Source organism: Nyctereutes procyonoides, unplaced genomic scaffold (assembly GCF_905146905.1).
Source record: "Nyctereutes procyonoides isolate TBG_1078 unplaced genomic scaffold, NYPRO_anot_genome, whole genome shotgun sequence".
Lineage (NCBI taxonomy): Eukaryota > Metazoa > Chordata > Mammalia > Carnivora > Canidae > Nyctereutes > Nyctereutes procyonoides.
The window spans coordinates 26,637,079-26,709,167 of record NW_026575082.1 but is presented as its reverse complement, the minus strand read 5'-3'; the positions used below and the strand labels follow the sequence as shown (position 1 = coordinate 26,709,167).

Sequence of the window (72,089 nt, the reverse complement as noted above, 5' to 3'; positions counted from 1 at the left end):
CTGTTCTCCTGGAAATGGTTAGAGTGTTACGCTGATATTAAATTGAGCGCAGTGAGAAGTGAAAGTAGAGAACAGTCTCACTTGTCCAAGATGGAACAATGGTTTTCCCAGTCATCCATCAAAGGCGAGCTTTTCCCTTGGTAGAGGTCCTGTGAAGGGAAAGGACACATTGTACAAAGGACAAATCAGCTGCTTCTAAGTCTAAGGTAGATTCTAAGACTGGGGATGTTTCCAACCACACCAGGGTCCTTTCTTCCTCATTCCTGTACCTCATCCATCTCTGCAAGACTTTTTTAAAAAGTGTCTGCTTAAAGCAGGAGTATGTAAAATGGGCCTGCAAAGTAAATAAGTAACGCATGTTAAAAATGAAGACTAAAAATCAGCAAGAACAACAGTGGGAGGTAATGTGGTAGCAGGAGACCTGATTCCTTGGCTTTTGTTCTCACCAGATATGTGTCCCTGGATAAAACATTTAACATCTCTTGACCTATTTCAGCTTGCATAAAATAAGGGAGTAAAGCTATATAAATCTAGTCATAGGTGCATGTCCATCTTATGTTAGCAGCAGGCTCATTCTTCAAATGAATTCAGCTGTAGAACCCACTAACAGCAGACAAAAGTGAAATTGCTTGCGTGGGAATATATAAAGCATCTGACATCGTGTTGAAATTACAGCAGGGCATTTCCAAGCACATTTTGAAGCCACTGGACAAAATTATTTCTAAGTTTTTTTTTCCTCTATTACTAAAATGCAGATTCTTGATTTACTAGAGATACATTAACTTCTACCCCAAATGACAATAAAATAATATGTTCCCTTAAAATAAACTGCTTCCCCAATTTCAATATCAATATGAATAATCACCTATAATGTGCCCATTTTGTATGATGAACATTGTCCTTGCTTTCAGGAAGCTACTGATACATTCGTGAAGTTGAGAATTTTTTTTATTAAGCGAAAAACTGTGATTATAAACCAATTAACAAAAATGATAAATAAACTTTACAAATAGTAATCATGTTACATTACTAACATGGTTCATCTGTTAATAAATGAGGTCAACTATACTGTAGGGTCCAAATGACATTGACTCAAACTCCTTATTCCATAATATCTTCCAATTATTTCTGGGACTCCCCAGGGGTTACTTCTCTTTGCTCACAACAGAGTTTCTCTGCTAGAATTAGTCTTTTCCTTCAGCCAGTAACTAACTGCGATGATTTGCTTCTGTGGCTACAGTTCCCCCTGCTAATGTTATATTTCTCCAAAGTGTCCAGGAGGCCCTCTTTATTAGCCTACTGTCAATTCTCTTTGGGAGCTAGCCGGTTTGATTCATACAGTAAAAGTCCCTCCTTCAGGAGCCACAGCAGTTTGAATGCCATGGAAATGAGGAAAGACGCCCCCCTTTCCCAAGAACATGCCATATCTATAGAGTTGATCTTCAGAGCAACACCATACAATTCCAGAGTCCTGAAATGGCTCTTGAAAGTTGACAATCAGATTCTCCACTCTTGATCTTCTGATATAAACTCTACTCTCAGTGAAACTGGTCAGCTTGACTCTCAGTAACTTAGCACCTGCATTTAAGTAAGTGATGCTTTCATAGCTTACCCCCAAATAATGGGTGGGCAACCACTTTATTTGTGGAATTAAAGGTGCAGTTTGAAGATTTTCTTAAAGTATATCACTCAGGATATGGTAGCGGTTATGCAAGAGTAACACACAATCTCCAAATCTTAGTAGCCTAAAAATCAAAGATTAATTTTGTGTTCATGCTATCTCTTAATCATAGGTTAACCCTATGTTAATCATGAGTTAAGGGGTTCTGATTCACTAAGGAGAGGTGATTTGGTGATTTGAGGGGCTCTTCTCTATATCATCCTCTAGAATCAGGTTGAAATTGCAGCCACTATCGACTATAATGCTTGTTGCTACGGTAGAGAGAAAGAATTTGGAAAATCATACATTGATTCAATACTTAAAGGCACGTGTCATGTGTCACTTAAATTCACCAAAGCAAAGCATGTGCCTATACCCAACTTCAGAAAAGCAGAGATGTACAGTCCCACCATCTGCCCAGAAGGCAAATATCTGGAAATATTTGACTAAAACTAATGATTACCACATCCAAAAACTATCTTCCACAAAAGTGAGTTGGAGTCTTTACCTATAGACACAGAAAACTGCTTGCAGTTTGAAAGGCCACATTCCCTGTCCCTTTCCACTTATCAACATTAAAAAAAAAAAAAAAAACCAACTCAAGAATTAGTATGATCCACCAACTTGACTAATAGTTGTAGAAACAACTCAGAAGATGAAGTGGTTGTTGACACTGAGGAAGTTATGGAAGGCAGCAAGAAAGATTGGGAATTTGAATGGGACCTTGAGAAAAGGTTTTAGACTTTGAAGAGTACAGGGCAGGCGGACTTTTGTGGAAGCACATACATGCAAACACAAAGGCAAGAGTGGATAAGGGTGGTGGGGAACAATGAGTAGAGCAGCTCGCTTCACTAGGTGGTTTGTAGAATAGTAACTAGTGATATCAGCTTGGAGTGGTGGTTTGGAAACCAATTGCAGAAGGCCAAGATGAAGAGTTTGGCCTTTGTTCTACAGAAAATCGGATACTATTAAAGGTTTTGAAGACAGGATGATGAGTACAATGTAAGAAGATAAATCTGTTCATGGAAAAGTTGATGGATTGGAAGAAGAAAGGTTGATAGAAAGAAAGTAATTAGTCCAGTACTGCCATCATCAAGGCCTAGGCAAAGATGGTGACACCAGCAAAGGGGGGGGGGGGAACAGCTGGGGAAAACTTGGCAGAGGAAGATTTTAATAGGTCTGGCTATGTTACCAAAGCAAAGGAGGAAGGGAGACTAACCAGGTCCTTGCCTCCTTATTTCCTTAGTTAACACTGTCACAATTGACAGCAATTTCTCAATGGTGTATATGTATTTTAAAAAAAAGAGGAGAAAGAGAGAGAGGGAGGGAGAGAGAGGAGGGGAGTGGATGTCTGTGGATGAGCCTATAAAAGTTTCTTTTGCATCCAGCTATGTAAATTAACTTGGCTCTAGGTATTATTTAAAAAGATCCAGTGTTCAATACATCATGTTAGTGGGTGCCTACTATTTTAAGTATAATTGGAGATTTTGCTTGTTAAATAGTATATTGCTGAACTACTAGGACCATTTCATGATTTCAGTGCTTTACTCTCAAAAGTCCTTGTCTTGGGCTTCTCGGTTCATGTTGTTCCAAAACAGTAACTAGATTTAGCTCTTTGCTTATTTGATGTCAACAATCTTCTCTTACCAGTTCAAATTACAACTCCAGGTATCCAACCCCCTCTGCCACCACCTCCCATCCTGCACGCACAGCCCCTCAATCAGACCTCCTTTGCGGAATCAGGGCCAGTGCTTCAAGGTTTGCCATATTTCGCCTTCTAACATATTTCCAGCAACACAATATTAATATTTGTAAATGGTTTCTTTTTTTCAATTTATTCAAGAGGTTTTGCTCATGGTGTTTGTCCAAGTGACTGATGCAGAGTATCCACAAGGCCAGCAATAATTTTTTTAGGTGGACTCTACTTTCTCTAATCCATTCCCTGTCTGGCAACTTTGGGCTATAGTAGATATTATTATTCTTATAGGACTCAAAAATTATGCTTTCTTCTTACGCCTCCTTCCTATCTTCTAGAGCTGCCCATAGCTGTGCTACTTGCTAGCTATAAAACATGACTCAAGATATTTGCATTTCATACCCAAGGACTTGAGCAAGTAGAGCTATTCCACAGTGAACATGGACAGTCACCAAGTTATCTGAGACATCTTTGTTTATTAAAGTCATGATTGTGTCCAAGTCAATTATTTGTAAGAAAATAGGTAATTTTTAAAAGAATGGTGTTTTAAAGAATTCCAATATTTTTTTTCTGAAAAATAGTTGACCCTACATCTCTCACTGAGAGTAACACCAAATTAATTTTTAAGCATAATCTGAACTGCAGTATATTGCTGATTGTACCATCCTGGGGTAAGACAGATCCGTCACAAACAGCACTAATAGGAAATACATCACTACGCTCCAGAGTTTGGAGTCATATTTGGCCTGGCTCCAGTGATTACAATCTTAACCACCACTTTTGAGTTCCCTTGCTTTTATAAAATGTCAAAGTACTATACAACTTTAATAAGAGAGTGGTACAGCCATAATAATAGATAAATACATCAGTGGAATAGAAAGCAGATTCCAAAAAGACATTAATGTTTCTGAGAGGATTTGTATACAATGACGGTAAGGAAAAGATGAAGTATTCAATAAATAAGGTTGGGAAAACAGAATGCTTTGGAGGGAAAATAAATTATAAGTAAGTATATAAATTTCACTTCAAATAATATACAAAGATAATTTGGGGGTGAATTAAAAAAAACTAAGAGTAAAAACACCAAAATTATGAAGAAAACCAATAGAAATAATGTGAAATTATTAAAATACGATTGTTCTTTCATTTCTATTTTACACAATATTATTCAGGCATTAAAAATAAGGTTTATCTATGTGTGCTAATAAGGAAAGACATCTATATTAATTTTTAATTAATTTTTTAATTATTAAAATTATTTTCTGATAATATGAATAGTATTATTTCCTTTAGTGTAATATATGTGATTATATCAACACATACACATGTTCATGCACACACACACACACACACACACACACACAGAAATAGGTGAGGAAGGATAACTAACCCTCGATGCTAACAGGAGACTGGTAAGGAAAGCCTTTGTGGGTGAAAGGGATATTATCTCTTTTTCATTTATTTTTTACTCTCCTGCCTCCTCTGTATTATTTTGTTTTTAAAGATTAAGCAGAAATTTCCATTCTTTTGAAATAAAAGAATGTGCCATCCCTTCAAATAAAAAATATCATATTTGATGTTATTTCATGCTGATGAAATGAGACGAGGCGAACGTCATCAGTTACTTCCAAAAGTCCTTCTTGTGCCATTGGGTGAACTATCATTTCTCCCCTGCATTGAGCAACAACCTATGATTTCGTCTCCCGCCTGCAGTGCAGTGCCCATTGTTTTCTCCAGTTGGTCTTCCCAGAGAAGACATGTGCAGATCTCTTGATCTCTTGATCTCTTTGCAGCTCTTGCTGCAAACCCTAGCCGTGTCACCTGCAGTGTCTCTTCTGCAGATTCCCCTCCTACCTCGATTGCTATCATGTTGTAAAACCCTCTGTGGTTTTTCTGACATGACATGGCCAATTTTTTCACTTAGTGTCTGCTCCACTACTCTGTTAACATCATGAGGACAGAGGCCAAGTCTGTTTTGTTCCATCCAAAAGCTCCATCATCTAACACAAAGCCTGGCATGAAGTTGATAAGTAGATAATAAGTCAAATAATGAATGCATGAATGAATGAATTGCATGAATGAGTGAATTGCCTGAATAGGCGAATATGGGTTAAACGAACAAATGGATCGATTGTTCAAGACAAATACCATGAATTACAAACTAGATCCACCAAAAAAATAAAAAATAGAAAAACAAAGTAGATCCACCAAGGAGAGTATAGAAACCATTACTACCATTTTCACACAACCAGAGGGGATGTAATACACCTACCAGGGAAGAAGCATCAGTGAGAGAACCCAATCTCCTGGTTCTTAGAGTCGTTTTGCCCAAGAAGAACGCCAAGAAGGGCTAGTGACGAAGGACAGATTTGTCATCTACGAAGCTGCCTGCATTTTCCAGCCCTATTGTGGGTCAGGCCTGGCAAGATAGCAGAATGCCCCGGGGGAGCTTCTTTGATTCTGTAAATGAATGTTCCAGGGAAACATCCTGGGGAAAGACACAGCCCTTCAGAACCTGGAAGGAGGGAGGGAAGGAAATGCATAGCCCTCCCGGCAATGTGACCAGCTTCTTTCCAGCCAGTGGTGGCAGAGGGGGCCCCCGAGGGCCCTTCCGTTGGCCCGTCTCCCTCAGTTTCCCCTGGTCCCGCTTGCTGGCAGCTGCCAGCGGGGCACGGGGAGGCCCAGCAGCTTGCAGAGATGCGCTCCCCTGCAGTGGCCTCTGCTCAGCCCCTGGAGCATCCCCCAGGCCATCCCCCAGGACCCAGCCTGACTCTGGGATCATGAATTATATTCTTGAATCCAAACACCGCCTTGAGTCCTAAGCTCCCTCTTCACCAGCCATTGTATTCTAGACTCAGAATGGGGGCAAAATTAAATCTTAGTCCTTAAAACTAAGATGCTACCCTTGAGGTTCAATCCTCTCAAACCAAGGGGAAAACTCAGAGACCGGTCCTTTTACATCCACTCGGTTAATGATAGATGAAGGTTTTACAGCTAAACTTTTTCACTATCCCAGTGGTCTGTGCTCTTCTCAGGAAACGGAAAAGGGTTTCCCAGGACAGTCTCCATTAATCAAAACCAATAGCCATAAAGGTTTTTTTTTTTTTTTTTTTTTTTTTTCCTTTTTGGTTTTTGAGTTAAGGGAGGAGAAACCATCTGGAAAGAGAAACTTGACTCTTCAGAAAGGAAACATACTCAGTCCAGCATCCGAACGACATTATCCCTTTACAGGGGAGGCAAGAGCTTTTTTTAAAAACAAAAACAAAACCAAAAAAAACACAATATTATCTAACCCTTTAGCCTCTGGTGTAGTCTTACTGCTTTGGGTTTGCTTGTTAAATAAATAGAGGCAATTATTCTAGATTCCAGGCTCTCCTTCCCGACTTCAATTACGGTATGGCATTGTCCTAAAATCCCACAGTTGGGAATGGGTGCTCGAACCCATTTCTTCTTGGTCCACCTTTTGTAAATAAAAAATGTCCATGACCATGCCTCCCTCATCATTCTAAAATAACTACTTTGCCCCGATGGAGAGTGTAGTGTGACTCCAACATTTATTGGTTTACTTAGAGATTTTAGTATTTATTTTGTATATGCCAGAAGCAATCTACAATTACAGAAAATTAACTTAGGGTAAGTTTAACTATACCCTTGTAGCATTTAAACATAATTTAAGACGAGAGGAAATAAGATTACCTTGATATGAGAGAGGAAATACCCTATTTTCTAGCATATAATTGGAAATCTAAGATCTAATTATAAATCAGCATTCTCTCATTTTACTATTTATAGAACAAAAATTATGACCATTCCTGCTACTTCAGCATAGTTCTGTGTCAGCATCTCCACTGGTTCCTCTGACTTTTTGCAGTGGCCTGGAGAGGACGATGCGAGACTCAGGCAATCAGCCTGATCTCAGCCCCAGAACAGCAGACCTTTGCCTCCCCAGGGCCGAGAATCCTGAGCTGCAGTTGGCCCCGTGGGCCCTGCGGGGGGCAGGGGAGTCCGAGCTCTACCTGCTTCCGAGGGAGTAACTGCAAAAATCAGTCCGGGAGCTTCCTTGTTCACTTCTCATTCTCTCTGCATTTTTTAAATGCGGAGCAAAACTCACATGGCCCGAGAAGAGGCAGGATAGTGCAGGCCTGGGACGGCGTGGCAACCAAGCAGGCCTGAGTTCAAGTACCAAGTTCATGACACACTAACTAAATAACTGCACAAGGCGTTTCTCTTCTTGGAGCCTCCCCATCGGACTTTCTCGGTTTTTGTTTGTTTGTTGTTTTTTAAAAGATTTTATGTATTTGTTCATGAGAGGCCCAGAGAGAGAGGCAGAGACACAGGCAGAGGGAGAAGCAGGCTCCCTGTGGGGAGCCCGATGGAGGACTCGATCCCTGGACCCCGAGGTCATGACCTGGGCCGAAGGCAGATGCTCAACCTCTGAATCCTCTAGCCCCCCCCCCCCCCATCAGACTTTCTTTGAGTTTCCCCTTCTGAAATCTAATTTTAAGGGTTGAAATAATGTATATAAAGCACTTGGCACATATGTACAATGATCGCTATTTCTAACATGTTTGATTTTTGATATTGGAAAGTACCGTGAAATATAGAAACAGTAAATATTTTCTAAGAACAAAGAAAAGCAAAAGTCCCTCTCGCGTTCTTGTGAACGTAGTTGGCCAAGTGACCTTTGGTTGGTTCATCTAGACATGAAATGGAAGCATCCATACATTTTTTCCTAAGGCAGTTGTGGCTGATTGGCGAGGATGGGTCTAAATAATTTTTCCTGACAAAATAAGCTGTGACTCTCTATTAGACAATGTGAAGAGATTAGCTTTCATTCATGTGCTAAAACTGGTATGACTTGCATCTTAAGAGAAAGCCTGGTCTTAATTGTAGGTTCTCCTTCTACGCATCTCTGTAAGGAAATAGGTCATCATCCAACCAGATGCCTTCAGATCTCATTCCTTTATTCATAAATGCTTATGTGCATTCATTCAGTAAAATGTTTGTTCTTTCATGAGAGAAAACGTCCTCAAATTGCCTGAAATACAAGTCGTATCAAAAACTTGTTTGAGAGAACTAGTATCTAAGGGTAGTTATCTTCCTATTGTTTCAAGAACGCAGATTTATTTTTCCTTCATTGCACAATACAAACATGTTTGTTGAAGGACACTCTAGAAATACAAGATTTTAATTATGAGAATTACCAAAATGTGACACTGTCCGCTGTCCAAATCCTACTGTCCAAATTTGACTATTAACAGTGATGAACAGCAACCATTGACTTTAGTCACTATGTATATATGTAAACATGCATTGGTTTTTGAAATGATATCATGTAGTTTGGAAACTCATTTTCCTTAAAAAATATGAATCCTGAGCAGCCCCAGTGGCCTAGTGGTTTAGAGCCGCCTTTAGCCCAGGTCATGATCTTGGAGACCCGGGATTGAGTCCCACGTCAGGCTCCTTGGGTGGAGCCTGCTTCTCCCTCTGCCTGTGTCTCTGCCTCTCTCTCCCTCTCCTGAATAAATAAATAAAATCTTTACAAAAAAAAAATAATAATTCTGACTACTCCTTCAGTCACAAATGACAGGATACTTAATCCCATCTGACTTAAAAGAGGAAATTCATTGGCTCTGCTACTGAACGCCTCCTAGATGGAGACATGGCTTAACCTAGTGTGATCATCTGACACGTTAGACAACTTTGAGGTAGGCGGGCATACCTGGTTTTATCGAGCTTTCCTTTATTCCACCCTGCAGAGACTGCTTTTTTTTACACATTGTGGTAACCCTGGGTCAAGCAAGTCTATCGGTGTCATTTTTCCAACAGCATTTGCTGACTTTGTGTCTTTGTGTCACATTTTGGTAATTCTCACAATATTTCAGAATTTTTCGTTATTCTTGTGTTTGGAATGGTGATCTGTGACAAATGATTTTCGATGTACCATTGTAATTGCTTGGGGCCCCCCTGGAACCTTGCCCATAAAAGACAGTGAACTTAATTGATAAATGTGTGTATTCTGAGTGCTCCACTGAAGGGCGGTGCCATCTCTCTCCCTCTCCTTGGGCCTCCCTATACCCTGAGACACAACAGTATTGAAATGAGGCCAATTAATAATGGTCCACAATGGCCCCTTCCACTGTTCAAGTGAAAAGAAGAGTCACATGTCTCTCTTTTTATTTTTTTTTAAATGATCAATGGATTTTTATTTTTATTACTTAAATTCAATTAATTAACATATGATACATTATTATTGGTTTCAGAGGTAGAGGGCAGTGACTCATCAGTCTTGTATAACACCCAGTGCTCATGACATCATGTGTTCTCCGTAATGTCCATCCCCTAATACCTCTCCCCTCCTGCAACCCCCAATTTGTTTCCTATGATTAAAAGTCTCTTACAGTTTGGTTCTGTCTCTGATTTTTGTCTTTTTTATTTTTTCCTCCCTTCCCCTATGATCCTCTGGTTTGTTTCTTAAATTTCGCATATGAGTGAGTTTATATGATAATTGTCCTTCTCTGATTGACTATTTCATTTAGCATTAATATCCTCTAGTTTCATCTATGTCTCTGCAAATGGCAAGATTTCATTTTTTGATGACTGAGTAATATTCCATTTTGTATATCTACGTACCACATCATCTCTATCCACTCACCTGTTGACGTTCATCTGGGCTCTTTCCATAATTTGGCTATGGTGGACATTGCTGCTAGAAACATTAAGGTGAAGGTGCCCCTTTGGATCACTACATTTTTATCTTTGGAGTAAATTCTCATAAGTGCAATCGCTGGGTCCTAGGGTAGCTCTATTTTCAAATCTTCGACGAAGCTCCACACTGTTTTCCAGAGTGGCTGCACCAGCTTGTGTTCCCACCAACAGTGCAAGGGGGTCCCCCTTTCTCTGAATCCTTACCAATATCTGTCAGTCTCTAATTCGTTCATTTTAGTCATTCTAACCAGTGTGAGACGGTATCTCCTTGTGGCTTTGATTTGTATTTTCATGATGCCAAGTGATGTTTAGCATTTTTTCATGTGTCTGTTGGCCATTTATATGTCTTCTTTGGAGAAATGCCTGTTCATGTCTTCTACCCATTTCGTGATTGGATTATTTGTTCTTTGGGTGTTGAGTTTGATAAGTTCTTCCTCAATTTCTTTCATGAGTATTCTATAGTTTTTTGAGTACAGTTTCCTTTTCCTTACTGGTTAGGTTTATTCCTAGATATCTTATGCTTTTTTGTGCAATTGTAAATGGGATCAACTCCTTAATATGTCTTTATTCTGTCTCATTGTTAGTGTACAGAAATGCAACTGATTTCTGTGCATTGATTTCATATCCTGCCACACTGCTGAATTCCTGTATGAGTTCTAGCAATTTGGGGGTGCAGTCTTTTTTAGAGTATCATGTCACCTGTGAAGAATGAGTTTGACTTCTTCTTTGCTGATTTGGATGTCTTTTATTCCTTTTTGTTTTCTGATTGCTGAGGCTAGGACTTCTAGTACTATGTTGAACAGCAGTGATGAGAGTGGACATCCCTGACCTTAGAGAAAAAGCTATCAGTTTTTCCCCATTGAGGATGATATTTGCTGTGGGTTTTTCATAGATCGCTTTTATGATATTGAGGTATGTTCCCTCTATCCCTGCATTGTGAAAAGTTTTAAACCAGAAAGGATGTTGTACTTTGAAAATACTTTTTCTGCATTTATTAAGAGGGTTATATGGTTCTTGTCCTTTCTTTTGCTAATGTAGTGTATCACATTGATTGATTTGAGGACGTTGAACCACCCTAGCAGTCCAGGAATAAATCCCACTTGGTCATGGTGAATAATGTTTTTAATGAACTGTTGGATCCTATTGGCTAGTATTTCCATGAGAATTTTACATCTAGGTTCATCAGGTGTACTGGTCTATAATTCTCCTTTTTGGTGGGGTCTTTATCAGGTTTTGGGATCAAGATAATGCTGACCCCGTAGAGTTTGGAAGTTTTTTCTACTATTTCTATTTTTTGAAATAGCTTCAGAAGAATAAGTATTATTTCTTCTTTAAATGTTTGGTAGAATTCCCCTGGGAAGCCATCCAGCCCTGGGCTTTTGTTTGCTGTGAGATTTTTTTTTATTACTGCTTCAATTTCCTTGCTGGTTATGGGTCTGTTCAGGTTTTATATTTTTTTCCTGTTTCAGTATTGGTAGTTTATACGTTTCTAGAGATGCATCCATTTCTTCCAGATTGCCTATTTTTTTGGCATATAGTTGTTCATAATATGTTCTTATAACTGCTTGTACTTCTTCAGTATTGGTTGTAATCTCTCCTCTTTCATTCATGATTTTATTTATTTGGATCCCTTCTCTTTTCTTTTTGATAAATCTGGCCAGGGGTTTATCAATCTTTTTAATTCTTTTCAGAGAACCAATTCCTAGTTTCATGGATCTGTTCTACTGTTCTTTCAGTTTCTGTTTCATTGATTTCTGCTCTAATCTTTTTTAATTCTCTTCTCCTGTTGGGTTCAGGCTTTATTTGCTGTTCTTTCTCCAGTTCCTTTAGTGTAAGTTTAGCCTGTGTATTTTAGACCTTTCTTGTTTCCGAGAAAGGCTTATACTGTTGTCTACTTCCCTCTTAGGATCACCTTTGCTGCATCCCAAAGGTTTTGAACAGTTGTGCTTTCATTTTCATTTGTTTCATTGAATTTTTAAAAATTCTTTAATTTCCTGACTGACCCATTCATTCTTTAGGAGGATGCTCTTTAACCTTCACATATTTGAGTTCTTTCCCAATTTCTTCTTGTGATTGAGCTCCAGTTTCAAAGCATTGTGATCCAAAAATATGCAGGGAATGATCCCAATTTTTTGGTACTGGTTGAGACCTGATTTGTGACCCAGTGTGTGATCTATTCTGGAGAATGCTCCATGTGCACTCGAGAAGAATGTATATTCTGCTGCTTTAGGATGGAATGTTCTGAATATATCTGTGAAGTCCATCCGCTCCAGTGTATCATTCAAAGCCCTTGTTTCTTTGTCAATCTTCTGCTTAGATGATCTCTCTATTGTAATGAGTGGGGTGTCAAAGTTCCCTACTATTATTGTACTATTATCAACATGTTTTTCTTTTTAATTTTGTTATTAATTGTCTTACATATTTTGACTGCTCCTAAGTTAGGAGCATGAATATTTACAATTACTAGGTCTTCTTGTTGTATAGACCCTTTTGTTATGATACAGTGTCCTTCCTCATCTCTTTTTACAGTCTTTGGTTTAAAAGCTACTTTGTCTGATATAAGGATTATCACTCCAGCTTTCTTTAAATGTCCATTAGCATGATAAATGGTTTTCTACTCCCATTTTACTCAAAACAGGGCCAAGGTCACAAATGAATCTTTTACAGACAGCACATTGATGGGTTTTGCTTTTTTATCCAATCTGGTACCATGAGTCTTTAGACTGGGGGGTTTAGCCCACTTATATTCAGAGTAATTTTTGAAAGATACAAATTTTGTGCCATTGTATTACCTGTAAAACCACTGTTTCTGTATATTTATTGTCTCTGTTCCTTTCTGATTCATGTTATTTTTGGGCTCTCTCTTTGCTTAAAGGACCTCTTTTAGTATTTTTTGCAGGGCTAGTTTGGTGATCACATTTTTTTTTTTTTTTTTTTTTTTAGTTTCTGTTTGTTCTGGAAGCTTTTTATTTCTCCTTCTATTCTGAATAATATCCTAGATGGATAAAGTATTTTAGTTGCATATTTTTCTTATTTAGCACCCTGGATATATTATGCCTGGCTGGCCTGGTCTGTGTGGATAGGTGAGCAGCCAGTCTAATGTTTCTACCCTTATAGGTTATAGATCTCTTGTCCTGAGCTACTTCCAGGATTTTCTCTTTGTCTCTGAGATTCACAAGTTTCACTATTATATGTTGGGGTGTTAATCTATTTTGATCGCTTTTGAGGGAGGCTCTCTGTGCCTCCTGGACTTGGATGTCTGTTTGTTCCCCAGATTAGAGAAGTTTTCTGCTACAATTTCCTCCAATATACTTTCTGCCCATCTCTCTCTTCCTCTTCTGGGATCCCAATTATTTTTTTTTTTAATTTTTATTTATTTTATGATAGTCACACACACAGAAAGAGAGAGAGAGAGGCAGAGACACAGGCAGAGGGAGAAGCAGGCTCCATGCACCGGGAGCCCGACGTGGGATTCGATCCGGAGTCTCCAGATCACACCCTGGGCCAAAGGCAGGCGCTAAACCGCTGCGCCACCCAGGGATCCCCCAATTATTTTATTTTTTTAAATCATTTTTTTTAATTAATTAATTTATTTATTTATGATAGTCACAGCGAGAGAGAGAGAGAGAGGCAGAGACACAGGCAGAGGGAGAAGCAGGCTCCATGCATTGGGAGCCCGACGTGGGACTCGATCCCAGGTCGCCAGGATCGCGCCCTGGGCCAAAGGCAGGCACCAAACCGCTGCGCCACCCAGGGATCCCCCCCAATTATTTTAATATTGTTTCATTTCACTTATCTCTCAAAATATCCCTCTCATGATCTAGCAGTTCTTTATTTCTCTTTTTCTCAGATTCTTTATTCTCCATTATTTTGCCTTCTATATCACTAATTCTCTCTTCTGCCTCATTTTTCCTAGCTTTTAGAACCTCCATTTTTTATTGTATCTCATTAAAGCCTTTTTTATTTCAACTTGATTTTTTTAAAAGATTTATTTATGATAGACATAGAGAGAGAGAGACAGAGACACAGGAGGAGGGAGAAGCAGGCTCCATGCCGGGAGCCCGACGTGGGACTTGATCCTGGAACTCCAGGATCATGCCCTGGGCCAAAGGCAGGTGCCAAACCACTGAGCCACCCAGGGATTCCCCCTTATTTCAACTTGATTAGACTTTAGTGCTTTTATTTCTCCAGAAAGGGATTCTCTAGTGTTTTCAATGTTTTTAAGCCCAGCTAGTATCTTTGTAATCATTATTTTGAACTCTAGTTCTGACATCTTACTTATGTCCATATTGATTAAGTTCCTGGCAGTCAGTACTGACTCTTGTTCTTTTTTGAGGCAAGTTTTCCCATCTTATCATTCTGTCCAGAGAAAAAAGACAAATGAGAGAACAAAATTCTAAAATGACAAAACAAACCCACAGAACTATACACTAAACAAATCAGAAGCGACCTGAAACTGAAAAAAAAGGTAAAAAAAATGAATATAATCAGATAGGTGAACAGAATACAGCAATACACTGGATCCTGTCTGTATTTTGATCCATTTTTTAGAAAACTATATCTCAAAATTGTAATGAAAGAAATACATATATATGTATATGTATACATATATTTTGTATATACATATATTCAAAAAAATTAAATAAAATGAAAGGATAGAATATAACTGTAAAAATGAAAGTTAAAGGACAAAGAAAAGGAAGGAATATAAATGGACAGGTAAACAGAGCAGAGCAATACACTATATCCTGAGTGTATTTTGGTTAGTTTGGTAGAAGAAACTACATCTCAAAATTTTTACTTTACTCTTTACTCAAAAGTAAAGAAAGAAAAACATAAACATACTTTGACAAAATAGAATGTAACTGTAAAGATGAAATTTAAGAAAGATTTTAACAAAACAGAAGAAACAAAAAAAAGTAAATAAATAAGGGAGAATAAGGGGGAAAAAAGCGACTATGATCAGATCGGTGAAAAGAACAGAGCCACACATTAGGTTCTGTGTGTATTTTGGTCTCTTGGAAGAAACTGCATCCCAAAATTGTAAAAAAAGAAAAAAATAGATATATAATATGTAAATAAAATTACATATAATGGAAGGATAGAATGTAACTGTAAAAATGGAAATTGAAGATTTGTTTAAAAAGCATTAATAAAATAAGAAAATGGTTTAAAAAGGAAAGAAAAAAATTGAAACTGAAAGACTAAAGAATCATGAGGGGAAAAATCCATGAATTCTATAGATTATTTTCCCCTGGCATTGGAGTTTTACAGTTCTGTATGATTGGTAAACTTGGTCTTAGCTGGTTGTTTTTGCTGATCTTCTAGAGGAGGAGCTAATTGTGCCTATCCTCAGGTGTCTTGCCCCAGGCAGGATTGAGCTGCCCTTGCCAGGGGCCAGGCTAACTAATCTGCTCCAGATTATACTATGTGGCTTTTGTTCCCTGAAGGCTTTCCCTCTTGCTTTAGAGGATGAGAGTGAAAATGGTGGCCTCCCAATCTCCGGCCCCAGAGTTGACCACCCCTCAATGTGCCCTCAGAGAGAAGCAGTCCTGTCTCCCTGGTCCCTGGCTGCACTTTGTGCTCAGCAGCCTGGGAAGCACAAGACTCTGCTTCGAGTCCCTAAACCTGCAGACTCCTGCAGCACACATGTGTGTCCTGCTCCTCCTGGGGGAGGAAGGAGAGCCTTGTTGGTTCTGCTGCTTGCTGGGCCCCTACTCAGAGAGTGATCCCACTGACTGTGCCCCAGTTCACGCTTAATGGCAACCCCGAGCTGAGAGTCCCTCCTGGACTCGCTGATTGTAGCCAGCTTCCTCACTCTGATGCCTGGAACTCTGTGGCTCTCAGGCACCCCCGGTCTTCCTGTGACTCCTGGGATCCTGAGACCACACTCTGCCACCTAGGATTCCATCCCTGCTTTGCCACCTGAGCTCCTTTCAGGCAAGGATGTCCCTCACCGGAGCAGACTTCCAGAAGTTTTGATATTATGCTCCACTGCTATATCACTTTCCAGGAACCTTCTGCTGGAGGCTCCCTCCCCCAGGTCTATCTTCCCATGTAGCACCTTGGATTCATTTCCCTGCACCTTCTACCTTGCAGAAAGTGGTCGCTTTTCACTTTGTAGAGTTGCAGCTATTTTGTTAGATCTCTGGTTGAGTTTGCAGGTGTTCAGAATGATGTAATAGCTATCTAGCTGAATTCCAGGGACCAAACCAAACTAAGGTCTCCTACTCCTTTGCCATCTTGCACGTGTCTCTCACTTTAAATCAAAAGCTACAGATGAGAGAGGCATGTTGAAAGCCAAGATAGGCTGAAAGCTAGACCTTTTACTCCAGTTAGCCAAGTTGTGACTGCAAAGGAAAAGTTCTTGGAGGAAATTAAAAGTGTTACCCCAGTGAACACACTAATGATAAGAAAGGGAAATAGCCTTATTGCTGATATGGAGAAAATTTGAGTGGTCTGGGTAGAAGATCAAACCAATCACCACATTCCCTTAAGCCAAAGTCTAAGCCAGAGCAAGATCCCAGCTCTCTTCAGTTCTATGAAAGCTGAGAGAGGTGAGGAAGCTACAGAAGAAATTTTGAAGCTAGCAGAGAGGTTGGTTCATGAGGTTTAAGGAAGCAGCCATCTCCATAACATGAAGGTGCAAGGTGGAGCCACAATTGTTGATATAAAAGCTACAGCAAATGATCCAGAAGATCTGGCTCAGATAATCCATGAAGGTGACCACAATAAACAACAGGTTTTCAGGGGAGATGAAAAACCTTCTGTTGGGTGAAGATGCCATCTAGGACCTCTGCAGCTAGAGAGAAGTCCATACCTGGCTTCAAAGGACAGACTGACTCTTGTTAGGGGCTAATGCAACTTATGAGTTTAAGTTGAAGCCAGTGCTCACTGACCATTCTGAAAACCCCAGGGTCCTTAAGGCTTATGCTAACTCTTGCCTGTGCTCTATAAAGGGAGGAATAAAACAGTATGAAAGCAAATGTGGAGGCCGAGAAAAATCAAGGTCATTCCACCTCAAGTTTAGCATTAGCACAAGTACAGCCATCTTAGGCCCCGTGAATAAGAGCTGAACTTTACAGGAAAAGCTGCAGAATGTCCTCAGCAGGGAATCTCATATCAGAAAGACAACAGAGCTCAGAATTGCCCTCAGCAGAGAATGGCAGAGAATCTCATATCAGAAAGACAACAGAGCCCATGCCCATGGTAGAAAGTTCCATATTAGAATGAGAACAGAGCTCAATGCCCTTGAAAGCCCCATATCAGAATGTAAACAGAACTTGAGAAATTCCTCCACCCCTTCTGAAAATCCCCTAGACCAGCCCATAAAAAAACCAGCTGTAACCCACTTCGGGGTCCAAGTCCCTGCTCCGCTGTGTCGGGTATATTTGGACCCAAGCTCGAGTTTGCAAATAAACCCTTGTGCACTTTCATCAGTGTCAGCTCCTTGGTGGTTTCTCAGATTCGCAATCTTGGGCACAACACACATCTGTTTATAATATGGTTTACTGAATATTTTATGCCCACTGTTGAGACCTACTGCTCAGAAAAAAAAAAAAAAGATTCCTTTCAAAACATCACTACTCATGGGGCATAGTCACCCATGAGCTCTAATGGAGACGTGCAACAAGATTAATGTTGTTTTCATGACTGGTAGCACAACTTTCATTCTGAAGCATGTGGGCCAAGGGGTAATTTCTACTTTCAAGTCCCATTATTCAAGAAATATATTTTATAAGGCATAGCCACCATAGACAGTGATTCCTCTGGTGGAACTGGGCAAAGTAAATTGAAAACCTTGTGGAAAGAATTCACCATTCTAGATGCCATTAAGAACATTTACAATTCATGGGAAGAGGTCAAAACATCAACATGAATAGTTTGGAAGAAGTGGATTCCAACCTCAAGGATGACTTTGAGGGGCTTATGACTTCAGTCAAGGAAAATAACTGCAGATGTGATGGAAACAGCAAAAGCACCAGAAATAGAAGTGGGGCCTAAAGATGTAACTGAATGGCTGCAATCTCATGGGAAAAACTTAACAAAATGAGGAGTTGCTTCTTATGGGTAAGGCTGCTTCTTATGGGTAACAAAGTGTATGTTTTTGTTTTTGTTTTGTTTTGTTTTTGAGATGGAATCTACTCCAATGAAGATATTGTGAAGACTGCTAAAATGGCAGCAATGAATTTAGAATATCACATACACTTAATTGATAAAGTAGCGGCAGGAGTTGAGAGGTTTGACTCCAATTTTGAAAGAAGTTCTGCTATACGTGAACGCCAAATGGTCACATGTTACAGAGAAATTGTTTACAAAAGGAGGAGTCAGTTAATGCAGCAAACTTCGTTTTCTTATGCTGAGAAATTGCCACAGCCACCTCAGCCTTCAGCAACCACCACCCTGACCAGTCAGAAGCCGTCATCATCAAGACCAAGACCTCCCACCAGCAAAAAGATGATGACTCTCTAAAAGCTCAGGTGGTGGTTAGTATTTCTTAACAATAAAGCATTTTTAAACTAAAGTATGTATATTTTTTAGACGTCATGCAATTGCTCATTTATAGACTTCAGTCTAGTGTAAACATAATTTTCACATGCACCGGGGAAACAAAAAAATTCATTTGACTTTATTGCGGTGCTCTGGAACTGAACCCGCAATATCTCCAAGGTATGCTTATGTACTGTGAAGCCAAATACAGAAGTCCTCTCTGTAATACAAAGTAAATATTGTCACATGTAATTGAAAATAGATATTATTGCATATCAACAAATGTGCTCTTATCACATATGGGGGGAAATATTCTATTTTTTAGATATTTCGTGATTTACTTAACCAGTTTCCTATAGAACACATGAAGCAAGTATAAAGTAGCGATTACAAAGACCAACTCAAAAACTAGCTGGCTCACTTTGGGCAGGTTATCTAACTTCAACGCTTTCATCTGTAAAATGAATGTAAAAATGGAATTGACGTATGGAGTTATTTTAAGTGTGAAATGAATAAATTCATGTAAATTACTCAGAGCAGTTCCTGGTAGGTAGTAAGTATTCATTAAAGGGAGATGGTATTATTACTATTACTTCTTAATGTCAGAGTGAATAATATATTTCCATGTAAGAGGGAAGAATTTCAGCACATTGTTCCTATCCTCTGTCCTCTTTACTTTTAGAAGCTTAGATTCAGAATCTATGATAATGTTATTAGATTTGCAATCTATATGAGAGTTATTATAGTTTTAATCTTTATCTTACAACTTCACATACTTGAAAAATATTTTGACATTTGCATTTTTTTGAGGCTAAACCTATAGCTTTATGTGCCTGAGTTTAGAATGTTTTAATGTTGACAATCAGCACCACTTTATAGCATTGTCTCTGTCCAGCTGCTCATTTTATTTTCTTTCTTATAGTATATAAGAAATATTTTTCAAGGAAGATATGTAGGCATTATATGTTCTGAACCTATTCATACTTGAGTATGCATTTCTGATTTCTTTACACATTAAAAAAAACCAAGTTGACTGAGGACGAAATTCTTAACTTAAAATTGTTTCTTTTTGAAACCTTGTAGATTTGATTCTATTACTATTGGCGTTGTTGCTGTTGCCTTGGCATTCTGTTATGCATGTTGAGACCCCTTTTTGTTTCATTTGAGAGTAAACTGTCTTCCTTGAACCCTGTGTGGTTTTACTCTAAACTTTGGCCAAGATGCACTGAGGCAGAAGTCTTTTTCATTAGTATTGCTTACAGCATGGTGGTCTCCTTCAGTGTGCAGCCTCCGAAGGAAAGTTTTCTTCTGTGATATTTTTTATTGTTTTTCCTATTCCATTTGTGGATTTTTTTTTGTTCTTGTTCTTGTTTTTGTTTTGTTTGTTTTGTTTGCCACGCAGTTACACAACTAGTTTTCTGCCCTCCCCCTTCTGTATAAGTCACTGGATGGGATATCCTCCACTTGTCCCACAGATCCATTCTCCATCCTTCTCCACTATGTTCTGTGCTCTGGGAGGCTGACCTTTGTGACTGGATAACTCGTGTTCCTGGCCTTCTGCCTTCTGGTTATGACCAGGGAGGGATGTGTTCAGAGCATAGGAGGGCAAGAAGATTGGTATTTATTCCCTTAGCTCCATCCCTGCTGGATCAAGGCTGGGCTGTGCCTCAGCCACGGCTTCTGCAGGGCTTCCGCTACTGCCTTCTCTAGGTTCCATTACTCGCTGCTCGCTCAGTCTTTGTGACCCAGGGATGATAAGTGGTCTACATTATTGCTAGTTCTAGATGCTTTATCAATCTTTACTGGCTTCCCTTAACCTTACCCACACCATTACGTAGTTCTTTCATTCACCCTCAATGATTTTACTTGATTATCTATTTATTTCTAGCAAGAATGTTTTCTTGTTTATTAATATAACCCTTTTTGCCTCTAATTTTCTTCATACTCTCTCCTCTTCTTTGTTTTGTGAAAGTTTCTTAGTTTTATCTGTGGTAATGGTTCTTTAATTCTTCAGTTGAGGTATTAATTCTACTATATATATATGACTTAGTGTGTGTGCGTGTGTGTATAGATATACTACCTATACGTAGAAATAGAGTATCCTTGCATTGCTTACTTAGCTTCTTTTTTGCTTCATTTAGATGCTTCATTTAGATTGCTTCTTTTCATTCTTGCTTTGTAGGAGACATGTTTTTCCTTGCTATTTTGTTAGGTTGCCAAGTGTTTGCTGAAATTTTTGCCTAAGGCTATAGACCATTTTCAAAGACAAGCTCTTTATCTGGATCTTCTTGTCACCATTCTCTTCTTTTCACAGTAGCTTTCCCTGTCTTGCTGCAGTATCCAGTCTTTCCTCTGAAGTGTTTTGGACTGAGATGAAAGCTTTGCAGTCACAGTTGACCCAGCTGAGACCCGCCCCCCTCTGCTTTCTTCCATTTATTTCCTGGGTTGTATGCTATTTACATACACGCTGACAGCGGGGATGATGCACCCTGGGAAATCATGTGGGGATGGAGCCCTATGGTCACTCAGCTCTTCACTCTTATAGGTCTAAGTGTTCAAGTAACCAAGTACATTAAGACAATTGTGAAGGATTCATCTACTGTTTTTCAGGTGACGCCTTTTTCATGAAATGAAACTGTGATATTCCAAGAAGCCATGTGTTATAATGACTAAGAATACAGGTGTTCTAGGCTCAGCTGTCAACACCACCAGCTACTAGCTTTATGTGAATCCCTTCACAGTGCTTCTGTTTTTCTCAACTGAAAAGTAAAAAAAAAATAATAGTAACTGAACTCACAGGTTTGTTGTGAGGATGACATGATGATGAGAACAAGTCAAGTCTTAGAACAACGCCACACATCCAGTAAATATCACATAACTGTTTGCCATTATTGCTGTAAGTTGCAGCCTGAGGAGGTTTTCCCTCAATCTGACTCCTTTATAATTAGTGTCAATTATATGAGATCTCAGCCATGAGTCAGTTGTCAGTTGGTTTCTGATGTTGCAAGTTTTCGGTTTCTTCTCTGTCTGCCCAGGTACTTCATGAAAAAGGCAATGAGAAGTTTGGGAATGATTTTCAGACCTCCTTGGAATAAACAGGGCCAATAAGCTGTGATTCTGAGCCATCATTTCTGGTCACTCTGTAAAACTGTTCTCATTAAAATGAATTTTGGAGAAATTTGCTAGCCTTTTTAGATTGAGACTCAAAGCCTAGTTTATAAAAGTCAACATTGCAATTTAGAATTTGGAGATGTTTTATCCTAAAAAAAAGAAGAAGTATCTGGTAGGAAACATATACTGTATTATTAGAGGAAAGGACACATCTCTACATAGTCTGAGGCCAAGTTTCAAACCCTTACCTGACTGCCTCCTTCTGTTTAACACTGCTCAAATGAGCCCCACATGTCCCAGTCGAAATCATAAAAAGCAAAGATTACACTTGCTTTTGGAAGTGCTTTCCCCCTCCTATCCCCTTCCGTATGCACAAGTTTATGCAGAATGGTTGAAAGAAAAGGAAAAGAGATGAAAAATGACCTCTAACTTCAACTATTAATATTATCCATGTTTTTTTACTCATGTTTTTATTTTGGAATTTCTAACACTGTTTTTGGCTCGTTTGAAGTTCCAACAAAAAGACATTGATTCCATAATAAAAAATGTGAAGCTGTTGAGGGCAATATTAAAATATGAAGCAGCTCAATAAATAATAATTCGTCTGTCAAGGTATCCATATCCACCTTTGACTTTTTGAGTCCAACTTTTAAATTTCATGTCCTTTTCATAGGTACAGATTTGTAAAGTGACTTATGATTTTAAGTTACCTGAAATTATTAAAAATTACTCTCAAAGAAACTATTGAACTCTTCAATTAGTCTTTACCAAATTAGTATTGTGTACTATCAATATGGTTGTATTTTAAATAGGGTGGACGATTTAAATAAGCCAGAGAATTGATTGAATGTGAATTATACAGGTCCAAAAAATAGTAGGGAAATAAATTGTTTCTACAGTAGCTTTTTATTCAAGTTATGTGATAGTTATCTGAACTCTACACTGGGCATGCTTAGTGTTCTACCAAAACAAGTCGATGACAGAAGAAATTTAGGAAGCAGCAGTGTGTATGTGCCAAACCTGACAGACCTAGGGAACATGTAGTGAAGCAAAGATTTGCCCACTGTCTAATGATTCTAATCTAATATGGAGAACCAAAATGAGAAGTTTTGATGAATCAGAAAATTAACAGACCTCCGTTTGGTTGTGGCTGTGTAGATGAAAGCTCGGGGAACTCTCCAAGCCATGTTTCATTTTTAATGGCATGCTTCTTGAGTCTTTACAAAGAATCAGCCTCAGTAGTGTACCTGGAATGTGGGTATTACATGTGTGTGTTTTCCCGCAAGTGAAAATTATAAAGACTGTATTGTTATTATTATTATTATTTTAAGATTTTATACATTTATTCATGAGAGACACACACACACAGAGAGGCAGAGACACTGGCAGAGGGAAGAGCAGGTTCCCTGCAGGGAGCCTTATGTGGGACTGGATCCCAGGTCTCCAGGACCATGCCCTGGGCGGAAGACAGGCGCTAAACCGCTGAGCCACCCAGGGATCCCTAAAAACTGTATTAAATTGTGGAAAGGAGTGGGGCACACATGTGAATGAAAGAAACTTCAGAGACTAAAATAAAGCCAGTTGTGTACTTAGAGCTCTTTCTGGCAATATCCTTTGATGAGGATGTTGGAGGAGTTAGGACCTTTCCTGTGTGAAAACCTGCAGGATAATCATGTCTTTAGCAAAAAAGGCATGCACAAGCTCTGCTCCAAGTTTTGCCTCCAAATCAGTGAAGGGAGAGGTTTTATGTTCCGGAGTTTACCCATACAGGAAGTAATTGAGTTTCTGAAGATGAAAGCCTGTAAAAGGTACTGGGAAATAGCCAACAACGGCTAATATCACTGACAGGATATAATGGATGATTATTTATTATATATATATATATATATATATAAATAGAAATATAATCTTTGGGTTACTTGATCTTTCATAAAGAAAGATTTGAAATATACTTAGATAAAAACATAAGTATTTTAATCGAAGAATAAAGTTATGTTTTCAGCGCTATTTTGCTATTTTCGTATTCTTCCCTGATTTTACCTAAAGAGAGAACAATATGAACCACACAGAAAAGTAATATTTTTTAAATGTTATTTAAAAATAAAAGTGATAAATTGTAGGTATGAATCTCAAATTGATTGGAGCATTTTGTGTAGAAGATGGAGTCCCATGTGATCATTTACACTACTTTCATACACACTTTAGCAATGATGTTGCATAACTTTTGTAAAAACAGAAATTCTATGTGCCATAATTTTTTAAAAATCTGATTTCTTTGTAAATTTAGTAAAGCACAGAGGTTCTGATATTCTTCTTATCATTATTTTACAAAATCTTATTTCTAGGGGTACCTGGGTGGTTCAATGGACTAAGCTTCTATCTTTGGCTCAGGTCATGATCCCAGGATCCTGAGATTGAGCCCTGAATCAGGCTCCCTGCTCAGTGGGAGTCTGCTTCTCTCTCTCCCTCTGCTCCTCCCCACTGCTTGTTCTCTCTCTCTCTCTCTCTCTCTCTCTCTCAAGTAAATAAATAATTTAAAAAAATAGCAAAATCTTGGGACACCTGGGTGGCTCAGTGCTTGAGTGTCTGCCTTGGGCTCAGGTTGTGATCCCAGGGTCCCAGGATCAAGTCCCACATCGGGCTCCCCGCAGGAAGCCTGCTTCTCCCTTTGCCTGTGTCTCTGCCTCTGCCTGTGTCTCTCATTAATAAATAAATAAGATCTTTAAAACAAACAAATAAAATCTTATTTCTAAAACTCAGACTCAACAATTGAAAACACAAAGTAAGTAAAATTTATGATCAATTCTCCTTCTCATTTTTCATGTGTCTTTAAACACCCCAACTTCCTGAGTTTGTTCTAAATATTCCTTTCTGCCTTTTTTGTTCAAAATTTATCCCTCTTCCTTCCCTGTGAAAACAACCATTGTTGACTAATTTCTTAGTTTAATAGTCTTTGCTAGAAAACTAATATATATATATATATATATATATATATATATATATATATATGATTAGTCCTAAATCAAATGGATGGTAACAGGGTTTTGTTTTGTTTTGTTGTTTTTATGTCACTTTCCCAGTGAGAAAGAGAAAAGCAAACCCTGACACCCAGGGGCTGGCGGGCAATCACAGTTAGGTTGGTGTTCTCCTGTTAAACATAACAATCTCACAGAACATCAACACCAGATGAGGGTACTCTGGGATCATGACAGATCAAGGCAAAAACAAGACTACTCTGTAATAGCGTCTGAACATAACAAAACATGAATGTTGTCCCTGTCACAACATACCAAACACCCCTCTGTCCAAATAATATGAATCACTGTTGCACATTTACCAATGACAGCTTTAGCGTCCCTCTCTTCTTCCTTTTTCTCTACTTAAAATTCATCAAGCTACTCAACTATAGAATTAATGCCATTTGTTGACAGCACTTAATCCACTGTGAATGTTCCCTTCCTTGAATCCTTCCCCAAATCACCAAAGATCAGATCCTACAATAGGTCATGCCTAACTCTTTCATGTTGAGATACCTCATGATTCTCTCTTCGCAATGAGAAATAAATCCAACCTTATTTGCTATAGGTGTGTTCTTGGTGGTCTTTTCTGTGGATGAAATTGAAGCCAGGTAACAACCAAAATTTAACAACTTCCAAAATTCAAACTAGTGAGTGAAGGTTCTGATTTTTCTTGTCTTTTCTTTCCTTAAAGATTTTATTTATTTATTTCACAGAGAAAGAGCACAAAAAGGGGGAGTGGCAGAGAGAGGGAGAGGGAGAAGCAAGCTCCCAGCTGAGCAGGGAGCCCGACGCAGGGTTCAGTCTCAGGACCCTAGGATCATGATGTGAGCCAAAGGCAGCTGCCTAACTGAGCCACCCAGGTGCCCCTGCAGGTGCTGATTTTCAAAAAATAAATGGACTATATTGAGATTCTATTATTGGTCAGACAAGCTTTCTCTCCAAGATGTAAGAGAATATTGCTTGAGTCCTTACATCCTTTTTCATTTACTCAATCCTTCCTTTACATTCTTTCATTAAACAGATAATTACTGAGTCTGTATACTGTGCCAGGCACCGTATTAGGATAAAGGAATAAACAACAACCAAAATTCCTGTACTCATTAAGGTAACAGGTTAGACCAGATATTAGAAAGATAATTACCTACAAGTGCAAAGAACGAGGAGATTTTTGTCTTATGCGCTTGGATTTTTCCTCTGTCATCACGAAATTACAACTGCTCTAACCAGATAGGTCTTTCTACTTCATGTCATTTTTTCAACACGTGGGGAATAAACAGATTAATTTATATGCTACTGTGTTAAAGGACCTATAAGAAAAATGCTCTCCTCGCTACCATAACTGAGATTTTGGAATAAGTAGTAAACATTAAATATTACTTAAGGTATAATTCTTTAAAAGCCTTTTTTTTTTTTCTAAAGATTTATTTCTTTGAGAGAGAGTGTGAATGAGGGCAGAGGCAGAGGGAGAGAGAAAGAAATCCTCAAGCACACTTCCCCATTGAACACAGAGCCTGACATGAGGCTCGACACAGGGCTTGATCCCAGGACTCTGAGATCATGACCTGAGCCCAAATCAAGAGTCAGACACCAACCAACTGAGCTCCACAGACACCCCTAAAGACTTTTCTGATTCGATTATCTAACCCTAGTACTAAGAGTTTAAATTCCTTCCCTTACCAATGGGAAGCAAGATGAATCTCTTAATCATTTCAGTATTATAAGATATGGAATAGAATAAAGATTAGTTTAAATTATAGCCATTACTCTTTTCAAAGTTTTTAGTGAGTAAATTTCTAGATACTTAGATGGAGAGCTACTGATAATGTTTTCCCATGGTAACAGTGGGAGAATTTTCTTGGCCGAGGATATGGCATCACTCAAGAGGCCACACACTGAGCTAAGTATGTACCAGGTTATATCTCTTAACCTTCATTCATGCCTATTCATTCCTTCAATTATCCATTTGTCAACCTAAATTTGTTGAGTGTCAATAGGTTCTGGTAGGTTCCAGTACCAGTCTAGGTACTGGGGACACGCATTAATAAAAAAAAAAAATCACAGACATAAATATAAGGTTACAGCTGTGATAAGTGCTAAGGAGGAGGGGTGCATGGTGCTCAGAGAGTGTCTGATGCAGAAAGCAAAAGTGACACTATTGGATGGATTGGGAAGAGCTTTCCTGTGATGGTGTTAATTATGCTAAGATTTAGAAGAAGTGAAGATGTTCATAGCAGGCTGTCATATGTTTTATCATAACCACATCTTAGAAGAGAGAATAGAGTCTCAGGCATATCTAGCAATTGAGAAGTGGGTGAGCTAAGATTTGAACCCCTGTCTACAATTTTTACAACCCAGCATGTATCCACCACACTGGGTAACCCTGCACATCTATCCCTTTAGATGTTCTTACTCTGCTGGAATGATGTGTATACACCTGTCTTCCCAATTAAACAGAGATATTCTAATGAACAGACACTATGGCTTAAATGGCACAAGTTCCAGATACATAGTGTCTTCTCTGAAGGTTGACTAGATGATAAAATAATCTATATGTTCAATGCGATTTTGTTTATTTTAGAAGTTCTTTTTTGGGGAGAAGGGATTTTGGAGAATTTGTATATCTTAAAATATCTATGGAAATTTCAACTGTTGCTGTTTCTTTCTTTTCTTTTCTCTCAACTGTAGAGGTATTTATCCAAAATCTTTCTACTGAAAGTAGGACTGCACTTAAACCTGTATTTTTTTAAATGGCCTTTGTGGTCTATCACTATTTGAAGGTTTCCCTCTTTGATTTCCTAAGAAAATCAAAGCCAAATTTGTGGTTCATTTTAAAGCTTTTGAAGGTCTTGATTCAAATTATTTTTCTTTCTTCATTTTTTTGTGTATTTATTTTATTATCTTGTTTTGTATATGTCTTACAAGTCACCTCTAATCCTTCTTGGAATATGGCAAGATATAAATGAATAAACAAATATTATATTAAAAGGCTTCACAAAAGAATTTGGATTTAGAGAGTTTACTTCCATTAAATCTAGTTCCATTATTCTTCTGTTTTTTTAAAAATATATTTTAAATTTAATCTCTATATCAGGGGAAAATTTAAAAAAAGCTCTTTATGGGAAAAGAAAACAGAAAGGAGACCTAACGGGAATGCATGAAGATGAAGTTAGAGAAGCAGTTAAGTCATGATGATGATGGTGGTGGTAATGGTGATGAAGAAGGCTTAGGGGATAATTGTGTGGATATTTTCTACAGGACCTTTGCATTAACTGTAAATGGTTCTGTCATCTGCTTCCTGATTCACTGCCAAGTGCCAAAATTTAATGGGTAAACAAAAGTAATAAAAAGTGAAGGATATGGATATTAAGACCAGTGAATGAGCAAAGTAAAACGGGGAAAAAAGCAAAGCTGAGGTAAGGTTGAGTGGAAGGATGGGTGTTTTATGAAGCTGCTGTTATAGAGGATTTTTTTCCATGTCTTATTTTCCTAAAACAAGAATACATTCATGGATTCCATATGCAATTAATTTATTTTGAGAGCAGCTGCCCATGGCATAAGCTCTGTGGCTGGGATTTCCACATCTTAAAAGTTCACCTATATCACAACCACTACATATGCAGCAATCTAGTAAGAGCCCAAAACTTATTTTTCCAAAGTCCTTAGGCCCTTTAAATCTTAAACTGATTATCATCAAGTTTCAGAACTGTGTTAATCTAAAGTCTCTTATATAGATACATAACCAGGCCTAAAACGGAATGACACTTAGTAAAAAACCTAATCTAAGAATATTAGTTTTAGATGCTATTTTGGTCAAACTCTTTTGTAAAGGGAAAACTTAAATAAGTAATTTATTGTTAACAGAAAAGAATTCTCATAATCACCAAAAAATGAGACAGTTCTACCAATTTAATACAGAGAAAAGAACCTAAGTTTCAGGCAAATATTATATCTGAGCTAATTTCACTGTCTAGTTTTATACAGAGATCTGGACATCTGAAAAGAAGAAAAAGGACTTTTTCCATTGGTATTTCGTGTTAATGTGCAAGCAAACATCAACACTATGGCAGATTTGGCTATAACAAAACCATATGGGACTATAACAAGCCCATATGGAATCATTCCCTTAAAGGGGAAATGTCAACTAATGTTTTTCACCAAATCATGCTACTCATAAAAGTAGAAAGATCAAGAAGGTAGGAAAGAAAACAGTAGGTAAATCAATTCAGGAAAATTCCTGTACATTATTTGTTCAAGCAATCAGGAAACCAATATTTAGTGAACATGTATGAAAGATGCCATGGAGGGATGAAATGAAGAATATGGGTCAGTCCTCACTCATCGGGAGATGTCAATCAGTAGTCTCTCTAGGCTTTAATAATTTTAATAATAATTTAAAACCCTTGCAAGTTGCTACATACATTGCTTATATTCTTAAGAGATGTGTACGCTTTTGTCTTTCTGTGCTACTCTTTATTTTGGTCAACATGAGGAGATTCAGAATTCCCTTCCCTCTCTAAAATACTAAAAAAAAAAAAATACTATACTACATACACTATACTACAATATAATTTGATGATTCTAATTCAAATACGGCATTAATGGTCCATTTTAAATTCTATCCAGTGTACTTCATTGCTATGATGTACCCCTGTTTTCAGTGTATAATTGTTTTTTTATTGTTTATTTAACAAATACTTATTGGATAATCATTATACACTAGATACTGTGTTAGATGCTGGGATGGAATTCCTAGACTCATGGGTCTTACAATTCATAGTGATCTTTATCACAGCGACACACAGGACAAATCTGGGGAGAACTTAAAAAGATTTAAAGAACTACATTCTCAAAGATCTGGTTCCATTTTTCTTTAAAATTTTTAAAAAACTTCTTTAACTTTGTAAAAAGGAATCCATGATCTTTATTTGGCTTCAGCAGCATACTAAGGAGCGAGAATATTACCAGGAGAAGTAAAACTATGGTGGGTGATCCATGTTAACCAAAGTAGCTACATTGGGTTAAAAGAACAAGAACCATGAGACAGTGAGAAAAAAGCAGGGAGGATGAAAAAATTATAGATAAGCGAGCCAGAAAAAAAGTCTACTACTGTGTAATTATCTGTTACTTAAGGATGTGGTCCCTGTGGTTTCGGAGAGACTTGTTTGAGGCATGTTTGTCTGCAGGGTTGGCGGGATTATAAGGCCAGGATTGGAGGACAAACAAAGATAAAACTTGTTGGGAAACAAACATAGAAGAAATTGCACCGTGAAGTCTTCCAGCTCCTGAACATTCCCCAATATCTCCAGGACTAGCTTGTTGGTAGCTACAAGAAGTCACGTGCATTTCTGAAGAAGCGAGCAAACAAGGAAATTAACTGAAAAAGTACTGATGAGACGTTCCCATGAGAACAATGGGGAATTTTACTAGCAAAGGGTATGGCATTGCTTAAGGGGCAAGGCACCAGGCTAAGGATGTGCCATTTTAGGTCTCTTAATCTTTTTTTTATTAATTTTTGATCTTTATTTAGGCAAGTAATCATTTTTAAATTATTCATTCATCAATCTAAATTTCTTGAGCACCTACTTGGTTCCAGGTGCCAGACTAGGTACCAGAGACATGCATTAATCAAAGAATCATAGATATAAAGTTACAACTGTGATAGTGCTAAGAAGGAGGGGCACACAATGCTACGAGACTGTCTGATGAGGAAAGTAACACCATCAGATGGGGTAAGAAGAGCTTTCCTGAGATGATGCTAAGCATGCTGAGATCCAAAAGAAGGAGATGAACGATCTTTAGAGATCTACCGTACAGCATTATAGCAACCATAGTCAAAGTACTATAGACTACACTAAACATTTGTTAAGAGGGTAGATCTGATGTTAAGTGTTCTTTCCACAATAAAGGAAGAAAGGAAGGAAGGAAGGAAAGAAAGAAGGAAGGAAGGAAGGAAAGGAGTGGGGGGGAAATAAGATGTTCATAGAAAACCTAGGTTGTAGGAATTATTGTCCTTATTATCCTTCCATCTCTTAGAAGAAAGATGTCTCAGTCTCAGATATATCTAGCAACGGGGAAGTGAAAGAGTTAGGATTTAAACCTGTGCCTTCATGCTTACCTACCACGTTGAGATGTGTACATATGATGAGCTCATCGTGCCATTAATGGTGATGCTAGGGCCAGAGGGATCTTTCTTTGGGAAGGTGTCATCAACCTCACCTCCAGACAGGCACAGGTCTATTCTAAGACTTCAGTGCTTCCTTCAGTGTCCTTCTGATGCTTAGTGCTTCTCATTGGTGAATTTCTTTATAGAAAATTGTATACTAATTGTTTTTTCTGTTAGCTTCTATTTCTTATTTCCTAAGCAAAAATGAAAAATGTTGACTGTACTCCCTTATCTCATTGTTGAATAATGACATCAGAGGTCTACACTGGACCCTTCCAATCCTTTTGTTTTGGAGACCTGATTCTAGTGTCACAATTTGCGTTGACTAAGTCCCTCTGAAAATTTAATGAAAAGTTAGGTCCAGGTTTCCTAAAGACTTTCTTCCATATTGTTATCCTTCACTCCAAGACTGAATTTATTTTCTTAAACATAATTGCTTACTTTTTTCATGTATTTCCTTGGAGTCATATTAAAAATGTCCTTTTCCTGTTTTCCCAAATGTTGTTCATTAGGTCTCATCCTCTATTTGTATGGTTTTCCATCCCCCCTCCCCATCTCCACTTGGCACAAGTTCTTGGCACATGAGTTTCAGCCTCCTGGCTTCAGATGAGCATAGCCCTAGTTTGCTTTCTTCCTTTCTGTGGGAGTGGACTAGTATTGGCAGAGAAAATGAAAGAAGAACATTATCTTTGCTGATTGCTCAATAAACACATATTTATTGAAAGCCTAGTGTGTGCCAGAAACCAGGTCGACGTTCAGTTCTAATGATGAAAAAGGCAGATATGTGTGCTCGTGCTGTGATACATCCTGTGATGTGGGAAGTCTCTTAGATCCAGAAAACAGGAACATCTAACCCAACTTGTAAGATCAGCGGGAATGTACGTAGATCAGCGTTACCTGAGTTCAGATTTGAAGGACCAGAACAACTTTGCCAGATAACCAAGGCCAACTATGGGAAGAGAGAAGAGTATTTCTGTCAGAAGGAATAGCATATGCAACGGAGAATTTAATAACAGTAGCCTTTTTCCTAATCTTCATGTAAACTAAAAGATGTAGAAGAACATAAATTAATATTTTATTCTTTTAGTTGGGAGGGGGAGAAAGCTTACATCTTATATGTAGTATTATAGAAATAATTCCCTTATAAGTAATTGCCTATAAACTTTGGGATCACATAATGACCTATGCAGGGGGGATTAGTGGTCCATGGACTGTGAGAGTTACAGATTTAAAAGGACTTAAAGAAGCTCCCAAAGGCTGGAGCAGACCATAGGAGGAGAGGAAACTAGTGACTGGGAAGAGGGAAAATGTGGTACGAGGTGAGTCTCCACTGGCAAACAAGGAACAGAGGGGCCGTACCTTAGAAACCACGTAAAGATGGTAGACCGTGACCATACATGTGATGGGAAGCCAGTTTTCAGCCAGTTTCTGTTGTTTCACAAGGAAAGGTAGCAGGTATTGTATTTTTTCCATCCTCTCTTCTTCCTTTGCTCTCCGTTAAATTAGAAGTCACAGCAATAAAAATGAATTAAAAAGATACTGTCTCCTACCCCAGTTTTATGAGAAACAGCCCCACTGATAAATCTAGGGTGGTTTGATTTGACTAAACCCATGTTTAAATGATCACCAAAAACAACTCACCATTTAATTGTGGACAGCATTTAAAAGAGTCACAACGTACAAAAAAAATGCAGAGATCTGGGGTCTTCTGTCTAAAAGCTTATCATTTACTCTCCTGCCTGTGTTCTCCCCAAGCTATCATCATTCCTCCACTGCGTCTCAACCTTTTCTGTGTCATTAGCAAACTGCAAATCCAACCCACTTTTTCTCTTGAGTGATATCAAGAGATGCCAAAGAATTCGGCAGCATTCTTTCTAGAAAGATATTTTCTTCTCACCCCAGCAGGACACTGGAGAGTGACAAAAGTAGCTATGATCTGAAGCCCGGCAAGTTCTGGTTTCCCCTGGCTGACAGCTTCATTTCAAGGACCATGCTTTGCCAACACTCTGACTTACGCAGCTGGAAGGTTATTTCCATAAATCTAGATGACTCTTTAAAAATAGAAGCAATCTGTTCCTTTTTTCTCCAGACACCCATTTCTTTATAATTAAGTCAGCATTAAGGGGATTTCCCACCATCTTTTATCTGACGCTACAGAGGGGGTGACTAACTCCCACCTAAGGTGGGTTTAACAGATCCTGGGTAAGCGGTACGAAAGTCTCACAAATTAAAAAATGTCTTGGTATGAGAAGAAAAGATGCCACTCATATTGTCCCTCGTTAAGGAATCTCGTTTGGGATCTGAATTGCTGAATTCTATTCTTTAGGACAGCTCGGCCGTTACTGCTACTTTGCTCTTGAAGCTAATTGGTCTTACCATATAGATCGGCGTCCTCTTTTCTCCAGCAACACACACTCACCCTATGGTGCTTATGTCTTTCCTAAGATGTCACTCCTTTTACTATTGATTATGAAAAGTAATTCCCTCCTGCTTCGGTATATGGGATCAGGAGAACATCTGTGCCTTCTCTCTCTTAACCCCAGGAAAACTATGAGCTTGCATTTGGAGGACAAAGCATCACTTTTTTATTTTTTATTGACAGAATTAGACAGTCCTTCTCAATAATAATTACAAAGGGGGAAAATATCTGCCACTGGTGATCTGATTTTATTTTATTCTTTGTCTTCTGGTTCTTCTAAGACTCCGTCTTTGGAATGCAGGACAGGAGCAGAATGCATCAACAACAATAATAGTAACAGAGACAGGAGAGAACTGTTCATACTTTCCCTGTGTTACTTATCACTCTGAATTCTGGCTTTATTTTTATTTGTCTTTCTCACCGTTAGACTGGCATCCATAATGATAAGGGCAGGGGCTGATTTATCTCTCTCTGTACCCAGCACAGAACACAGTGTCTGACACATAGACATTTGTTGACCATGGCAACAACTAGGTCCCCAAAAGCAGAAGACATCACCCGAATAATAATTTCTGTTGTATTACTTTTCACTGTCAGAAAAGTTCTGTTGCATTTGCCTGTAGTGCCACATTGGGATTTAGAAGAAATCATGTATTCTATTCCCATCAAGAGGCAGATGCACAGGGACTGGGCCTTTTCAAGCAGTAGGCTGCTCATTGGTCTAGGTCTGGGAAAAGAGTGACTCAGAAATTCCAAGGCATAGGTTTAGTCTCTGCCATTACCTTACTTCTCGCAACTTTTGGCAAGTCCCCAAGTGACTGGGCTTCCATTCTCCTGTTTGCATAATAGAGAAGTTGGACAGAGGAATTTCTAGCTGGAGAGCAGAGATTTATGGGTATCAAAGCAAGCCTGTGAACTTCCTGTGTGTAAAATGTTACAGTTACACGGATAAATGCATATGTGCATTTTGGGGGGGGGGTAGGGCAGGAAATGGGGTTAATCTTGTCATTAGGTATTCTTTTTTTAAAGAAAAATAACTCAAAAAACAAAGGTGAAGAAAATCCTGAAGAGATAACTTCTGATATCCCTTTCTCCTATAAAATGTCTACACTTCTAAGAAAACATCTAAAACTTTTTCAGCCATAATACGTTTTCTCTTCTGATTGTCCATTTTCCCCCAGATCATTCACAGCCTCATGATACTTTAAATATCTATATATGTCCTGCTCAAATTCCATCTACTTTATTAAGTGTGGAACTAAGCCTTTCATTTTTCCAAAGTCCCACAGTAAATATTGAATGAAAAGTTTTGTAGATGTTTGATCCCAGAACACTGATAATTTTCCCCTCAAATACTCCGTGTCTTCCAGGATTAGGGCTATAAATATTCTAGACCCAAAAAGAGCTCAAGGGATAGTAGAAGGATTGTTTGTTGAGACTATCCATCCACATAACAGGCCAGTGGGGTGAGACTGTAGTCTAGGAACTTTGGAGGGAAGATTCCTGATACTTACCAGGAATGGCAGGTAGACATTAAGTGAAAGGAGTGACTTGGGTCTTTGGTAGCAACTCTATGAGCAAAGCCCATTACCTCATAACATAAAGGAACCAACTGTAATGGGTGAAGGAAGAGGAGGATTTTGCTTAACATACCTGTGTGGGCTTCCTGTGGTTACTTCAACAAATCACCACAGTGACTGAAAACAACACAAATTTATTACAGTATAGTTCCTGGGGTCAGAAGTCTAAAATAGCTCTTCAAAGATGCATTCCTGCTAGAAGCCCTAGGGGAGAATTCCTTTCTGTGACCTTTCCAACTTTTAGAGGCCAACTACAGCCTTTGGCTGTTGGTCCCCTGCCTCCATGTTCAAAGCCAGTGGCTTAGCTTTCTCTTTCTCTCCAGCCCCCTGCAAAGTCTCTGTCATCACATTGTTACTGTCTTGAGTCTTCCTGTGTCCCTTGTGTAAGGGTTTATGATTACTTGGGGCCCACTTGGATAATCTAGAACATTCTCTCCAACTCAAGAGCTTTAACTTCATCATGAATGCAAAGTCCCTTTTGCCATGTAGGGTAATGTTCACAGTTAATAAGGATTAGGAAGCACACATGCATGGGGAGTCGTCCTTCAGCCTATATACTACCTTGTGTTTCCTTGCTTCTATTTCCTTCTCATGGCACAGTTTTGCAGGAAGAGTCCTGTTCACGGATATTATGTGCAGAGAAGAAAAAGCAGAAAAGGAATTCATATAGCTAAGTATGAACAAAGAGTAAGAGAAGAGAGAAGGAACCATGTGCTTGGAGCTGAAGGAAACCTGAAGTTTTAACAAGTGGTCAATTGTCTCTGGAGGACAGAAAGAATGAAGGAATCCCCCTTCCCCAGCAATTTGTCACATACCCCACTTCTAGAGTGCTTATATATGAAGGCTGGAAAATTGGGAAGATTTTCAATAATATAATATTATATATTGCAATATTATTATTATTATTATGCATTAGCTGTGTGCTATAGCTAAATGAAATGAGAGTATCTGTGGCATTCTTATAGGTTGATATTTTCCTGGCAGTGGAGATGGATGCAGTGGAGAAGGGGCACAAATACAGGGTTGGGATAAATATGGGGTGAGTACATTCCAGAGGGCCACAGGTACACAGAGATTTCCTGCGTAGTCTTGTCTTCCCATTAGGGTAATTCCAGACCCAGCAAGCTTTCAGGGGCTGAGACAATCCTAAGAACTCTGCTTAATCTGGGCTGTTAGATATGATTCAAATCAGGCCTTAGCAACCCAAAGAGCACCCTTTTATTTGGTAGTTCAAGTTGTGAATTAATTAATTAATTAACCTGTTATCTACTGTTGCAAATGATGGGTATGCATTAGTATAAAACATTGTCTCTTCCTTGTAGAGCTAAGAGTCAGGCATTTCAAGGCACCCTGGAGGTTCTGCTATCTCACGAGGAGACCTGGAAGTCCACATGCACAGATTGGAGAAAATCTGGGCACAGAGTGACCAAGAAAGTCCAGACCTTTGCAGACTCGGTGATGATGTTAAAAAGACCATAAAAGTCATATTAGTTGATTGCCTTTGGCCTTCTTTGAAAACGTAATGCTTGAGGAAAGATGAACAAATGATTAGAAATGACCACTTGGCCCAGTTGGACAGTGAGCAGATGAAGGGCAGGGCCTCAGAAGGTTGGGAACCAGACAAACAAGAGGAGGATGACAAACTTCTTTTCCAGAAGCGTACAATGGCACTTAGAAAAGAGGGAACGTCACACCATCCTGATGACAGGTACATGCAGCATGTCTCTCAGCTCTGTTAAAGTTAGCTAATTCACCCTGGGAATGATCGATCCCATGCAAATCACTGCATTGTTTTCATGGAGCTGAGTTTTCTCTGTCCATCTCTGTTCTCTAGAACTATGTCAGCCCCCGCGAAGGAACATAAGTTTTAGCTATTCTTCAACATTCTTAAACAGTAATTTACTGTGGGTGCACCCTTGGGAGACCCAAAGTGAGTAAGAGTAGCTTCCTCCTCTAATTGGCTTCCTTGGATTTCGAAAGGGCTTATGTGTCTGCCATTTGTGGGTCCTGTTACAGACTGAACTGTGTCCCCCAGAATTCATGTGTTGAAGCCCTAACTCCCAAAGATAAGGATTGGAGTTGAGGCCTTTAGGAGGTAATTAAAGTGAAAGGGGGTCATAAATGTAGGGTCCTAATCCAATAGGACTGGTGGCTTTTTAAGAAGAGGAAGAGAGGATCCCTGGGTGGCTCAGCGGTTTACCTCCTGCCTTTGGCCCAGGGTGTGATCATGAAGTCCCAGGGTCAAGTCCCAAATCGGGCTCCCTGCATGGAGCCTGCTTCTCTCTCTGCCTGTGTCTCTTCCTCTCTCTCTGTGTCTCTCATGAGTAAATAAATAAAATCTTAAAAAAAAAAAGAGGAAGATATCTCCCGCCCTCCACGCCCTCTCCATACACACGGAAGAAAGGCCACGTGAGCACACAGCGACCAGATGGCCGTTTATAATCCAAGAAGAGAATCTCATCAGGAACCCAAGGGCTGGCACCTCCATCTTGCACTTTGATTCTCCAGAACTGTGACAACGAAATGTCTGTTGTGCGGGCCACCCAGGCCGTGGTATTCTGTTATGGGAGCCTCAGCAGACCAGGACAGGTCCTTTCACTGTCTCCTAGGAATGCTCTTGCCCCCCAAGAAGCAGGGCAAACATGCACAGAAGTAACAGCAGAGGTGAAAGAGGGAACGGGAGTGTGAGCAGCGTCAAGAAGTAGCTGGCAACATGGGATGGACAAGTAGCGGTGCAGACCTGGGGAGATCACGGGGGATGTACTCTGGCTCAGATGCATGGCCATGATGCTCGGTTTCCACGCACCTGGGACACGCTCCATACCCATGAAGTCTGTGTTACGACAAGATAGTGTTGTAGTGAAGAGTGTGTGCTTGCAGAGCCCAGCTGCCCTGCCTGAGTTCTAATCTCGGGTCCTCCATGAGATTCTGAAGAAAACACCTGGTTCCTTAGCTGAAGGAGGGGGAACTTGATTGCACTTAACCTACTAAATCTATTTATAATGGGGAAGGAGTTATTATATAAATTAGAACAGCTCCTGGCACATACTTTGTGCAGTATCAGTGCTAACTATTACTTTGACGGTAGGGCTGACCATATACTGACCTAGTTTTCATTTCCATTGTGGAATGCCTTTTAAAAATTTCATTTCACTGTTCATGGAAGAAAGGCACTAATGATTCCCCTCAAAGGAAACAAAATCTGAAAGAAAGAAAAAAAAAAAAAGTCCCAAAGAGTAAATTGGTTTTGCCAATCCTGAAATTTCTTGTTTTGGGGTTCATTAGGATTTGTTTCCTGTGTTCCCAAAGGGGTCAGAGACAAAGAGTCTTAGAATTCACTGTTAGTGAATACTTTCAAAAAGATTTTTTACTTTACTTCCTACTAAATACCTATTTTCGACATTAGGTAATGAGTTCTGCATCTTCACCCAAAGTGCCATTAGAAATACCCCCTGAGTTAATCCTATAATTTCTCGAGAGCTCATTTCATTTTATAATTGGGGTGCTTTCCATTTATTTCACACTTTATTTCCTTTTTACTTTTCTAGTATGTTCAACAAGTGAAGACTTCATGGAAACAGAGTACAACTCTTTAACAATCCCAGCACGTTTTATAAGAAACAGATTGAAGGCCTTTCAGGTTCAGACGGGAAGGACGTTGTCCCCTACTGGACTCCTAAAACCAGCCGCAGAAACCGAAGTCATTGTACAGAAACTAAAATGATGCCTGGCAACCAGCATTCACATCGCTCTTCCTCGATCACCGTAAATGGACTCCAGCTGTTAGGATCACTTGAATATTCCTTCTGCATCATCGTTGGTGCAGCACAGAAACCACAGCATCAACACGGACCATTGGTGGCTATTGCATTGGTGTACCTGGCTACCCGCTGTCATGTTTCCCACCGACCCAGCATTTCCGGCTCAGTTAATGTTGATGGAAACCACACCCAGACATTGTGCATCGGGACTGTCTCCCTCCATTAGATTGTAAACTCTCGGGACAGATTTTTTTGTTGCGATTATGTTCCAGGCCTAAAAGTGGCGAGGCACATGGTAAGGACTCAGAAATATGTGGCCAATGAAAGAATGACAAACAAAAATTGGGGTGATTTAAAAGAGAATGCTCTCTTATTATGTCAAAATAATCCATCAAAAAGAGGATATGAAGCTTTCACAGTTTCAGCAATCTTAAGGGAGTGAGGTGATTTTTTTAAATTCCTTTTAATAAAAAATAATTCCCTGGGTTATTTCTAAATTTGCACTTAAGGCACATTTTCTAAAAGACCAGAGTCTTCCAGGCAACTATTCCTGGAAAAGATTAATAGAAGTGAGAGAGACACAATTAAAGTCTTACTCCAAGTTTGAAAATCACCTTTTAGTATTTAAGGAGGCATTAATCATGATCATTAATCAATAGAAAGGAATGTGCACAGAATGCTTAGAATAAATGTTTGCAGAAGCAAAAAGTCAGAGGAGAAAAGGAAGGCATACATGCCCAGGGCTGAAGACAAACTTTTTTTTTTCTTTTTGGTTTAACAAATTAAAGCTGCTGGAAAAGAACAATTCGCTAGAGGGAAACATTACTGTACAACCTATAAAATACTGCCAAGGTCAGCAGAACCTCAGCCGTGTGTTTCTGTGCTTGTGCTCGTTGAGAAAGGAGTTTCTTGCAAGCCTGATTTAGGTATTAAGCCTAGGAGTTACTCAACACCAAGGATTAGGAAAGTACTTTTATTTCCTTTACTGCTTACTGACAAGAATGAGTTACATTTTTGGTAATTCCTCGTGCTTGCTGAATTTTTTCATAAGGCTATCCTATTATGTCAATGCGCTTTAACTTTGTTCATTCGTGCCAGCTTCTCTGGTTTTCCCCTTGGTTTGTGCTTCTGAGAATTATTTTTCAAGCAAGTAACTATCCCTCAAAGATTGCTAAAGTCATTTTTTTTTTAAATCCACAAGGATGCAGTTTTTACAGGAAGTGACTTAGCTGTGCAGCGAGAAGAGCTGTTTTGAAGTCCTCTGTGGAGTACCCCTGGACACTCATGCGGAACATCTGTGTAAGGGTTTTAGCTAAAGACCGTTCGTGAACCTACTGGGTTTATGAGGACCCAGGCCACTCATGCTGCTAACCATCCCATGCTTGCATCCTTCAGGGCACTGGAAAAGCTTATACTGTCTTCCTGTGTTAGTTGGAGATGCTGCTACAATAAACAAGGCCATTTCTTCTTGTGCTTTATTTTTGTTGTTGTTCCTTCCCTGTAATTGTTGTTCATAGCTCGGTCCTGAGTCATCAACACAACTGGCCTCTGTGAACAAGAACACGCAATCCAAGGTGGATTAGGGATGGAGGCCGGGGGTGGGGGACGGAGTGGGGGACCATGGGAAGGGAAGCAAACCAGGCTCCTCCACAGAATGAAACCCATGACCTGGGACTGCATCACACTGTCTCACTACTAAAGAGCTCCAGGAATTTCCTATTTCCTTACAATTTTAAGATTCTTTCCCTATTTTTGAATCTTAGGATCGTAGCTCTTTTGGTCTATGAGCGAATCACTTTGACTACACTCCATTTTCTTCTTGAGATTTGAAAATGATGAAAACCTCTCATCTATGTGGATTTACCTTTGCCTGAGGAACTTGCACTGTGGGCAAGCCATCAGGAAATTCCAAAGCCTACGAGTTCAGAAAACTTGAGGCCGGATGCTCTCATCAGCTCTATAGTAAAGAATAAAACCAAACAGCTACATCAGAAAGCAGATAAAAGGACAAATCACATTTAGACAAAGACGTGGTTACTTTTTTATTCGAAGGGGAAAAAAAGTATGTTTTAATAAATACTGCGGAAACATTGACCAAACAAACATACAAAGTGACTTCGACATTTAAAAAAATGCAACGCAAGTTCTGCTTTATAACAGTTATAACTTATTTTCTCTTTACAATATTTAAATACAGAAAGCACTTGCCAGCTATTTTGTAATACTGCCCAAAGCATAACGCTGCCTCGATCAAAGCATAGTATGTCGGTAAAACGTCTGTATTTCGTGGGAAATGATGGGAATGGTATTTTCTCGCAGAGACCAAACAAAGTGCTTGTAAGACAAAGAACTGAGTGTTGTAATTACCTTAATCTCCTCTCCTGCCACAATTTAATGGGAGCACAGCTTCAACACTTCAAAAATGAAGCTTCATCATTGGAAAGAAAGCTCGTTTTCAACAAGCGCCAACAATAAACAGGTCAGATCTGGTTTCTTCTCTGAAAGAAGCTCTAAAAGGAACTGGTCAAAAAAATATCTGTAAACTATTTTAAATGCTGATTATTTCACGTAACAACAGCAATCAAGTATTGAACGCGGGCCTTGGCTGAATCCGGGTACGTGAGGTTTAGCAATCGCTCTCTGGAAACGCCCTAGCGTAGCGTCGGGACTGAGCTGGCACACCTTTCCTCTAAGGATTCTCTGAAGCTTAGGTAAGAAGGTCCCTTCTCTTACCGATGTTCTTTGAAAAAAGTGAAATAAACCAAGAGATCATCAGATGCTGCCAAGCTTTGGTGCTTCATCCCAAGATAACGGGCCTTTTGCTTTGTACTTTTGGTAACGGGATCCCAAAGCTTTACTCACAGATGTGTGCTTTCCGCTGCTATTCCTTCATTATCTCTCCGGGCGAAAATAGTACCTACACTTCCCCCCCTTCCCTTGGATCATTTTCTGACGTCAAACTGAGACACCTCTTATCTGACTCTGCACCTTCATCAACGATGGCAAAAGAAATCACACACCTTCTTTTCTAAACAGCGCACAAAAATATTACACTGAGCAATTTACCACTTTTTAATGACAATCACAATGATGAACAGAACCATCAGACTGAATAAAAACGGACACCCTTTTCTCTATTTGATCTATTTCGTCTTGGTAGCGCCGGTCCGCATTATCTCGCAAGACTCCAGAAGCCTTTCCTCAGAACCATCTTGCTCAGCTATCTTCGGGGAGGCAAGATTTCGGAGCCTCACGAACTTTTCCTCTGGAGATCCCACGGGTCCTGATACAATTTCCATTTTAATGATGAGCTAGGAGGAAATTAGATCACATCCTCTAGAAAACTAAACGCTAAGGTCACAGTGCCAGTTCCCCGGCGAGGACGGTATATTAATATATACTTTCTGTAAAGGAGATTAAAACATTTAAAAATCAAATCAAAGAGTCGAGATCCATGAAGAGATTGCAACAAAGAAAACGAAAACGCAAGCACCATTCAGAGCGTGATCCTTCTTCGTGGAGGTCCTCGTCGTCCTCCTCCTTCTCTACCTCCAGCCCGGGGGGGGGGGGGATCTCTCTTTTTTGGCATATTTTTCAAGTCACACCTCCAAACTCTTCAACGTGTTCACCATCTGCTCTACGTGCCGAACCTAAGGACGGGATTCCAAAAAGATGAGCATCTTTTCAAACACCTCCTAAGCCGCCGGCATGCGGACTTGGGCTGTGCACTTCATTCAGATTCCACCTTTTTGCTTCGCGGGTTGGCTTCTCTTAGCCGGCCCTCGGCGCCCGCACTACCGGGGGCGGGCACTCACATCACGGTGCAGCTCTTGGCTTTGTCCTTCCGTAAGTCCGTGGCGACCGCAGACAGTTCGGGTCTACTGGGCATGTGTGAGATCCGCTTTGTGGCCCGCTGAGATTTGTTCCGCTTAACGTTTTTATTTGTCTTGTTGACACACGCCAAGGTGGCAACGTGAAAAATGTCTCTGACGCTGTTCTCTGACTGTAGAGCCGAGCACTCGATGTACGTGGCCGCTCCAATCTGTTTGGCCATATTTGCCCCCTGAGAAGCAGAAGAATGGGTCGCGATCAGCAACAGGTCTTTGGGGAAGATGCAACAGTGTCTTCCCAATACCACAAAATAACAATGAATCGTGAAACGTTTCTAGCACGTGAACCGTACTTTCCAAGTGTTGCTGCGAAAAAACTGCCCCCAAACCCCTTCTTTTAAACAATTTAATGATTTCTTAATAAATTATAATAACAATGGATTATTTCATTAATATCTGCAGCCAAGACTCCGTCCTAAGGTGTTCGATTCTCATCATTCAATACAGTGCTGGATTTCCCGGAGGTACGAAAGTCTGATTTTTCATGAGTGTAAATGGGGCTCAAGATTGGTCAATAAAGACTCATCAATAAGCTTTATAAAAACCGGGGAAGGGCAAGGGATGGAATTTAGAATCAATTTTGAAAGGCGTGGCCAAAATGCATTGAGGAGAGGAACAACACTCTTACGATACCTGGGACTTCGGGAAACACACAATACGGAAGGTCCAGCATGGACCAGGCAACCAGGGTGCACAGTAATGAGCACGTGTGCATCAAAAGGACTTATTTAACTTACTAAGTTTTTATTAATTAGATACATAACACCACAGTATTCAAGAAGGTGACCACGAAGGACAGTCGTAGCTACTTCGACTTGAAGTCTCTTTAGAACCTGGTTTTAAGTTCTAGGAGAATGAACATCTGACGCCAATTCTCTTCCCTTCTAGATACTTGGGGAAAATGCCCAGGGAAATGACGAGTCTCTAAAAGACCGTTTCATGGAGACTTCTACTTTACTGGCAACGTCCTCCTCAAGTATTTTATTGTGCTGCTGAGCGTAAAGTAAGATCAACCCTCTCAAGAGTATTACCAATTTGACCACATTCTCTTTTGGATTTTTTACTTTTTCATTTTTTTTAAAGACTTTATTTATTCATGAGAGACACAGAGAGAGGCAGACACAGGCAGAGGGAGAAGCAGGCTCCATGCAGAAGCCCGATGTGGGACTCAATCCCGGGTCCGCAGGGTCACGCCCTGAGCCCTAGGCAGGTGCTCAACCCCTGAGGCCCCCAGGCACCCTTAGATTTTTTAACTTTAATCCCAGTGAGCATTGCAGAGACATACAAGGGGTAGACTATGAGCCTCTGTCTACACTCAGGCATCAAGTGTCATGTGATGACCCTACTGAACAACAGAACTGTTCTCATTTTGAAAGATGCTTTCCAAACTTGTCCTGTTTATGCTCACACACAGATCCTCACATAATCCAAGCTCATTCTACAGCATAACTCAAGGGTCGTCAACCTGAGGCCGACCATTGGTTGAGCCCTTAGAAAAGCGGCTCCTTTTTATCATGAGTGATATCCTACTTCTTTTTTTTTTTTTTTAGATTTTATTTATTTATTCATGAGAATACAGACCGAGAGAGAGAGAGAGAGAGAGGCAGAGACACAGGCAGAGGGAGAAGCAGGCTCCATGCGAGGAGCCTGATGTGGGACTCGATCCCAGGACTCCAGGATCACACTCTGGGCCAACAGCAGGTGCTAAACCGCTGAGCTCCCTGGGGACCCCAATGTCCTACTTCTGAAAACCGTATCTGCACCCTGACAGCGTACATACCTGGTCATAGGACACCGGGGTCTGTCTGTGATTGGAGAGCTCTACCAATGTGCTGACATCTGTCCGGAGGTCAGATTTGCAGCCAACCAAGAGCATTTTGGTGTTGGGGCAAAACTCCTGGATCTCACCTTTCCACTACAGGGAGAGACAGAGAGATGAAGAGTCAACAACGTGCGGGCATCTGTAGGTCGGTCACTAGCCCTCCACGGGCTGAAGCCCGGAATGGGGCACAAAAGGAACATTTAGGAGTGTCCCTTGAGATGAAGAAGCACACCTGCATTTACCTTCTAAGTAGACATTAACTTTTCCTCTTTAAAATCTTATGTATTTAGTCGAGAGAGCATGCATGTGAGTCGAGGGAGAGGCAGGCTCCCGGCTAAGCAGTGAGCCCGATGCAGAGCTCGTATCCCAGGGCCCTGGGACCATGACCTGAGCCAAAGGCAAACACACTCAATGGGCTGAGCCACCCGGGTGCCCCCAAACTTTACTACTTTTTAAAGTGGACTCACTGGGGAACACTTGTATGTATTCTCATCTATCCTCCCTCTCTGTGCGGCTCATGACCCGTCCCTACTGCAGGAGAGTTGTAGGGTGCTGCTGTCAGAAGGCAGCTTCAATAATTCCTTGATTATTGGGGTATCTCTGCAAGATGAAAGTGCCTGAGGAATGATTATATGTTCTAACAAGGGACTATGCCCTCAGATTCACGGAGCTGGTACTTCCCAGCACGGAAGGCTGGGAGGAAGGCAGAGGAAGCACAAGCACGAGTATGCACCTCCAAGGCCCATCGAGGACGACTGCACAGCTCCCCTGAGCTGGAATTGCTGATGAGGTTTCTGGGGCTGGAGACAATGTTCATGAACAGACTGTCCTGCCCTTAAGGAACCTCCACTCAGGTGACTGGATCAACACGGACTGCGGCCTGGTCAAAAAGGCCCATCTCCTGGGCTCCTGGGAAAGCATCTGGCCCTAAGCACAGAGGCCCTGAAGTCAGCTTTAAATTACCCAAGTTGTTTACTATTTCAATTCCAATTCAGTCCAATTGGCTACTTGTTGTAAGACTTGATGAGAATTATTAGAACCTCCAGAGATGCCTAAGCAGGGAATTCCAACTTCCTCTTAAAGAGCAGACAACTGCCTTCTTGTGGTTCCATTTCCTCAAGCTCAAGGCGACCATCAGGATGGGAGTGAAGGGTGGGCACCTGACAGGATGAGCACTGGGTGTTACAATATTTGTTGGGCAAACTGAACTCCAAAAAATGTATACAAATAATAATAAAAATATAATAATAAAAAATAAAATTTAAGAAAGACCAGTTGACCATTAGAAAAAAAGGATGGGAGTGAAGGTTTCAGAATGTTCCCAGGAGAGCTCTGGTTCCTGGGGAGGGGGCACCAGACAGCTGCAATCAGGAACCAGGCTGGCTCACCCAGGCCACGTGCTCAAATATGCATCGAGTGCTCTACTGGGTACCGTGGTAGTCACAAAGGTGAAGACAGAGGTGCGGAATTCACCGAGGGGCGAGGGTGACCAAGCCATGTGTATAATACAAGGTAACGGGGACAAACTGCAGGAGCCGTTTAACAGACCACTGGAGGCGGCATGTGCAGATCTAGAGGCGCACCTGGGGCAGACCCAGGGAAGGGACACACTTCCCATGAAAGCCTCAGGTATCTGCCAACTGCCTCCTTTTTTCCTTCTCTCCAGAGTTATTTACAAGCATCTACCACTTGCTAGAGGGCGCTGACATAGCGACTGGAGGATGAACTGGAAAAAAAAAAACAAAAAACCCAAAAACTATTCTGCTTTATATCACTCAGAACGCGTGGATAGTCAAGGACTTGCGGAGTCAGTTCCTCAAGACAAGTCCCAGCACCGGTGATGCTGAGCCTTAAACTTGACACAAACGCAAGACACGTCCATTAATATCTCTAAGGCCAAAGTCACTACATTAGGTCTCAGAAGACAAAAGCAAAATAAAGCAAGAGCAAGGAGTTTCATCCCGAATTATGCGTGACCTGATGGACAGGAGGAGAACCCCCGGTAAATAAGCGGTGCCTTTCATCTGCACACAGGCAGTGCAGCCCGGGCGGTGCTCGGCGGCTGGGCAACGACTCGGGCCGCCCGCTGCACGCCGAGCAGTTGTTTACAGGCGCGGAGGCCGGGAAAGGGGTGCTCCTGCCCGGGCGACAAACAGGAGCCTTCCGTGCGTGGGTGCCACACGACTCACAGCTGGACAGACTTAGAGAGCCTTTGATCTCCTGCGAAATTCGTATGCAACCGAGCGAACGGCGTTTGTCATGTTTGGTAAAGACACGGGGTGCGGGGGGAATAAACCACCTCCAAAGCTGGACACGTAAGACGAGCCGCCAACTATCATCTGAAACCTGACGGCGCTCGGGCCGGGACCGGGAACACCAGCCCCCGCCACCAGGTGCCCTCCTCCTGGCCTGGGCCCGGCCCTCCGCCACCCCCAGGCCCTAGACGCATCCCCTAGCAGCCCGTGTACAGCCAGGCTCCTTCGCTCTGGGATCTCCTCCGTCTCGTCACCGCAACTCCCTTAGTCTCAGGTCTGGAAACATCCCTGCGCCCTCCCCGGAGCCGCTCCACCTCTAATAGATGGCATCACAGTACAACAGATGGCATCATCTCAGTACCGCAGTGAGGTCAAACGTAAAGGTGTCCACCGCGGCGCGAGCCCGAGCCCGAGGGGGACGGTGGATGGGAGAGCCGCCTGCCTGGGAGCCGGCAGGGCCCTCGCGTTAGGCCTCGGCCCGCAGGGCAACCACGGAGGCTCTTCAACGGCTACGTCGTTTCTTAACAGGAAAGAAAATCTTGCACAGGTTCAGCGTCGAACCTCGTGACAGCCGCCTGGAAACCCGTCGCGGTGTGCGAGTGGGTTTTTCCAATGTTTTGGTTCCCAGAACACACGGCGAGGTGCCAAGCAGAGCGTGGGTGCTCCCCAGCCCCGCGCATTTATTCTGCGCATGGGCCAGGCCTGAACCAAGCCACCAGCCCCCCAGCACCTGCCTTTTTCAGGACGCTGTCGAGGGTCTCCGGCCGACTGACGTCAAAGCAAATCAGCACAGCATCCGAATCGGGATAGGAGAGGGGCCGGACGTTGTCGTAGTAGGGAGAACCTGAGGGAACAGAGATACACACGTTTTCAGATAAACATTCTTCTCTGTCAAACGTCACCACTGGACTATCACGGGCCCCGTCTCCACCTCCCCTGATTCCTGGAGAAGGACGCACATGAGCAAAGAAAGGCCCAGCGGTGGGGTCTCATTTCCAGTGGAGGACAATGAAGCCCCCTGACGTCTGTCTTACGATCCAGGGGAGGAGTCCGGGCCTTAAGGAGCAATCTGCCTGGCTAAGTCCCCGAAGGCCCCTGGGGGACACAGAGCAGACGCATCAGGAGTCAGGCGGCCTGGGGTGCAAATCCAGCTCCATCACTGAGGTTCGGGGGGCGGCGGGGGAGGTGGATCACGACTCTGCACCCCTGACTCTATTCTAAAACGAGGATGACAACAGCACCAACCCGGGAGTGGGCGAACCCGGTAGAGACGGGAACTGAGGAAGGGACAGGTAGGTCGCAACCACGGCCCCGCAGCCCAGCTGCAAGGACAAGCTGAGCGTGGCAAGCACCGCACTGGAGCTACGTCTTCAGAAAGAGACCTGAGCTCAAGATCTCTCTGGCAACGGGAGGGGACGGGTGGGGAGGAAAGGGCCAGGCCCGTGGAGAACCGCAGTGCACGCAGAGCCACCCTGTCGCAGTCATGGGCCTGGGGGACTCTGCGGTACCCCCGGGGTCCACGTTTAAAGCCAACTCACTCAACCAAGGGACCATCTCATAGCTCAAACGATTTCTTCCATTTCTCTAAAAACACCAGTTATCATAAAAAGGTGCGGCTATGAAACAAAACACAGCTTGCCAGCGTCGTCTGTTCCTTAAGAAAATCACTTTCTGTACACGGACGTTTCATCAGCCGGCACAGGAAACCCCCTGACGGGCCTGTGGACGGGAGTCCAGGAGACAAGGTCTCAGCTACTGAAGCTTGTTTCCAGACCCAAGTTCAGTTTGACATCGCCTTCCATTTCCAACAGGAACGCATGACATGTTGTCGCCATAAATCAAAACCTCCGTAGTCAAAGTCAGGAGGAAAGACTCAAGAAGCTTTAAAAATAATCCTTTAAACTATCAAAACAACACTTTTCAGCAGGTTGCTCTCGACCTAGAAGTGGCTGTCGCGGGGTGCGTCGTCCCTACTCACAGCCCATCCTGGTTGGTCCCCAGTGTTTACTAGGGGACCCTACGAACACCGTGGGCTCTTCGCTGGCTGCTTCCAGGATGGACGCAGCAACTTCAAGGCGGCTGCGTCTAAGGGGAAGGAGGGGAATGTCCTAGAAGCCAGGAAGAAATCTAAGCCAGGAGTTGTCACGTGCTGCAGCAGTTCCCGACACACTTCTGGAATCAGGGCTCCGGCGTGAGGGACACTGGCAACTCAAAGACACTTTCCAAAAGATTTAAGGGTTTGGGGTCAAAACACATCAAATCGCCCTAAATATTAAGGCACACTGGAATGAAGTGGTGTGTGGACACGGCAGGGCGCTGCGGCTGCTTTCTCAGCCCCTCGAAGAACGCTGAGGCCGAGAGGATATTTGCCAGCAGCTCACCGATTCAAACGTTTTTAAGGGGTCTCAGAAATGAGATGGCTCAGCGCTGCTTCTGGGCATAGAGGTTACTTGGGTATTTGTTCGTGACGTTCCACTGCAACCCCCCTCATGGCTGGGTCCAAAGTCTAACTCTGACACCGCTTCTTTGGTCAACATTTAGCAGGTCTCTCACCAAACACGGAGTCAGCAAATTCCAGATCATAGAGTGGAAATCCGAATACCAGCCACGTACACGAGGACCTCCTCTGCTCGTCCAAGCGGGCAAGAGCTGACGTGACCCCACCTCCATCCGCGCAGCTCTCAACAACTCCCCGGGTCTGGAGCCTAGTGGGGCCTCGGAGGTCTCTCTCGGAAATCACTCCCTTACAGAAGACAGCTATCGCACTGGCTGCGTCCCAGCCTCAGTCAGACCTGAGCTTCGGAGAAGGGGCATCTCCAGGGGCTTTCAGGACACAGCCCACGACTCGATGAGCGTGCTCACCACTGACCTTGGATCTGAGAGTGCTCACCCCTCATCCTGGATCCGAGAGTGCTCACCACTCCTCCTAGATCTGAGTGCTCACCACTCACCCTGGACCTGAGCCTGTTCACCACTGACCTTGGATCCAAGTGTTCACCACTCCTCTTAGATCTGACAGTGCTCACCACTCATCTTGGATATGAGACTCCCCGCCGCCACCCGCTCCCCGACAATGGAGACCACCTTTCCCAAATACAAAGTTTAACCAAGACATCTGGGGAATTACCATGGTGCTAAAACAATAATCAGCACTGGGACTACCAGTAAAACCCGGAAGTAGTTTCAGCACTTAGGTCACCGTGTGGCTGCAGAGCATTCTCCTCCCTCCCTCTGGGTACTGGGTTTCCCCTCCCCACCCACTTTTGGCTCCAGAGAGGGTCTGGCTTTGTCTTCAGTCCTCAGCCAAAGGTGGAGACTCCCACTTACTACTATCAAGTGAGCTGCCCCCTGTGCCTCGGAGTACCTGTACTCATATCCGCAAAATGTAGACAGTGGCGGCACCTGAAAACGAAACTGTTTGAAACCGGATTCTATGGAGGTTTGCTTCTGCTTTTGTTCTTATTTGCTTTCATATTTTGAATAAAAATACAGGGACACCTGGGTGGCTCAGCAGTTGAGCACCTGCCTTTGGCCCAGGGCGTGGTCCTGGGGTCCCAGGATCAAGTCCCATATCGGGCTCCCTGCATGGAGCCTGCTTCTCCCTCTGCCTGCATCTCTCATGAATAAATAAATAAAATCTTAAAAAAAAAGAAAAGAAAATACATCTGTATGCAAAGGTTCATGAGGAGTAAACCACCTCACTTCCAAGGTAGAGAGGTAATTTTAAAGAGCTTTAACAAGACCTAATTAGGAATGACACTTTGATCCTGCCTTATTACTTTTGCTAACGACCAGCACTTTTAGATCAACAAGTGTCCAAAGGTGCTAATAAAAACCGATGCCCACACTTATTAGTTATAAGCATAATTTGTCTAACCACTAACTACAAGAGTAATTTGTCATTAAAGATGAAAAGTCCACTTGTTCATTTTGTTTTTTTGCTGGGGTTAAGGTGAGCACTTTTTCAGAATGAAAAATCTGTCTCTATTATTTTGTAGTCACGAAAAAAAAGATGACATGGAATCATAGAGAACTATCATACCAGGAAAAGCAGGGCGAAGCAGGGCCGTCAGTTAAAAAACAAATCCTGACTTGACAGCAGGCACCCTGCGTTTAAGCACTCTGAATTCTTCCCGAATCCTCCGTGGCCATAGAACCCATGGGAGGGTGGGGCGTGATCCCCGAGCGTGGGCCCCCCAGCAGCCACAGGGACACAGAGGGAACCCCCCCGGGGTGCCCGTGAAGGGACGGCAACACAGGCCAGCAGCTGTGACATGAAGGATGGAGCCCAGGTAGGCAGATGAGCGGGACCGTGCCTGCCTCTACCTCCTGTGTCCCTCCAAAAAAGTCTCCCAACATTCTACTAAGCCAAACAACAAAAAAAATCTAAATTCTACAGATTTAAAAAAGATGCACATGAAAAGCTTCCAGGTTAAGTGCTGTACCCTTCCTTGAGCACAGCCCAAGGAAGGGTACAGCATCATTGGGTAGTCCACAGGACGGGCACTGCTTACACACAACCAGAACCCAGCATCCAGGGGTGCCCCCGGGCTCAACCAGTCTGCCCAGGGACTGAGCTCTGCTTGTCAGGTCCAACCCCTTCCCGGCAGGTGCAACAGCTCCAGGCCCCTGGGAGGTCCCCAACGCCGCAGTTTTGTCACCCTACAGGCAACTCTGTGCACACAGCACTGTCCCAGGTCCTGCCTAGTTCACCTATCAGAACATAAAGGGTGGACCCCAGGAAGCTCTATCGTAAAGAAGCACCTGCAGCACATATGCAACATGGGTCCACACCCCGCCCCGCCCAATACATTCAAAGTGCTTTGCTCTGCATAGACCAGGTAAGTGGGCATTTGGGGCCCTCGGAGCTCCTCGAGCTTGGCTAACGTCAGCAGAGTTCTGAAAGGCTTTTGAAGCTTCAGGTCTGACCATCTTTGTCCTCAAGATCGTGAATTCTGGGTGACGGCACTGTTTCCAGCCCGAGAATAGTCACCAAGTGCCTCACCCAGAAACTAATTCTGCAGACACATAGCTTCTTGCTTCAGTCATCCTTGCACGAAGATAGAACACACCATATATGTCCATAATTAAATGTATATGTAAGAAGATTCATGCCCAACAGGGAAGCTGTATGGAACCTTTTGCAAAACCAGTTCAAACACTGAGGTTTTATGGGAGCTTGAGAGCTGCAGACCCCTTGAGTTATTTCATAAACACAACTTCCTTTCCTTGAACCTGAAATTGAAAACCTTTCCCGTCCCCCACGAGAAGTTCCTACCAAGAGCAATAAAATTAGGAATATGGCAGGATGTTGGCAGAGAAAATATATCAACGTTTTAGTGTTTTTAGTGGCCAGCTAGAGAACATCTGTACCCACCAGCAGCTAACAGGTGGGCCTGGATGAATCTGCCCAATTATTACCAGATTCCATTTCCTCATGCCATTGCTACTGAGCATGAAAGCTTCAAATCAGCAATAATCCCAAGAATGTGAATCAAGTCTGGGCAGCACTTCTGTGTCTGGCTTAGTACAAGACTCTTGAACTATTTTCCCAAGCAGCCTGCACTGTAAGCGCGATCCATGCCCATAAAAATGCAACAAACATTCCCAGGGAGGCCATTTCCTTGGTTTCTTTCTAAGTTATTAATTCCTAAATTAATAGGAATTATGAACAGAATTGATGAAAATTTGAGGGCATTTCTGTGTTGCTATAAAAATACAGTCAGTACTTCAATTTCTGGGGGCAGGCAGGTATATCGTTGGAGAGGAAGTCTAGGATATAGAAATGATGGCTATTTCTGAGCCTGAAATAGGGCATTAGCTTCAACCCCTGATCTTATTGAGATACCTAGAAAATAGAAGAATCAAACTATTTTGCTTAAAGTAGAGCCATGGTATACTGGTCACAGAACTTTAGGGATAAGAGTAGACAGGTATTCTCAAAATTACATGATCGCTCCATAAGAGAAAGTTTGAAGATTCTGTGTCTTATCTACTACTTAAGCATCTGAGGCCTTGGAGGCGAGTCCCAGGAGTGAATTCACCCGGCCACATGCTGTCCTCAGTCTCACTTTTCAAGATCAATGTGCACAACTCCTGATGAAACTTCTGAGGCAGCTTACATGCCACGACAATGAAATTACGGGTATCTCTGGATCAAGTTGCCAATGTATAGTGACCGAGAAGACGTTTGAAGGGCATCACAAAATGGCCAGGGCACAACTAATTCACCTGGCACAGCCCACCCGGCACCATGAGCTACCTGGAGAAAATATTGGTCCTCGGTGTCCTATCTACAAGCTAGAACTGGGTTAACGAGGAAACATCTGGTTATTTCAGGTGGCATCTGAATGACCAACCTGGACACCTCACTGAAATGAGCAGAACCTAGCAAGAAACCAGGTTGGGGAAAAAAAAAAAAAGACTAAATGAGATTTTTTAAAAGGTCTAGAGATAAATAGAGACTGAAAAAGGGAATTTATACCTTCTTTTTTTTTTTTTTAAATGCTTGGTGGACAAATCTCCAAATGTAGTTTTATGTATTGCTTATTGGAAATCACCATACACTGCCTGTCTTACGGAGTTTCAGGGTGAAAATGGAGTTGAGTCCGGTTTTGAGACTCAGCTGCTAGGGATCATTACCACCTTAAAATCTAACTGGTTTTCTGCAGTTGTGCCCCAGATATTCACATCCTAAGTCCTCCTGCTTCCCTGGCCTCTTTGTAAATTTTTGCCCCCCTTCCTTTCTCTAACGAGATTCATTTAAGTGAGAAAGTTTCAAGTTTCAGAATCTTGTGGTCACTGAAGGCCATTAAATGTAGGCATGTTTTCAAGTGGGAGGGCTGTTAAGGACTTCTTAAGGATGGAGTCAACTCTGGAGCCATGGGAAGAATTGTGGTGGGCTTCAATGGGAGGAGTCACGGGTCAGGCGTGAGGGCTGGCTCTGGGGCCTCTGACTAGTTTCTGGATCCTCTTGCTGTGAGGTGAATCTGGCTTTCCAATGTGTGGGCCCACCCTCCTCTAAGCCAGGACTACAGTTCCAAGGCCGAGGCACAGAGAACTTCGGGGGCAGGGACCACTGCTCCGACGGTCTCTGGCAGCCTTCCTGCACACAGATGGCCTTGAAACATGTTGACTGGTTTTAGAATCATTTCTATAGGTCTTGCCTTGATGGGTTAATTTCCATGTTAAGTCACCACACAAGGGACCAGTGAACTCTTCTTGAAGTCGCTTTTCTGGGTTAATTACATCCTGATCCCTAACACAGCTGGAAACACTTCTAGGTCTGTCAAGAAATATTTCAGTTGGGTGCTTGCCTCGAAGGCCATTCTTCTAATGTGATGGGGAAGGTACAAATGCAATATGTATCGACTTGTGTTTGCACCGGAGTTTGTCCTTAAAGTCAGGTCCTTACGGGTAATTAAGGTTTTTCTCTCTTAAGTATACGATTTAAAGAATACTACATTCTCTGTTAATTATGCTAAAAACACAGGAAGTGCTAACTTTAGCACCCACGGGCTAAAAGCAGCCTGTATCTTGACAAGATTCAAAAGAGTGTTCATGAGGCAATAGCATAGTTATTGTGGGGGAATTCTAGCAGCTGAATGGAGTATTTTATAACTAATAATAGGCCTTAAATAAAATGTGCATTAACTTGCATTGGTTAAAAGCTGGCATGAATGATTATTGCTCACGTGTGCTGAAATTATACCATCAGCAAATCACTTAGAAAAAGATATGGTGATCCTTAAGTGACTAAGTCTCTGTTATCAGGAAGCATTTGGCTTCATGCTTCAAACTGCTTCTGTGCTTGGCGAATGTGGCACGTTCTGAAAACACAAGGTATTAGGACCACTTTGGGCTCCCTTGTCACTTCAAAATGTTGACACCATTACCCACTCACTGTTTTGCAGGCACTCGCTGAGCTCATCTGAAAAACCACTGGGTGCATTTCTGCAACTGATAATAAAAAGGCTCATCTTATCAACAGAAGGGGAATACTTTTCATTAAAATACAGATAGGCCAGATCTGCATGCAAAGACTACCTTTAAAAATCCCCTTCCCCTTTAGAGGATTGATAATAGCATTACTTGGTTTTGTCTACTTTAGGGGGGGAGGGGGAGGCGTGGTGGCTGGAAGAACTCCAAGCAGCTATATAAGAAATCAAGTGGCAAATTGCCATTTGTGGTTGCTTTTATTGGTGTGTGCCTTGAGGGTGGGAGGGAGGAAGTGTTTCCTACCTGAGGAGGACCGAAAGGGTGGGTCAGCACTAGGGACTCCTGACTAGGGAAATACACTGCACCCCGGTGGAGTGGGGCACTTGGGTATGGGAACCGAACAAAATTAGGTCAACACAGGTTGCTTCTCAGCTACACTAGGCTGGGAGAGCTTCCTTCTCCCCACTCCCCGCCCCAGCAGGGCCATAGTAGTCTTAGAGGAGAGACTATAAAGCAACCATGCACCCCTAGGCCTAGAGAGGCCCTGTTCATCTAGGAACAGAAAGAACGGAGGGAGAGAGAGTGCGTGAAGGACTGATAAATACTGTGCCTCAAAAAGTGGGGAATCAGTTCTCTTGTCTTGGTGCAAAGAGGGCCCACATACCAGGCTTCCACTTGATGTTCTTTCCTACATGCAAATTAGCAATTTTGCCTATGCACCTATGCATGATTGCATGACCCCCGGTGGGGGGGGGGACCACTTACGAGGTGCTGTCCAAGTAAAGAAGCCACAAGAGAACTACTTCTGTCTCCTAAATGTTTGCCCCTCTGCCAAGAGGCTAGACAGGATGTGAATACCACCCAAAAGGTCAATGCCGATGCCATCTGTCTTCCTACCTAAAAAAAGTTAGGCGTACCTCATTTTTTTCTACTAACCATAAACTTTCACAAAGTTCTAGAAGGCAGAAAAAGATCTGACGTTTAGGACTTTAGAGGCTTTGGCTCCAATGTTCAGTCCAGTTCAGTTAAACTGATAGAAGCTGGAAAAAAATAAATGTATCAAGAGGCACCGGACATTTGCAATTATTTTCACAACCTGAACTAAACAAATGTCTCAGTGGGCAAAGAAAATGTCAAATATTTGTCAAGAACTAATCCTGTTCAGAAATTTGTGATGAAAAATCCTTGAGGTGAAGTAGAAAAATGTTCAATACTCGACGAGCCGCTGACACAATGGCTCTTGCTAGATGTTTATCAGGGATGATAAACCATTTTTGGTGGAAACAGTCTATTTTGAGAATTTAAGAAATGCTTCATGACCGAGCTTAATCACCTAACATTTCGCCTCACCAACAACCTAATAGGATTCTAAACAATGCCCTTATGCCTTTTTGTTCCCATTTGTATAAATCTAAATTTCAGCTAAGATTTCATTACTGGATAATTCTGCAATGTAAGGTTTCTTAATCAGTTTTTTTTTTTCAAACCCTTATATTTTAGTTAAACATGCACAGGTTTTGTTTTCATTAAATAAAAATACAAGTGATTATTTCACTACAGACTTCGTTTCGGGTGATTATCTTTAATGCGATGAAAGGCAGTGTTCATAAAGTTGCCATTCTTTGTGAACAGGTAATTCAGCGGTAATAAATGTCAGGGAATCTCATCTCCTTGGAAACTGTGCATATGATTATTCATGTAACAGGTTTTCCTGGGTGACTACTGCATGCAAGGCGTGAGCTTACATGTGCGGGGACTACAAACTCTCCAGGAAGGAGGAAGCAACGGAGAACCTCTGAAGTGCTCTTACCCGCGCATGTGAGGCATGGCCACCGACCAAGCACTGACCACATTTTGTTTGTTATCCAGCCTTTGAAAAAACAATATGCCTTTTCTCTCCTAAAAACAAAGTCAATTTAGCCCTTTGGTCGCCTCCTATAAACGCTCCATTGGTGGTCCTCTGACTGGGGAGGCAGGACACAGGGGAGGCATGATCCGGCATTCCTGGGAGCCCAGCCATGCCCCCCTCCCGCCCCACATGCGGCTCCTTCCCAAATCTGCCAGGAAGCGGGGGCTCCCTTCAGAGCCCAGAGCCCGGCTGGCTCTCTGGGTGGTGCGAGGCCCAGCAGGGGACGCCAGGGCCCCTGGGCCCACCGAGGTCCTGGGAAACAAAAAGACTGGCTGCTCTCGCGTGCAAGGCCAAGGAGTATGCAGCTGGGGGGGGGGAGGTCCTGCGCTTTGTCTAGCTCTGCACCCCCCCCCAAAGGGGACAGGAGACTCAGGGACCCCCCCCCAAAGGGGACAGGAGACTCAGGGAGGCAGCGATTTGCACACAGAAATCCCCAGTAACCAGTACTAAGAGCTAAAAAAGTTGCCTTTTTTTTTTTTTTTTTTTATAAACAGTGAATCAGAATTACAGACCCCACGCCTGAATGATTCTTATCCTGCATTAGGCCCCTCCAGGCTTGGGGGTGGAGTAGGCCGCGGGGAGCTGGCGGCCTGAGGGGCCCCGGCGGGAGGAGCCGCAGGAGCAAGGGCGCCTGGGCACCTGGGCGCGTGGGCGCTGTGGGTGCCTGGCGCTGTGTGGGTGCACAGCCTCCCCGGCCACGTGGAGGCCACGATGGAGCCGACTCCCCACGACCCTCGGGGGCTGCGGGCGGCTGCTCGGCCACAGGTGCGTCCCCGGCCTCGGGGGCCCCTCTCCCGCCGCAGCCCCGCAGCCGCTCCGCGCCCGCTGCGCCCGCCTCCCGCGGCTCCTCCCCTTGCAGAGGCGACACCTCCGGGAAGCGGGATTCCCCCCGCCCCCCCCGCCCCAGCTTCCCCGCGCCGCAGGGGGGCGGGGCACCAGCCCGGGGGCCGCCGGGGCCTCCCGCCCGCACCCCCGCGGCCGCCCCACGCCCGGGACCCGGTGACCTGGCCTTGAACCCCGGACCCCTCAAGATAATTCACCGCGACGCCGAGAATTCAGTGGGACAGGAAGGTCAAGGCCGGCGGAGGGCGATGCAGGGGGGCCGGGAGGGGGGAGGGGGGGCCGGGATCTGCGCGTCCGCACCCACGCGGCTCGGCCGGCCGGCTGCCGGACTCCCGGGCCCGCGCCCCCGCGCCCCTCCGACCCGCGCCCCTGCGCTCCCTCCACCCCGCGCTCCTCCGCCCTCCACCTCGCGCCCCTCCACCCCGCGCCCCTGCACCCCATGCCCCTGCGCCCCTCTGCGTCTGCGCCCCCTCCACCCCGCGCCCCTCCACCTCGCGCCCCTGCGCCCCTCTGCGTCTGCGGCCCCTCCACCCTGCGCCCTTCCGACCCGCGCCCCTGCGCCCCTCTGCGTCTGCGGCCCCTCCACCCCGCGCCCCTCCACCCCGTGCCGCTGCGACCCTCTGCCCTTGCGCCCCTCCGCGCGTCCCCGGCCGCAGGCGTCCCGAGCGCCCCGCCCCGACCGCTCGCGCCCCCGCTGCTGACCCCGCACGCGCTCCCCACACGCGGGGCTGCGTGGCTCCGGGCACTTTGTCCCCCTCCCGGCGCCCCCGCGGCCCCCGCGGCCGTCATCAGGTCGGCTCTCGGAGGGGCGCACGCAGCCCCCCGACCTCGGGCCACCTGGCTCTCCCCTTCGGCCCCACTCCCTCCCCCCACCCCGCCCCGCCCGGCGGGGACCGCGGGCACCCGAGGCGGAGGCGAAGTCACCCGAAGTCACCCGGGGCCGCGGGGAGCCACGCGCTGGGGCCCGGAACCCGCCCCGAGCGCCACGCGGCCCGACGGTCTCTTACCCGACGTGTCCCACAGGCTCAGCTCTATCCTTTGTGTGTCGATCTCAAAACTGGCTGTGTAATTCTCAAACACCGTGGGGACGTAATTCTGGACAGAGGAGGGAGAGAGGGCACAGAGGTTACCGGAGGTGCGCGACACCCGCAGAGCGCCCTCCGAAACCCGCCTGCTCGCTCCCCGACTGGAAAAAAGAAAAGGGGGGAAAGCCGCACACGCCAGCCAGACGGGCGGAGCGACCCCGAAGGGCCCGAGTCCCCTCCGCGGGCTGGGGACGCGGCCGCCGAGCCTCCGCGCTATGGGGACGCGGCCGCCGAGCCTCCCCACCCGCCCGCGCACACGGGAGCCGGCAGGTGTCCGCCGCCGGAGCGGAAGGTGCAGACGCGTCCCCGGGGGCTCGCGGGTCCCCGCCCGGCGGGGGGCGCGGCGGGGGCGCCCCGGGGCGCGGCGGGGGGCAGGCCGGGCCCGGCGCGCTCACCTCGGGGAAGCAGTCCTTGGCGAAGACGTGCAGCAGCGCCGTTTTCCCGCACTGACTGTCCCCCACCACCACGATCTTGCACTTCACGTTCTGATTAGGATCCATGATCGATTTACTGGACAATTTCTGGCTGGCCCTTCTCTCCTTCATTGATCTTGCCTTCTTTTCTCTTGGAACAGGAATTTTCTCTTTTGGAGGAAAAAAAAAGAGAGAGAGAGAGAGAGGAGAGAGTTCCGTCTCTCTGGAAGCCGGTCTGGAAATCGGAGGCGGGCGGGGCGGCGGGGCGGCGGGGCGGCGGGGCGGCGGGGCTTGGGGGGCGCAGGCGACCCTCCCCTCCGCGAGTCTCAGGCCGGCTCGGCGCGCCGCCGCGTCCACCTCGGCCCGACTGCTTTGTCTCCCGCGCCCGGCGCCGCTTTATAGGCCGGGCCTTCCAATCCTCTTTCTCAATGAGCCGGGAAGCGACCCGCCTCCTGCCTCCGCGGGGCCGCGAGCGGGGCGGTCCCCTCGCCGCGGAGAGCGCGCCCCGGGCGCCCTCTAGGGTGGCCGCGCGGGATGGCGGTGCGCGCCGAGCGGGCCGCGGGACCCGGGAGGGGGGGCGGGGGGGGGTCCGGGGGGCGGGGACCGGCTTTTATTAGGGTTCCCGAGCGGGCCGCTTGGCGGAGGCCGCGGGAACGTCGGTCGGTAGGTGAAAGCCAACGCGCTTCTCACCCAAGTTCAGGCAGCTCAGGCGCGGAGGAAGCAGCCAGTCTTGGGTTGGGAAGGGTTAAGCGCTTGCATTCTTCTTTTTTTTTTTTTTTAAAGGCATGGTTTCTATCACCTATGTAGGCCAGGGAACAATAGTAGAGCCAGGCTATTTCGGATGCGGGAACTGGCCTGTCTGGGTCACAGCAGCACAGGGGCTTCCAAAACTGTCGCTCAGGAGGAGGCAGGAGGGTTTTGAGGTGTGCCCAGCTGAGATGGGAGCAGGAAAGGAAAAAAGAAAAGAAGAAAGGAAAGGAAAAGAAGAGGAAAAGAAAAGCAGAAGATGCTTATAACTGAGTGTGAAAGTCTTGTACAGTCAGCCCCACTGTCCCAGGAATCCAAAGGTGCAGGGCAGCGGCTGCCCGGTTCCAGGAAGGAGACTGGGTAGGCGGGTGTGCGGCCCTGCCTCGTGTCCTCCGTGTCCTCCCTCCGTAGCCTTCCCTCCCCCAGGATCAAAGATGAGCCCAGATACCACAACTGGTATCTGTGCCCAGCTGGAGAACACAGGTACAACTCCCTGCTCCCTCTCCTCCTCTCTTCCAGGCTGTCCTCCGACACACACACACACACACACACACACACACACACACACACAAAAGGAAGAGCAAAATGGCCACGCATCTGTTGCCTCCCCTATCAGAGGTCCTTCTTTTCCCATCTGGATCTCCCGTGTTTCCAATGGAAAGGTTTCAACTATTAAACTGTAGTAAAGACATTGGCCAAAAATCTCATAGGTACCCTTGTTGGAGACTTGTAGGCTTGTAAATGAGAAGGTGAGGCGAAAACCCAGAATGTTCGGTGTGCCTGGGTGGCTCAGGTGGTTCATGGCGTGTCTGTGACCCATCATGACTCTGGGGGCCTGTGACAGAGCCTGGCATTTGGCTCCCTGCTGGGGGCGGTGGGGAGTCCCGAGGCTCCCTCTCCCCCTGCTCCTATCTGTGCTTCTGCTCTCTCTTACTCTCTCTTTCTCTCTCAAATAAATAAACAAAATCTTTAAAAAAAAAAAAAAAAGGAAAAAAAGAAACCCCAGAATGTTCAGCATGGGGAATGAGAAGGCACTGAAATGGGGCTAAAAACACAGATGTAAGTATTGGGTGAGATGAGAGGAAAAAAAAAAAAAGTACTACTAATGATCATGAAGCCTCATGGATCCCCGAGGGTGGTCATGTCTCTGCTTCTGAGCTGACAAAACCGGAGCCCCTCAAGGAGGACCCTTCCACAGACCCAGGGAGAGGGTGAGTGTTGATACACAGGCAGGGCTGACCCAGAGAGAAAGGGGGAGCTGGCCCCGATCAAGGTCCCAAAGCAGCAAAGTGTTGTCTGCAGGACTTTAGTCCTCCTCACAAACAGGGACATGGGTCCCAATGAATGAGGGAGACACCGTGCCCACGTCACCCCTTGAGGGTGCACGAAGTGCTTCGACAGGTTACAGACACAAAAAAGTTCTAAGAAAAGTAGCCTCCTCAACGTCCTTGACCCCGCCTTCCCTACTTAAGCACAGGAAGCTTTCATCAAATTATTTGCTCATTTGTCTGAGAAGCAATGGGTGCAATGGCCGGGGCCAGGGGGTCACCAAGAAGTGCATCCGTGTGACCCTAGACGAGTTCCTCAACCTCTCGGAGCCTCAATGGCATCATCTCTTACACAGGAATCCTAAGAGTAACAATGAGGACATGCAAGCGAACTTCCCAGAGTAGTTTCTGGCACAATAAAGAATCTCTGTGTTGCCTTGTGTTTTGCCTGTAACTCCTATTTACATGTCTTGGAATTATTGAACATACCTCGGGAAATACTAGCCTCATTGGCGGACTCCTTAATTAGTACGGGGAGAAGAGGTCCACCCTTCTTTCGGATTCTTAACTTAAAAAGTTGCCCTTTTCTAGAGATAGGATGTGAACTTCCGTATTACGGTATTGACATGGTCTATGCAGTTAAGCCACCCTAACTAGCAATAATTATGAATTATTAGTGTTTGGCTGACAGTGAATAGGCATGTAATTTGTCATATCAACTGGGTACTTTTGAGAGAAAAAAAAAAAAGGTACTACTAATGATTATGTCAGAACAGCAGTTGTAAACAAGGTCTATCCCAGGCAACATGAGAGCCCTAATCGGAAATCACAGTGGAGGACTATTTTTGGAAACCAGGTGACCTGAGTCTCCAGGAACCTGCCAGTTGCTGAGTGAAATTTAACGGCCGCGTAATAGAGGAGGAAACCACCTGCCGGATGTTCCGGGTCTCCAAGTGTCATTAGAGCAAGAGGTCTTTCCTCTTCTTCTCCGGATCTCTGGAACTCAGTGTGTCATAGATATTCAGTACTTAAAAAAAAATAATTTAGGATTTAGTTCAACAAATATTTAGTAAACACCTGCTATATGCCAGGCACACTTCCAGGAGCTGTAGGTGTAACAGCAAAGAGGCCGGACCTGTTTGCTGTTCTCACCAGGCACATGCTCCAGACCAGGGACAGACCGTAAGGGAGGAAGTACGCAAATAAGAAGGCCTGTGCAAGCTCCAGGGAGAAAAAACAAGATGGTACGATAAGTGGGTGGGGAGTAGAGCCAGGGCCTGGCTCCCACTGGAGCCATAGGAGGACAGAAAGCTGGGGGGTGACATGACAGGACTACCCGAATGAATGAATGAATGAATGGCTCCACGTTTAGGTCTGCACCTGTCACTTCACTACCTGTAAGACGATGATGTAACTGCTCATCCTCAATGCGATTTTCAGATCTAAATGGAATCTAAAGTCCTGGAAAAGGCTTAACTTTTAGACTGTGGTGAAAGTTTTCCCCTGAAGCAAAACATTCATCTGGAGGATGTGAAGCCCCATGGAGGGATCATACATTACCTACTGTCCTCCTTTTTCTGACCTTTCCTGTTTGTTTTCCCATTATGCTCTCCTTTCCCTACCTAACCTCTAAATTCAAGGCAGAGAAAACATAGTGAAGATTCCAAAATACACTGGCTGATAACCCACGTGGGGTCAGCATTCCATTGTCCTGAGAGGTGTGAGCTTAAGAATTCCTTCCTTTACGGTCAACAACCCTTGCTCTTAATTGCAGGGAAGCCACCCCTCCCACAGGAACTACCTTTCATGGGACACAAAGAAAGGGTTTGTGCCGGGCCTGGCGAGTAGGCCGGCCTGGGTCCGGTCCGGGTCACACCAACGTGCCGCGTGCCCCCTGGCAAACATGACCCAGTGATTTCCCTGTTTCATCCTTACAAGAGAATGAGGACATCTGCCTCCTTCAAGTTGCAAGATAAGGCTGCTTGAAAATCACGTGCCCTGTATTTTCAAACATTCTTCTTTGGAAACACACCACAGACACCAAGACTCTAGGTCCCCTGTGTTCATGGAGCCCCCGGCTCGCGGTGCGACATTGTGAGGCAGCTCCGAGTTGTTTATTCATGGTTGCTGCCTCTTTTCTGACTCCAGCAGACGTGTTCCAAGGAGCAAGTGCCCCGTGAGGAGGAAGCCCAGACCCCTCTTGGGCATCAGCAGTGGAGCAGGAGGGTGACAGAGATGCAAGGAAACATGCAGGATGACTTCGTAGACACCGTGTCAGAAAATAGGGAGAGGAGTCATGGGTGTTCTCTTCAAGAGTTTGGTAAGATGGTGGGTATGCAACAGCTTCAGATACCTGAAGTTCAATATGAAAACAAGGGCAGGATGTATACACTCTGTCCTGAGGTTGTCTCTTCTTTGTCATAGTCACTCAGCTGGCCTGATGTAACATCAACAGAATGGGATGCATTTTTTTTTTTTAAGAGGAATTGAGGAAAGGTTCATAAAAAAAACTCGGTGGATTGAATTTGTTGTCTGGGAAGAATTTGTTCTCTTGGAAGACAGTCTTTATCTTTATTTCCTCTTAAAATTGGGGCTGAGTGCCCTGTCAAGGGCATTGCAGTAAGCTGTGTAGTCTGTTTGGTAAGGGTATTCCAGTTGGGTTGCAGAATCTGATCTTGTTTTTCCTCATTAATGCTGACTGCTAATGTGATTTACTGCTGCTGTGTAGACTTAGCTCTCACCCTTTGGCCAACAGGAAATGACACAGCTGTGTGAATGTTGAATAATAAGTGATTGCCCAATTGATCATCCTTTTCTCTCTTTATAGCACATTCGACAAAGACATTGCACCCTTCCGAGACCAGGACCTCATAATTTTAGTTTTGTATGTTATCGGGCACCCATAATCCTTCCCAACTGCTCCTTCCAAACTTCAGAGTCTTTGATTCCTGATGGCATTTCTTTATTTTACAGTTCAGGATTTCCTAGGGGAAACAAAAAGATCAACACATAAAGGGGTTAATACAGGATTATGAGATTCATTGATTCCTTAATATACTAAACATCCATATATACTTTATATTAGTTGATCAGTGCAATAGGAAAAAAAAAAATTAAGGAACCTCCCTAAGAAAAGATTTTATTTATTTATTTATTTATTTATTTATTTATTTATTTATTTATTTATATTTATGATAGTCACAGAGAGAGAGAGAGAGAGAGGCAGAGACACAGGCAGAGGGAGAAGCAGGTTCCATGCACCGGGAGCCCGACGTGGGATTCGATCCCGGGTCTCCAGGATCGCACCCTGGGCCAAAGGCAGGTGCCAAACCGCTGCACCACCCAGGGATCCCCAAGAAAAGATTTTAAAAAGGAGTGCTTTATAACTTGTTCTCTTTGAAAAGCACATAGTACACTCCAAAGATACACCTTTTCCTGCATCCTAGGAGTATTGGGAGAAAAGCAAAGATTATTACCGAGCACAGATCAGGCCTTCTTTCAGAGACTGCCAGGGCCGCATAGCTAATCTGATGAGATTTACACAGCCAGGGTACTCAGGGCTCCGTACGTGGTCAAGTGGCATCCAATATCTTAATCCAAGACTTAAAAGATGGAGTCAGAAAGGTCCTGTCGAGTTTCTGGAAATATCCTTTGTGAAAATTCTTGCCCCCTACGATGAAACGCTAAAAATAAATAAATAAATAAATAAATAAATAAATAAATAAATAAATAAATAATAAAAATAAAAATAGAGAGAGAGAGAGAGAGAGAAAAGAAATAAGAAAATGAAAATGTAGGGGATCCCTGGGTGGCACAGCGGTTTGGCGCCTGCCTTTGGCCCAGGGCGAGATCCTGGAGACCTGGGATCGAATCCCACGTCGGGCTCCCGGGGCATGGAGCCTGCTTCTCCCTCTGCCTGTGTCTCTGCCTCTCTCTCTCTCTCTCTGTGACTATCATAAATAAATAAAAATTTAAAAAAAAATGAAAATGTAGTTGAGGTTCCTGTTTGTTTAAAGAAAAGACAGTGATTGTTAGCTTAACCTTGAAAACAAAAAACACTGAACTCAACGTGAGGAAACAAAATGATTGGCCAGGTTGAACTGAATGGATTCATTAGCTCAGGCAAAGACCAAGACACAGGTTAGGTTTCAAAGCATTTGACCTTAAATTGCAGATATTGCTCGACAGTAGTAGCTTTCAATGTAGGATGGGGTGGAGGGCTACTACTGTCATAAATAAGACCAATGCACCCACTACCGACCAAGAAGAAAAGCCGCAGGTGTTCTCTGGGATGCTACACCTGGAATTAACAGCCAAATTACAATCATTTTGATGACAAGCCTATAAAGCGACGTCAGGTCTTCTACTCTGTCTGTAGTATTTACTTAAAAGTTGCATACCCTAGAGGAGTCTTCTTAGAACTTGAATGACCCATGATGCGTGAACAAGGCTTACAATGGATCACCAGGGATTCCAGACCTAGACTCTGAGAATGGCTGCTCTAACCCAGATTTTAGAGAGGACACATTTCCTTTCTGACCCTACCAACTTGACTGCAGCAGAGCAGATTCAGTGCCTTAGATTATATTCTCATCTGGAGGGGTAGCACTTACCAGAGAGTTCTTGGCTTACGTGCTAAGGACTATAGACTCTATGACAATATCAGTTCTTCCATTTTGTTGCAGAAATGGGAGCAAAATAATTTTCTTTGCTTTCAATTAATTATTGAAAATAGTTTAGGTTCTTACCCTAAAAGATCCTTCCAGTTAAATTTTCTTTATATCTGGCTATAAATTAAAACCCCAGATCTTATTCTTTCCTTTGAAGGACACCTGTGTAAGGGAAGAGGGCATCCCCAAGTGCTCAAAATAATGTTCAAGAATATCTAAGATAATGCAGGTCCAGATAAGATCCTGCAACCACTAATTTTTGAAAGCATAGATGAGGGAAAGAAAATTACTCTTTCATGCCTGGCCAGCAAGAGTCTTGTCTTCTATAAACTCTTGCTAGTCTTGTGGGTCCTCTGTTCCCTCCTTCTCCACTACAACCTCCAAGGAACCTTCTATGAAAGGCACTGCTTTTTATAATGCTGGCTCGTACTGAGTGTCGTTGAATGTGATTATGAACTAACTGTTAGCGCCTTCAACTGGGCCACCTAAGTAGAGGTCAGATGACTCACCACAGTCTGATCCTGGCCCTTCTCCAAGACGTTTCTGTAGGTCACATCACTGTCACCAAACCACTGCAGACCGGCCATAGGTTAAATGACTGTGTAAGCGTCATGATGCAATGTCTGGTAACTAACACGATGTATAAGTCATATGGAAAATAAAACCTGTCTTGTGCTTTAAGAGCAGAGAGGGGGCCTCAACACATCAATTACGATTCATCTTAATGTTAAGTCTGAGCAAAAGGCTACCATCAGCACATTGTGTGTAGCCATTGATCTTAATAAATATTTACTGAGGATTTATGCCAGTATACATTGTTCTGACTAACAGCCTCCACAGGGCCTCTGAAAATGCCTCCACACTGTCACAGCAAGGCTGTGTTGTTTTAGGATCTAAAGGATGGGTGAGCACAAGGGACTCCTGACTAGGGAAATACACCGCAACCGGCTGGAAGGGGCCCCTGGGGTACCGGAACCAGACAAAATCATCTCAACACGGGTTGACTCTCAGCTACACTAGGCAGGGAGAGCTTCTTTCTCCCCACTCCCCGCCCCACTAGATGACACGGGAGGTGTCTAAGAGCGGTACGTAGAGGACTCTAGCTTCGTGTTAGACGAGGTCACTGGAGGCTCTGAACATGTCTCCACCAGGGCATTTATGGCAGTTCACGTACAATCAAAACACATTTGAAACCAAATTTTATAGTACATCGGAAATCTTGGCCTGGTGTGAACGAAGAAAAAAAAAGGGGGGGGCAAATACGAATGTATTTATTTTTATTAAAAAGCATGAATTAGAAAGAAAGGCTAATATTAGTGCGCTAAAGAGAGGTTTATTTATTATGATGTACGATGGAAGTCATTCGACTTTGATTCATTTTCCAAAAAGCTAACTAGCCGTTGCCCAATTAATACATCTTAGAAATTTTCCCCAAGGGGTGCTTCCCACATTTGTAAATTCACAGTTTGCTGTCTCCCCGGAGCTCTCAGTTTGCATTTTCAACGGCAGTGTTGAGTGCTACCTGGCCTGTGCTTCTCAGTCAGGGGCTGCGAAGTCAGGTCGGAGGAGTTGGAGCAAAGAGAATCAGGAGCTCTGCAGTTGTGTGGGCCTCAGTAGGCCGCTCCATGGGCCACAGAACTTCCCAAGGCCTCTCGAGCTGACTGACGCTAGTGGAACTTCCCCCCGGGCCCTCATGCAGCCTCGGAGGAGTATGTACAAGAGTTTAGGAGCAGCAGGTCTAATCTGGCAAATGTCTCTCTGTACTAGAGGGGGATGTCTGGGCACCAGTGCAATGGGAGAGGTCCTCTACTAAGGAGGGACAAACTGTTTGGCTAACTCAGGGCCCCTGATGTCCACTGTCCCCCCCTCCCCACAAGTGCCCAAGGGCCTTCACTAAGACGAGGAGAATCAGACTGTATTAAAATATAAACAGCACGTCCGACTGTGACCCCCGTTGCCAAAGGAGATCTGGGCCACAAGCATGATCTCTAGGTTTTCTCAAATTCCATGGGAGTAACAACAATGAAGTTACAGTCTGGAAAGCAACATTTTGCTTACTTGTTGAAAATATAAATGATCCTTAGATGGTTTTAAAACGCCCAATGAAATTACTGCTTAAGTGCAAAGGAACGGTTGTGCGCACCTCGTGGCACAGGGGCAGGTTCTCAGTCCAATGATGCGCTGCCCTCCTCGGCCTGGTCTGAAAAGCTCCATGGAAAGGCTGCCTTAAGAGAGGGCAACGCGGGGCCTTGCAGCGAAACCCTTTCTCGGTCCTGAGCCAGCCCTCGAGGCTCATGGGCTCAGGCAAAGACCCTTAGCTACTCACTTTCCGCGCTGGTCTGAATCTGGTTCGAGTCTCTCAGAGGAAGCCTTTGGAGGTTTGGGGCAAACGCAGAAAGAGATGTTTCCACTGGCGAGTGGAGGCTCTGGTGGTCCACTCACCGCTACTTTGCAATCACGGACACGTTACAGGTGTGACAGGCGTCCAGGCATAACGGCTTCACAGGATGCTGGGAGAACAGCTATTTTGATTATCACTGGCTGCCAGTGTGTAGCCTCTCTGACCCTCGAGTCTGTGCCGTCGAATTAGAAGGCTGACCTAGACGGCCTCTGAGACTGCGTGCAGCTCCCGCGTGGCCTGGCTCATGACTTGCATCGCTTTTTTTAAATCAATAGGAAGAACTACGTATCCCTCTGCCCACTTTCTATTAGCCTGCAGCACCTGGCTCCCAAACGTAGGGCTCTGGGCGCTTAGACCACCTTTCCAGGAATTGGATCCTCCACAGGCACGTTTATATTTCTACTCACAGATCCAACTACAGGACACATTGTGCTCATGGGCCTATAAGGCGTTTAATCTCTAGGTCTTGTCCCCATAGTATCTCTTATACAGCATTAAGAAACATCCATTCAAATCCAGTGCAGAAGAGAAGATTGCCACGGGCTCGAATGACCTGGTTTCTTCATACGCACACGTGCAAACGTACCTGCAGATATCACACCTGCCCACGATGACATGAATCGAAGAGATTTGGGGACTTTCTTTTCTTTATTTTATGGAGGTGTAATTACATACAGTATTAAGTATAGACTTTGAGTGGACTTGGGGCACCCAGGGGGGTCAGGGGTTGAGCACCTGCCTTCAGCCCAGGGCGTGACCCCCGGGTTCTGGGATCGAGTCCTGCATCAGGCTTCCTGCAGGGAGCTTCTCCCTCTGCCTGTGTCTCTGCCTCTCTCTCTCTGTGTGTGTGTTTCTCATGAATAGAGAAATAAAATCTTTTTTTTTTTCAAAAAAAGACTTGAAGTAGACAGATGAGTGAATCTAGACAAATGTATATGCTTATGTTATCAATGTCCCAAGAAAGATATAAAACATTGCCTTTGAGACTTTCCTTAGCTCTTTTTCCAGTCAATTTCGCTTCTGAAGGGAGCAACTCTGGTTTCGATTTTCTCCCCACAGATTAGCTTTGCCTACCCTGGAACGTTACATGTTGCTTAATATAATTAAGCAATAATTATATATATTATCTAGTTTAATTTATCTATGGGATTGTGTGTATTTGCAATTTGCTCCTTTTTCTTGCTGCATAGGATTCCGTCCTACGACTCTACCACGACTTACCCATGCTTTTGTTAATAGACAAGTTGGCTCCATTCCAATTTCTCATTAAAATGATTAAAGTCACGGTGCACCTTCCTGTACGTGGCTTTTTGGGGACTTACATTTTCCTTGGCAGAGGAGGGGTGTGTGTGTATTAACGCCTAGGAGAGGATTGCTGGGTGAAAGGTTAAGTACATATTTAACTTCATGAGAAATTGCCAAGCAGCTCTCTGGTGCTGATGTACTATTTTACTCTCTCATTTGCAATGTGCGAGCGATTCCATCGCCCTACATTTTCCCTGACATTTGGTAATTTTGCTGTTAGCCATCCTCATCTACAATGAGGAAGTACAATGATATCTCTTCGTGGTTTTAATTTGCATTTCCCTTATGTACTTCCCATGTTTTCATATGTCTGTTGGGAATTTGTATATTGTCTTTCTGAAATATCTGTGCAAAACTTTTACCCAATTTTTTCTTGAGTATTAATCTTTTTACTGTTGATTTGTAGTTTTAAAAAATATTCTCCTGTGTAAGTTATTTGTCAGGTGTGTGTACTGTGAAAATTTTATCCCAGCCTGTGATTTACTGTTTCATTTCTGTAACAGTGTCTTTTGAATTTTGGTAAGTTTTGTGTATCATTTTTTTCCCCTTTTTGCCATCTGTTTGTAAATATTTTCCTACCCCAACTTCACAAAGATACTCTCCAGCTGTTCTCTTTGTAGACTTTGTTTTTAGTTTCTGCCTTAGGTCTGTAATCCTTTTCCAGTTAATCTTTGTGTATAGTGTAAAAAATATATATATGAATCTAGCACTTTTCATCGGGGAAAATTATTTTACTATTAAATTTCATTGACTTCTTTGTAAAAAATATTTTGATCATAAATGTACAGTCTATTTCTGTACTCTCCATATCATTCCACATATCTGTCATCTATTCTTAGATAAAACCCATACTCTCAGCTATAACTTTATATGAACTCTTGATCATATAGTAAAAATTCTCCAATTTATTCTACTATTGGAATTTTGTCTCAATTATTGTAGGCCCTTTACATTTTCAGTATCAATTTTAGTTTCAGCTTGTCAAAAAAAAAAAAAAACTTGCTGGGTATGTGATTGCAGTTGCTTTGAAGCTATCGGTAAATACAGGGAGAATTGGGATCTTAGCAATATTCAGTCTTCTGATACAGGAATCTGGCTCACCTCTCCATTTTTTAGGTTTTTAATTTTCTCAGCAGTATTTTGTATTTTTCAAAGTGTGGGTCTTGCACATATTATATGTATTCCTAAGCATGTATTTTTGTATCATTTTGAAATGTTTATTTCTGACCTTCTATTGCTAGTATATAGAAACAGAATTGATTTTTTTGTATACCAATCTTAAATCTTGTGACCTTGTTGAAATCACATGATCGTTTATTACATTTCATAGGTTTTTGGTTTTGGTTTTGGGGGTTGTTTTTGATTTTTGCTAAATTCCTTAGGATTCTCTTCACACAAAATCCTATTGTCTGAAATAAAGATAGTTTAAGTTTTTCTTAGAATCAATACAATATCAGGTAGGGTTGGTGAAAGTAAACATCCTTAGCCTGATGTTTGCCTTGGTGGAAAGTGTTCAATATTTCTCCATTAAGTGTGATATTAGCTACAGGTTTTTCATAAATGTCCTTTATCATTTTAAGGAATTTAATTCTGTTCATGGTTTGCTGAGAGTTTGCTGGGTTTTGTCAAATGCTTTTTTTATACCTATTGAAAGTATTGGGAGAGTTTCTCATTTATTTTAATACAGTGATTTCAGCTGATAGATGTTTAAATATTAAACCGATTATCAGATTCTTTTGATGAGCTCTATTTGCTTATAATGCATTATCATTTTAATATATTGTTAAATTTGTTAAGGTTTTGTGTGGGTATGTGTGTTTGTGAGGAATATTGGTCTGTAATTTCTTTTCTTATAGTGTCATTTTAAAATTTCAGTTATAAGGTTAATCTGGCCTCATAAAACACATTGGGATGCATCCCTGCCCCCTTATTTTTCAAAAAGTTTTGTGTAACATTCTTTCTTCTTTTAAATATTTGATAGAATTTACCCTGAGGGATCCCTGGGTGGCGCAGCGGTTTGGCGCCTGTCTTTGGCCCAGGGCGCGATCCTGGCGACCCGGGATCGAATCCCACATCGGGCTCCCGATGCATGGAGCCTGCTTCTCTCTCTTCTCTCTCTCTCTCTCTCTCTGTGTGTGTGACTATCATAAATAAATAAAAATAAAAATAAAAAGATTTAAAAAAAAAAACAAACTTTATATAAAAAAAAAAAAAAAAAAGAATTTACCCTGAGCCAGGTGTCTGAAGCAGGAATTTTCTTTGTCGGAAATTCTTAATTACAAATTCAATTTCTCTGACGTAGACACTTTTATTCATGTTATATGTCTTCTTGCATCCATTTTGGAAATAATATTTGTCAGGGAATTTTTCCATTTCATCTGTGTTGTCAAAATTGTTGCCATACAGCTGTTCATAGAATTTTCTTGTTTTCTTTCTAAGGATCCGTGGTGATGGTCCCTCTTTCATTCTTGATTTTAGCATTTTTACAAATTTTTTGATTAGTTTTAATAGGAGTCTATCAATCCTATTAGTTTTTTAGAAAAATCAACGTTTGATTCTTCCAAATGTGTTAATTTTCTTATATGGGGCTCAGTCTCACAACCCTGAGATCATGACCTGAGCCAAATCAAGAGTCAGATGCCCAACCGACTGAGCCATGCAGGTGCCCCTTTTTCTATAACTTTAAAGTGCAGTAAATTTTAGACTTTTATTGTTTTTCTAATATAAGCAGCTAAAGCTATAAATTTCCTTTTAAACATGTTCTTAGCTGCATCTTACAAATTTCAATTTCTTTCAAGCACAAAAATTTGTGCTTTTTATTGTTCTGTTCAAAGTATTTTCTAACTCCTCGTGATTTCTTCTTTAACCAATGGGTGAGTAAGAAATATGTTGTTTAATATCCAAATATTTGGAGGAATCTATTGATTTTTTTGTT

At 43.1% G+C, this 72,089-nt stretch overlaps 1 protein-coding gene across 1 annotated transcript; it reads right to left on the bottom strand.

Annotated features, from left to right (window-relative positions):
• Window positions 1-40,637: 40,637 nt before the first annotated feature.
• LOC129514493 (rho-related GTP-binding protein RhoE) lies at window positions 40,638-59,060 on the bottom strand. Its single transcript, XM_055333116.1, has 5 exons — window positions 58,746-59,060; window positions 58,273-58,360; window positions 47,310-47,419; window positions 44,279-44,413; window positions 40,638-42,671 (listed from the first exon to the last, which is right to left on the bottom strand). The coding sequence occupies exons 1-5, from the start codon at window positions 58,893-58,895 to the stop codon at window positions 42,420-42,422; spliced, it is 735 nt and encodes a 244-aa protein (XP_055189091.1). The 5' UTR covers window positions 58,896-59,060; the 3' UTR covers window positions 40,638-42,419.
• Window positions 59,061-72,089: the final 13,029 nt, after the last annotated feature.

Excerpts from the sequence above, each read along its gene's own strand:
- LOC129514493 (XM_055333116.1), bottom strand. The coding sequence starts at position 58,895 with ATGAAGGAGAGAAGGGCCAGCCAGAAATTGTCCAGTAAATCGATCATG. Across the intron at positions 44,414-47,309 it reads TCGACAGCGTCCTGAAAAAG|TGGAAAGGTGAGATCCAGGA; the intron begins GCAGGTGCTGGG and ends CTCTCCCTGTAG. Across the intron at positions 42,672-44,278 it reads CCCCGGTGTCCTATGACCAG|GGGGCAAATATGGCCAAACA; the intron begins GTATGTACGCTG and ends TCTGCTTCTCAG.